Raw genomic sequence first — 50,507 nt, 5'->3', positions numbered from 1 at the left:
CACCCAAACAAATTCTTTCCTTAGTGTCCTATACATATGCGCCAATGCATCATCATCAATGACGATCGCGGCTATGTACCGCTATATCGTACACTGTCCAATATGTGAGCACGTTTGAACATGTCAATCCACCGCGCTCCAGTTAAGTAAATCTGACTAAGCTGTTTTCGACGGTTTCGTCAAACCGTGATAAGGGTATGCGATATTTAACATAACTTTTAAATTGATGAAGAGTAAATTAACCCAACAATTCCTACATGTAACATTTTTATTTTATGTTGATTGCTTAAATTACTTTGCGTTGAGTAATTGAATATATTCGGCCTTGTTTTTACAATATCTCACTGCCATCAGTATTTAAAAATTGTTTTAGGAAGGTGTCGGCACATAAGGCTGTGCACTTGAAAAGAACCGATTCATTTTCGATTATCTTCTTCTTTTCAATGGCTCTACATTTCAACTTAGTATTCTATTATTGTTTCCTCAGCTTTTAATTGAAAGCTTTTTGTCTATGCCAACCATCGCATGAGTATGCAGATTTGGGAAATGTGTATTAAAACACTCTGATTATGCGAATATTTTATAAAGTCAAATTTCATGCCCAAACAAGGCAAAACAGTTTGCAAAAAAAAAATACGACATCGTGACAATTTTGACGTTAGACAACGTCTTACCCGAAGGTACTGGGTGTCAAATCAAAATCTAAAATTGGAGACCGTCACGAAATCATGTCAGATTTTGAACGATCATACAGCCTTTTTCTTTCGATGGATTTTTGAGATGTATATATCAATCGACTCGGAAACTCTCCTGCAATTTGTCAATTTCATTGAATCTTTTGATTATTCATGATAAGCTATTAGAAATTTCAATTCTTGTCATACCCAGTAAAAACATCAGAATCAACCAATGCCGTTCATGCATTCCCAACACGGGCATCAGAATTATAACAGTCACGGGCCTGTTGACCCACCGTTTCATTTTTTCTGGGTATTTCGGTTCGCGCGTCATTTCGGTTCGAGGATCCACGGAGAGCGGACAGAAAGATGGCAGTGAAGGCGGTGTTTGCTGCATCTGTAGCGGCAAACAGACTATCGTCGGCATCATCGGCACTCCAGTGAAAATTTCTCGCATGGTTCGGGATCTGGATTTTTCGCAGTTAATTTGGAATGCACATTATTCGGGCCCTCCTTAGCCGTGCGGTAAGACCCGCGGCTACAAAGCAAGACCATGCTGAGGATGGCTGGGTTCGATTCCCGGTGCCGGTCTAGGAAATTTTCGGATTGGAAATTGTCTCGACTTCCCTGGGCATAAAAGTATCATCGTGCTAGCCTCATGATATACGAATGCAAAAATAATAACCTGGTTTAGAAACCTTGCAATTAATAACTGTGGAAGTGCTTAATGAACACTAAGCTGCGAGGCGACTCTGTCCCAGTGTGGGGATGTAATGCCAATAAGAAGAAGAAGAAGAAGACATTATTCGAAATTGTGGGCAGCACTGACTATGTCCAAGGGCTTGACGATCCCTCCCCAGGCCATCTGTGAGTTGTGGGGCTTGCCTAGAATGTGGTGGGGTTTGACAGTGGGCCCTGTTAAATTCCTATAAAAAGCTGCATGTATCCGCAAGTAGGCTCCGCCAAAGCGACCGTGTGCCGCTCATAGCGCACAAGCCCAAGTCCTGGTGTTAGGTGGGACGCTAAACAGCCCTGATACGACAGCCCTCCGGCGAGACAGGAGGTTTGCGCAGGCCCAATAAGCCGCCTGGAAAACCAATAATTACGAACAATATAAGAGATAATGCGACTCTATATAATCGGCAAAGACCTTGGCGACGAATAAAGGATCACGATTGGAAGCTTGGAACATGGAACTGCAAGTCGCTAGGTTTCGCAGGTTGCGACAGGATGATCTACGATGGATTACAACTCCGCAACTTCGACGTCGTGGCGCTGCAGGAGATTTGCTGGACAGGACAGAAAGTGTGGAAAAGCGGGCATCGAGCGGCTACCTTCTACCAAAGCTGTGGCACCACCAACGAACCGGGGGAACGAACTGGGAACCGGCTTCATAGTGCTGGGTAAGATGCGCCATCGTGTGATTGGGTGGCAGCCAATCAACGCAAGGTTGTGCAAGCTGAGGATTAAAGGCCGTTTGTTCAACTATAGCAACATCAACGTGCACTGCCCACACAAAGGGAGACCCGACGACGAGAAAGAAGCGTTCTACACACAGCTGGAGCAGACATACGATGGATGCCCACTGCGGGACGTCAAAATGGTCATCGGTGACACAACGCACAGGTAGGAAGGGAGGAAATGTATAGACCGATCATCGGACCGGATAGTCTGCACACCGTATCGAATGACAACGGCCAACGATGCATAAACTTCGCAGCCTCCCGCGGAATAATAGTCCGAAGCACCTTCTTTCGCCGCAAAAATATCCACAAGGCCACATGGAGATCACCTAACCAAGAAACGGAAAACCAAATCGACCACGTTCTAGTCGACGGTAAATTCTTCTCCGACATCACGAACGTCCGAACATACCGCAGTGCGAATATTGAATCCGACCACTACCTTGTTGCAGTATGCCTGCGCTCAAAACTCTCGACGATGTACAACACGCGTCGAAGTCGGACTAGCCCAAGAATACGCGCAGCAGCTGGAAGTGGCACTCCCAACGGAAGAGCAGCTAGGCGCAGCGTCTCTTGAAGATGGCTGGAGAGATATTCGATCCGCCATAGGAAGCACCGCAACCGCTGCACTAGGCACGGTGCTCCCGGATCAGAGAAACGGCTGATATGACGGCGAATGTGGACAGTTAGTGGAAGAGAAGAATGCAGCATGGGCGAGATTGCTGCAACACCACACGAAGGCGAACGAGGCACGATATAAACGGGCGCGGAACAGACAATACTCGATTTTACGGAGGAAAAAGCGTCAGCAGGAAGATCGAGACCGTGAGGAGACGGAGGAGCTGTACGGCGCTAATAACACACGAAAGTTCTATGAGAAGTTGAACCGTTCACGTAAGGGCCACGTGCCACAGCCTGATATGTGTAAGGACATAAACGGGAACTTTCTTACAAACGAGCGTGATCCAAAGGTGGCGGCAGCACTACGAAGAGCACCTGAATGGCGATGTGGCAGACGAAGATGGCGGTATGGTGATGGACCTGGGAGATCGCGCGCGAACATAATTTTATTGGCTCCAGATCTCCAGGAAATCCAGAAGGAGATTGGCCGGCTGAAGAACAACAAAGCCCCTGGGGTTGACCAACTACCAGGAGAGCTATTTAAGCACGGTGGTGAGTCACTGGCTAGAGCGCTGCACTAGGTCATTACCAAGATTTGGGAGATGAGGTTTTGCCGCAGGAGTGGATGGAAGGTGCCGCGTGTCCCATCTACAAAAAGGGCGATAAGCTGGATTGTAGCAACTACCGCGCAATCACATTGCTGAACGCCGCCTACAAGGTACTCTCCCAAATTTTATGCCGTCGACTAGCACAAATTGCAAGGGAGTTCGTGGGGCAGTACCAGGCGGGTTTTATGGGCGAACGCTCCACCACGGACCAGGTGTTCGCCATTCGCCAAGTACTGCAGAAGTGCCGCGAATACAACGTGCCCACACATCATCTATTCATCGACTTCAAAGCCGCACATGATACAATCGATCGGGACCAGCTATGGCAGCTAATGCACGAACACGGATTTCCGGATAAACTGACACGGTTGATCGAAGCGACGATGGATCGGGTGATGTGCGTAGTTCGAGTTTCAGGGGCATTCTCGAGTCCCTTCGAAACCCGCAGAGGGTTACGGCAAGGTGATGGCCTTCGTGTCTGCTATTCAACATCGCTTTGTTAGGGGTAATACGAAGAACAGGGATTAACACGAGTGGTACAATTTTCAATAAGTCCGTCCAGCTATTTGGCTTCGCCGACGACATAGATATTATGGCACGTAACTTTGAGAAGATGGAGGAAGCCTACATCAGACTGAAGAGGGAAGCTAAGCGGATCGGACTAGTCATCAACACGTCGAAGACGAAGTACATGATAGGAAGAGGTTCAAGAGAAGACAATGTGAGCCACCCACCGCGAGTTTGCATCGGTGGTGACGAAATCGAGGTGGTAGAAGAATTCGTGTACTTGGGCTCACTGGTGACTGCCGAAAATGACACCAGCAGAGAAATTCGGAGACGCATAGTGGCTGGAAATCGTACGTACTTTGGACTCCGCAAGACGCTCCGATCGAATAGAGTTCGCCGCCGTACCAAACTGACAATCTACAAAACGCTCATTAGACCGGTAGTCCTCTACGGACACGAGACCTGGACGATGCTCGTGGAGGACCAACGCGTACTTGGAGTTTTCGAAAGGAAAGTGCTGCGTACCATCTATGGTGGGGTGCAAATGGCGGACGGTACGTGGAGGAGGCGAGCTGCTGGGAGAACCATTAAGGTTAAGGAAGAATTTGGTTCAAAGTGAAAATTAATTGCTTGGCAATCGCAGAAAATTTCCGTCTTTAGCAAGCGTCGGAGAGAGATGTTGCTACTTGGATGACATCAGTATCAGTAATGTGAAATTTTATTTCAAGATACTGATTTGGTTTTGTTGCTATTAGTGTTCGGAAAGGCGCTTTATGGAGAATAATTCGGTTCTTTTCAGAACTACAATTTTACAAAAGAGAAGGTTGAGCCGAGAAAATTTGTCTTCAAAGTGCAGATCATGATCGATTTGTGATGACAGAAAATGTCCGTCTGTAGCAGAATCACAAGCCTGCGTCAGAAGGAGAGACTGCAAAAGTGTATTCACATGCAGAAATGTACTTCACCGCGCTGCTGCCACAAACGCCAGCGGAATAAGCAACAGATAGTCCGAATGCTGCGAACGAAATGGTGCAATAAATTCGAACAATGAATAAAGTTCAAATCGGTAATTACCCTCTTCCAGTGATTATTGTGGCCCTGAAAAGGGCCTTTTCGTTTATTAGACAGTTAATCCACTTCATTTTCTCAGCGGCACCAAGCTAAATGTAACTCAAATGCTATTGCCCTGTGAGAAAACGATCTGTATATGTAGACGTACCGTGCGGGGCCGAAATCCGTCCACCTCATGAGATATCAATAAATTAGAGGAGGTTAAAGGTAACTAATGTAGTAATAATTAATCTCATCCTGTTCAGATACTTGACAGTAAGCTTCTAGGGCATAAAATTGGAAAGAAGGCTTTGAAATTAAAACAACAAAAAACAAAAACAAATCTCCACCCACCAAACGCGGAGTTTGTGCCGCCATTTTGTTTTCGGGTAGAGCATAATTGCACCAAAAGTAACTGTGTTTTAATTGCTAATTGCAAATCATTACATAAGATAAGCGGAATACAAATCGAAGGGATCGCTTCTCAAGGTGCGTATCGAACTATTTACAGTGGTAGTTTAGTCAATCAGACTATTTCAATTTAAATATTTAGTGAAGTAATAGCTGTACGGATTTTGATCCTTTGATTCGAAATCCGTCCACGGTGGACGGATTTCGGGTCAGGAGTAGTTGATTTAATTCATTAATTTATCATGTTTTTCGTAGTTTTTAATGAGTAAATGTGAAACACTTCAAAAGTAGAAGCCTTCATGCGCCTGTGTCAATGACAAACGTTTTATTTATATTCGATTCCTATTTTCTAATGACTTTTTCATATACTAAGTGTACGGATTTCGATGCCCCACGGTACTTTGATTGCCTCCACCAGCGCTTCCGCTTGCTGTTCTCCAAAACTGTTACAATAATATCCTTTTTTGATTCTGGTTTGGTTTTGATGGTTAAAGTTACTGGACCAGAACCATTATTTTATAGAAGAGAAGTTGAGTCAAGACGGCCTTACTGTTGAGGTCGAAATACGTCTCTGTCAAAGGTACAATCAAGTGGTTAAATTTAATGGAATTGTACGAGCACGTCTTATGACAAGTTAAGACATTACACTAAAAGCTCAAAATAACTTACTTATGGGAGAGAAGGTTGAGCCAGGACAAATTTTCTAGTGACGGCAGCAGAATCACGAGCGCGTGTCGGATGGCGTCCGTAGCAGCCAAGTAAATTTTCTCTCAAAGTGCTGATTTTCATTTTACTGCTGTTGGCAGCTGAATCACAAGCGCGCATCGGAGGGTGACGCAGCAAAAACGAATTTGCTTAAATTGCATCAGTAGCAGTCATGTGCGGACTAGAGTGTTTCAAAATTTTCACTTTTTCGCTCCTCTATGCTTAAACGATGACATTTACTGTTTTATTAATCTTCCTAAATTTTTAGCTGATTTGGATGTAACTACACTGTGCACGCGCAGTTTTAAATTTGTATGAAAAAATTGCTATGAAAACAGTCACTTTTGTGGAAAACCGTTCCGCAACGTTGCTCATTGAGCCCAAAAAAATATGACTACATTGGCAACATAGAAAATGTTGCAATGAAACTGACCGACTTTGTTTCGAAACGATTCTATACTTGTAAGATAAGTTATTAGGGAAATACTGAATCGTGGTGAATTCAATTTAACACGTAAAAGAATAACATCAATATCAATAATGAGCATTTTTGTTTTCTTTATAACTTTGCTAACAAAAGTCAGATCGCTTCGCAACAACAACTGTCCTCCAGCTTAGGAAGTATTCTATGAAGTCGTCGAGTCGATTACATTTGAATAGTTAATGGGTCGCAACACAGAATGGTATTTTACTTAAGTAGCGATTTCTATAGTAAATTCCATACAAACTTCAAACTGCACGTGCTCAGTCTAGTTACATCCAAATTAGCTAAAAATTTAGGAGGATTAATAAAACAGCAAATGTCATTGTATAAGCATAGAGGAGCGAAAAAGCCAAAAATTTAATCCCTCTAGTGGGGACCCTTCTTAGCCTAGCGCTAAGATGCGCGGCTATAAAGCAAGACCATGCTGAGGGTGGCTGGGTTCGATTCCCGGTGCCGGTTTAGACAATTTTCGGTTTGGAAATTGTCTCGACTTCCTGGGATTGTGGTCCAAACCTCTGCCGGTTGCATGTATGCACCATTTAGGAATTTAGACCTTCGTTTATATAATGCAACGCAATTGCAAAGCAGATGCACCGATGTTTCACGTTCCATGTTACAGAAACGACATATATCACTTTGGACTAGGCCTATATTTCTTAAATGATATCTACTCGGACAGTGCCCAGTTACTAGGCCCATGAATGTACTTAGAGCACGTTTGTTTAGTTCGAGTAGCCTTCTTGTAATTATGGCGTTAGGCACAATAAATCTTTTCGATTGAACACATGTTGTGACGGCCATCCAGTTTGTCATCACCCTTTGTTCTTCCCATCTTTTGAGTTCAATTTTCATCGTACAATACGATACTCCACAGAAAGGCTCTGGGCCAATAAACTGTAAATTGGAACCTTGTTTTGCCAGTTCGTCTGCCTTTTCATTGCTCTCAATACCACAATGCCCTGGAACCCAGTACAAATGTACTGCATTCTTATGACATAATGTTCTTAGTGACAGAATGCACTCGAAGACAAGCTTGGAGTTACATTTATAATAACCGCGCTTTAAGCGGTTTAAGCGCATACAAATGTTTGCATGTCGGTACTTCCTAGCTATGCAAATATTCGCACATTCCAATATAGCAAAGATCTCCGCCTGGAACACCGTTGTGTAATGTCCCATTGCCACTGAACGATTAATTCCAGGACCAAAGATTCCTGCTCACGTATGCGTTCCAATTTTCGATCCATCTGTGAAGAATTTGATAGAGCCTTGGCGAACCGTAGGACCCCCGACTTCCCATTCCATTCGCGATGTTTCACGCGTCTTGTAGGGAATATCATGGTTAACTATAGGTTTCATCCAGTCTCCAATCATACTCATTTCTGGTCTTTTTCGAAAGAGCTGGGACACTTTCAAGTGATGGACAAGATCACCTGCTTTGAACTTGTTAAATCGTTCAAGCCTTAGCAAACCTTTCTCAGCTTCCAGCTGCACGTATTCATGCAGAGGAAGCAAATTTAAAATGACGTTCAAAGCCTTCGTTGGAGTGATTCGCATCGCTCCTGTTATAGCAATCGACGCTAGACGTTGGAGTTTTGCCAGCTTCCTTTGTGCGTTTGCCTCTTTTGTTTTCGGCCACCACACTAGCGAAGCATACGTAACTTTTGGACGGATCACTGCTGTGTAAATCCACATGACCATTTTAGGTTTCAATCCCCACTTTCTTCCGATAGTCCTGGAACATAGCCATAAAGCACTGGTTGCCTTCCCAATCACGGTCTCTAGATGAGAATTCCAGTTCAGTTTAGCATCCAAAACTACTCCTAAATATTTTACTTGTTCACTAAACTGAAGTTGTCCGCCACCAAGCATTAAAGGTTTCAAATTGACTTTCCTTCTTTTAGTGAAAGGGACAATTACAACTTTAGACGGATTTATGTTAAGACCTTCCTGAAAACACCAGTTTCTGGTATAATTTAGGGCATAATTTAGTATAATTTAGAGTAAAATTTTCCTCTCACTATGATGACAACGTCATCCGCGAAGCCAACTACCTCGAAACCTTTCCTCTCTAAGATTGTCTACAACCAGAGACCACAAAAGTGGCGAAAGGACTCCGCCCTGAGGGCATCCTTTTGTTGCCCTCCCTCACTGTCATAGACGAGCTTCCTAGCTCAGAGGTGATTTTCCTTTGATGGAGCATTGAGTGAATCCAGTTAATGACGCTTATGTCAAAGTTTTTATTTTCCATTGCTCGAGCCATAGAGGAATAGGAAGCATTATCAAAAGCACCTTCAATGTCTAAGAAAGAACAAAGTGCTATTTCTTTGGCTTCTATACTTTTCTCCACTTTCGTTACCAACGTATGTAGTGCAGTAACTGTCGACCTACCAAATTGATAAGCAAACTGAAAGTTGGATAGCGGGTGATTAACCATGTACGATGAATTTTTAAAATCCATCATCACTTTTTCCATGGTCTTCAGTAGAATTGATGTTAGACTGATCGGTCTGTAAGATTTCTGGTGCGTGTTGTCTCGCTTTCCTATTTTTGGTATGAACATCACTTTTGCCGGTCTCCACCTAGTTGTGACATCATTATCTCATATATCATTATCTCAAGCAAGGATGTTATCGATCATTTAGTAATTTGCGTTCGATCATTTAGTAGTTTATCAATAACTCATTCCAGAAGCTGAATTTCAAAATATGTTGTATGGTGGACTTCTAGTGCGAAGGTTTATCGTACCATAAGACAGAGTTGTAGAAAAACCTTCGCACTAGAAGTCCACCATACAACACATTTTGAAATTCAGCTTTTGGAATGAGTTATTGACAAACTACTAAATGATCGAACGCAAATTACTAAATGATCGATAACATCCTTGATCTCAAGATTATCATTTTAGTTGGTTGACTGCTACTGATGTCATCAATTGAAATACATTCTTTGCAGGGTATCCCTCGCTTGTCGCCAAGCGATGATGAATTAGACTTTGATGGACATTTGTCGTGGATCAACCTTCTTTTCTATAAATGTGAGGTTCTGAATTAAACCAATTTATTTTCAACAGTGTGCCTACCCAATCAACTGCAGCAAAACCAGTTCCAGAACCACGCCGAGAAAATTTTGCTGGAGTACCGCTAACGCCGACGAAAGCCACTCGATAGTTTTCCGCTGAAACCGTTAAAAATCGGTAAACCATCCATTCCCGTGTAGCGACCCTAAACGCCATGCAATAATCATCATTTTCTTCTATTATTAAAGTATGTCATATAAACGAACAAAAGGAAAGATTGGACAGGTTGGAACCTGTCCATTTATGTTTATCAAATAGCAACCGCTGTTGAAAATAAACAACGGATATTTAAGTATAAGCAAAACTTGGCGAATAAGCTGGCCTAGAAATAGTAGCTGACTCAATTGTTAAATAATTGTTTATTTAGAGAGTACGAATGCTCTCGGAGCAAAATGTCGCATGAGAGTAAATGTAGGTAGCATGCAACATTCTGCAACATTATTGAAAATGAGAGAAAAATTGTAAACAATAGCCAGTAGTTATAAATAACGTTTTTGTAAATAAAGAAGAGAGTCGGATTTTGGACTTGGAGTTAGCAAGTCACATCAGAATTGTTCAAGTGTTTTATTTTTCAAATTGTGATGACTGTTTTCCAGAAAACTAACCGCTCGAGCTCGTGCACCCGTACGTGCATGCAAGCACCGACATCAAAATCCTGCAACTTACGGACTAGGCTCTTCTTATCCTCAGTTGAATCATTACTTCACCGAGAGCGGACACTATGATCGCACAGAAGCGTTCGCAGCGATGTCTCCGGTAGCAGAGATCCCATCAGAAAGAGAATCATCGATTGATAGCAGTCGCACTCAAAGGAAATTTCCACGAGGTGTTCGGATTATCGTTTAGTCGCTGTTAGGGTAAAACGACCTATTATGGAGGGGTTAAGCACCGTGTCAAAGAAAAATTCATTTCAAAATTCTTTAAAAATTACCTGTTGGTCTTTTTCCACATTGCAGTAGTCGAATAGGTTGCTGTTTAAGTATAGGTTCGTAAATATTACGTCAACTGGGCTAAACTTATGTTGTTTTGTTTTTATCACAATAAAAATAAACTACCGCAATAATAGGACACAGTTGCCTATCGTTGCGACATTTTTTCAAGGTCAGTCCTATTGTTGCGGTATTGCATGCAATTCTTACGGAAATCGATACCACAACAATAGGACCTTAGCACTACCGCAATAATAGACTCAAAGGATTCAAATTTTTAATGAAAAATGTCGATTTTTCATAATTTTGAAGGGAATTTTGTCAAACAAAAGCTGTTCTAGTCTTTAATTCGATGAGTTTTAGCGTATCCACAATTCTTCTTAATGCTATTATATCCAGAATGCAGAAATTTTAAAGCTATGTCCATTTAGAATCCGGAATAATAAAATCATCTGTATCTCGGTAACGGATTGACGTACAAATAAGGTTAATACATCAAAACAAGGGTACTTTCACTGTACTTTAAGGAAAAATTATTGGTACAAATAATTTCTTCTTGTTTCTAGTGAAAATTTGCACCTTCTTCTTTATTCCTCTCATCAAAAGTTGCACACCTCCGGAGTCAACTTCCTTGGCACATTTGTTCCACATTTTGGTCATCTGAGTCGTGTCCCGAGCTATTTTTCCACTTTTTTCACTTTTCTTAAGCTGCCGCTTCATTACTGCCCAAAATGTCTCGATGGACCGGAGCTGTGTGCAGTTGCTTGGATTTATGTTTTTATCGATGAAATCTTCGTTATTATCGCGGTACCACTGGATGACTTCCCGGCTGTAGTGGCAACTCGTCAAATCTGGCCAAAACTTCACGGGACCTTGTAACCTGCACACGTCCGACGGCCTCGCGATAGCTACAAAACAGCTGATAAAGTCGCCGCACGAAATGGAAACACAATTCTATCTACCATGTAAAACACATCACACACACAACACACCAACAGAACATTCGTCGCAGAATCCCATGTGAGAGCCACATCTCATATCTCCCCAACCGTAAGGGCAGTTGAAGAACTACGAGCCAATAATACTGCATCTCTGGAAGTCAGTCTATCACTGGCTACCAAGTGAGCCATAAACTAGTCTCAGAAACCCTGCTTCGCACAGCATCCAACGAAACACTCGCTTAAGATTATCTCCCGGCTCTGAATATCAGACACCGATGATAAGCGACGACAAAGCTCACACTGCAAGAGACAAAAATAAAGCCCGATCTCCAATCAGTTTTCGGTTAACTGCCAAGCAGGCAATACGCGCATCGAAAATTTGTATCGCCGTGTTGATCGCCTGATCGATAGTGTGTTACTTTGAAGTGCATATAATTGATTTCGTTTGCGGAGGCTTTAAACTCTTGGTGTGCAGTGCAGTGGGTGATTTTTAGAGGCTTAGGGCAAGGTAACAGCTAGCCTGAAATTTTGAAGAATGGTGGTTAATTTTTATTTGCCCAACAGCCCTATATAGCCGACAAAATGTGCCTGCTCCAAGCAGTGAAAGTATGGAGTAGGGCGGTGATTTGCAGTGAGATCGGTAAGAGTGGAGTTTCAAAGCAATTCCGATACGAAACGATTCTATGATCGAAGTGGCAATAAGGTGTTTCTTAATATATCCTCCAACAGGCCTTTCGTTCACTGCATATAATTATGTGGTGTATCCTGTGAGCTGCATTCCAGAGCGATGGTGGACTGGAGTGGCTGGCACGGATAGCTGGCATGAGCCGGCAAGCATTCGCGTTCTGTCCGGGCAGACATCAAGGTTTGCGGTCGCCGAGGGATACACGGTTACACTGACACACACACAAATTAAACTTTAGGTTAAGGATTTAGCGTAAGTATACTAATATACATCTTGAAAATGCATGTGAAATTTATGTTTTTATTTTGTGCAATGATTCCGAGTAGTGCTTTTTTTTATGGGTCCACTATATTGTTTGAACCAATTGTTGGCGGTTCTGGGTACGTGGGCAATGGGGACCAGTGCCATCTTCGCCTCTTTCGAACTTTTGTCTCCGTCTCATGCGCCCCCCCCCCTCAAGGGGGAGGTGACAACCTTTATGGGCTTTATGGAAGGTCGACCGCGGTTTTTGAGACATCCCTCCTTGTACAGCTTCGATTCCATCGTCTTATTCGTCACAAACACTTAGGTCTTTGCCCCACAGTTGCATATCCCTTGCCACAATCATCCGTTTTTTTGCAAGTTTGTCCAAAAAGCAAACTTAAACTTCACAGGAACTACTCCTCGTGCCGTCACCATGTAGAATTTTTGGCTGAGAAGCTGTACGAAATCCATTTTCACGTAGGTTCCATCGTCGATGACAGGATTATCAACGTGGGTGTGCAGACTTTTTTCTTTCCTTTCTGCTTCCATAATTTTTGACACGCTGCACGAAACTTCGTGAAATTTATACCACAGCAAGTGGGCGCCTTGGTAGACAAACCGCTGTAAAAGAATTCTTGCAGCGGTCACTTTCCGTGCCGCTGCAATATAATAAATGATTCCGGATTCTAAATGGACATAGCTTTAACACTACCGCAACATTAGGACATACCACAACGGACGTTTTACCCTAGTAGGTAACTAGAAAGGCGCATTGTGAAAATAATTTAGGTTTTATTCAGGACTGCTCGTCGGAGGGAGATGCTGCAGAAGTTTATTCGCATGGATGGCCAAATTATCGAGTGGCTGACGTTGGCGTCAGTAGCAGTCGAGTGCAATTTTCTCATGAAATACGAATTTGTTTTTTGCTGCTAATGATAGGAAAAACGCATTATTGAAAATAAATCGATCCTTGTTCGATTCACAATTATAAATAGAAGAAAAATCAAGAAATTTTCTTCAAATTACAAAACACAACCGCAGAGAATTCATAACGCCAATTGAAAATCACACATATTCGTTACACAGAAAAAAATAATGAAAAATAAACAGCGCGTAAAACTTGACATGCGGAAATTTACGCTATTCTACGCTGAAATGGCCCTCTTCCTAACAATATTGCTTACAACTTGTATGCAATATCGACGATTCACGTCAAATATTGTATACATTTAGGCTATTTCTCATGTGGAAGTACGCTAATAATGACGTTCCATTTATGTGCATGATTTTCAGCGTAAATTTCAGCGGATTTTTCTATCTGTGTATTTAATGAAAACTCAAACAGAAAAGCAACATTGAACTCATGATTTGCCCATGATATCATAGTTGACGTATCAACCATTCGAAATTTCCGCAAATTGACCTTTGTACGCGCTTACTATGGTAATTCAACCGTTCAAACATCGATACGTTGCTTATTCCAAGCCCCATTTAAGTGCTTACGCGTTGGAATGTTTTAAATTTGCTATGTTTGTCCCTAAATTATTCGAAATAGACACGAAAGTGCAATGGTTGTTACGTCAACTATGAAATCATGGGCAGTGAGCACGGCATACAAAAAACAAGGCAGGCTCATCACGTATGTAAACATTCAGTTTGAATGTAAACATGTAACGTCACTGCTATCTTCGCACAAGCTGGACCGAGACGATGCTCTACGGTCGCAGCATGCTTACTTTTGTACTTCAACATGTGGCGATAATATATGCGTCACATTCGAAGTGTCATTTTTCTAACGAGCCTACCTTGTTTTCTGTATACCGTGGGCAGTGAGGATTGTAGTTAAATAGCAAGGAAGGCATCGAAAGGGGTCACAGCAGCCTTAGATCGTCGTCATTGAGCATATTCAGAATATTAAAATACATACTTTTTTTAATTTACGCAATCCTATTTCCAACTGGGGGTCGTGTCTAAGATACAACCTTCTACTTTTTTCTTTGGAACAAATCTATCCGTGTCAAAATATCTTACAAATATTTGTATAAATAATACTTTTTATCAAACACCGTCTCCAATGTTAATCGTACTTTAATGCTCATCCACCGTGCATCATTATATGGTACAATGGAATCCTTACAAAGCAAACAACTGGCATTAAACTATAAATGTTACTGGAGTAATAAAGAAATTTTGCTGCTTGAAGATAATGCTAGTAACAACAATAACTACATTTTCCGACGATCCATAAATGTGGGGGGTGGTCTCACCGGACCACTCCTCATCTCAAGGCACTCATAACCGTAACAGTCATATTCTAGTTATGGAAATTCACGTGTCCCCACTATACACAGCCGACGCGATCATTCATAAAGTTTTCCTTCTGGGCCAATTATTATCCTACGGTGGTAGTCGCCGGCGGCGTTCGTTGATTTACGATACCAATTTGTGGACCATTATTCGCCATATGCGGCGTGTCCTTCCCACAATAGTCTACGGGTAATTTGTCATATCGATTGTTTGCTTGGAACGTGAACGAAATTGCTTTCGTCCGCTATGGTGAAATCATCGGACTGGCGTGTTACTCGTACAACCTTCGCATATCAGATCACTGTGCCGATATGGTTTTACTCGTCGTCGAAAACGACAACTGGGGCATTAGGCTGTTCCTAATTTCAAAAATATGTATGCTTAAAAAGAACCCCAGTTTACTTATCTTAATAAATTAAGTCTTCCTACAATGATCAATCTGGCCAATTTTCAACAACGGTAAGACTCGAAAACATTGGCATTCTTTTTATACCAAACCGTAAAAAAATTCCAGAAATCGATAAACGTCGGTTTCGCTATTGTACTTAATGTACAATAATCGATCAAGGTAATATATTAGTAAAATTATCTGATTTAGAAGTGATTTCCTGGTGAATGTTATAAAACTGATAGTGCTGGAGAACGGAAAGTGCTGCACCAATATGTATGAACCAGGTCCTATATATAACTGAATAAATATTGATGATGGAATAAACTAGAAACGTAATGACAAGCAAATCGAAGTCGTTGTTTCTGAAATCGATTTCTTTCAAAGGAGCTTCTGCTCTGTTCACTTCGACTACTTCTGAGGGCTTCAATTGAACTGCACTTTTACGTTTCTCTATGCTTTGCCTTTGCCCCTATCTATGCTAACACTCCTTGAAGCGCTTCAGTCCGATGTGGGAAAATAACGGAAGGTAGGGTGGGAGAGAATACAATTATTTCAAATAATGTGATTTCACCTCATGCCATTCTGCAAATAACACTTTACCCTTCCTCTGGTAAGTCCGTGAAAATGAAGACGACGACTATCTCTACTCAGCACTCAGACGAGAAAGACAGTTTGATGTAATTGAGAAGTGTACTGCTTCGGAATAAGGATAAGGATGGGAGGCAAATCGAAGCGACTATGGATAGAAATTGGAATAATAGTTCAAAGCGAGATAGTTCAATTGATTTAACTTCAATGTCGATTGAGTGTGAAAGCTGGAATTCCAGCGAATCTGCGGAAACGGAATGGGTTGTTGGTTCTCGGTATTTGTTCTGCTCGATTCACTCTGAGGTGACGGAAATGAAGCGGAGACCATCGAATAAGGCTAAACTATTATCAGGGCATGGTGTGCTACGGGAATGGAATGAACAAGAATGGCCAATCAGTTATTAAGGAAACAATCGAAATCGAGAAGGTCATCGTGTAGCAGTGGGCGGCAGAGAATAGTACTTGTTAAGATAGCTGCAGCATGTTAATTTATTTTTTTATATTTATATTTATTTATATTTATATATTATATATATATTATGTATATAAAACTCAATGTTTGTATGTTTGTATGTATGTATGTATGTATGTTCCAGCATAACTTCTCCCCATTGACCGATTTCAACCAAATTTGGAACACACATACTTTATCTTAAGGAGACGACGATAGGGGGGTTAGGGATGCTCTTTGAAAAAGGGGGAGGGTGTGGGGGGAGGGGTATTGCTTAGTTATCGATCAACTCAGTGTAACTTCTAAACCCCTTGGCCGATTTCAACCAAATTTGGAACACACATTCTTTATCTTAAGGAGACGACAATGGAGGGGGGCTAAGCATGCTCTTTGGAAAAGGGGGAGGATGTGCGGGGAGGGGTATTGCTTAGTTATTAATCATCTCAGTGTAGCCTCTGAACCCCTTGGTCGATTTCAACCAAATTTGGAACACACATTCTTCATCTTAAGGAGACGACAATGGAGTGGGGCTAAGCATGTTTTTGGAAAAGGGGGAAGATGTGTGGGGAGGGGTATTGCTTAGTTATTAATCAACTCAGTGTAGCCTCTGAACCCCTTGGCCGATTTCAACCAAATTTGGAACACACATTCTTTATCTTAAGGAGATGGCAATAGGGGGTTATGGATGCTTTTTGGAAAAGGGGGAGGGTGTGGGGGTAGTTGTATTGCTAAGTTATTGATCAACTCAGTGTACCTTTTGAACCCTTTGGTCGATTTCAACCAAATTTGGAACACACATTCTTTATCTTGAGGAGACGATGATAGGGGGATTATGAATGATTTTTGGAAAAAGAGGGAGGGTGTGAGGGGAGGGGTATTGCTGAGTTATTGATCAACTCAGTGTACCTTATGGACCCCTTGGCCGATTTCAACCAAATTTGGAACACACATTCTTTATCTTAAGGAGACGACAATGGAGGGGGGCTAAGCATGTTCTTTGGAAAAGGGGGAGGATGTGCGGGGAGGGGTATTGCTCAGTTATTGATCAACTCAGTGTAACTTCTGAACCCATTGGCCGTTTTCAACCAAATTTGGAACACACATTCTTCATATTAAGGAGACGACGATAGCGTGATTAGGGATGCTCTTTGAAAAAGGGAGGGTATGGAGGGAGGGGTATTGTTCAGCAATCGATCAACTAAATGTAAGTCTTGAACCCAATGACCGATTTAAACTAAATTTGTATCAAATATTGTATGTCCTAAGGAAACAACTTAAGTGGATGTGGGTAGGTAATTTTAAAAGGGGATGGTGTGAGAGAGGAGTATTGTTTAGTTATCGATCAATTCAGCATAACTTTTGAACCCATTTACCGATGTCCACTAAATTTGGAACCCATATTCTCTGTTTAAGGAAGACTATATCAGACTGGATAGGAGTGTCATAGCTGAATGAGAGAGATGGTATATTTATTAAACGAACCGTTTAGTACACCTTTCTACCGCATGGGTCAATTTAAACCAATTTTGTAAAAACATATTCTCTGCCCAAAACTATTATATAGAGGCTGGGAGAAACTTTTGGAATGCAGGAGGTTGTTGGGGTTAGGTATTGTTCAGAAAACGACTTAATTTAAAATCCCTCTTATTTAGTTCATTCGAGGTTCTTTCACATTGTACAATGCTTCGAAAACAAATTTCCCGAATTCCTTAAAAATAGCAAATCCTCGACAATAACATTTTCCCGTTAATAACATTTCCCCAAAAATGACTTCAACTTCAACTTCCCTGAAAATGACATATCCCTGAATTAAGCAGACCATTAACATAACAATACTTGGTTAAGGTCATTTGACATGAAGGGCATTTGGGATAATTATGAACAGCATCAGAAAAATCTTTCATAGAAAGCACGCATTTGCTGGGTATAGAGCAATGATTATTGTTACCCTTCATCGAAATCATGGTTTGCCCAGTGAAAAGCAATAATTAATGTGTTTCCTTCTGAATGGTGGATGTGATTGCTTTTTTAAAAGTAGGCATTTGCCCGGAATAAGGCAATGGTGAGTGTGATCCCTTCTTTAAAAATTGGCGTTTGCCCGGAATAAAGCATCGGTGGATGTTTTTCCTTCTTTAGCAAATGACGTTTGCTAGGAATAAGCCTATTCAAACCAACGATCCCTTTTTCTAGATCAGTCAATGCTTCCAAAAGCCTTCTATTAGTCAAATGACGAAGTATCAATATGTTAACACAATTACTCTGTTGACCAATTGGTTTAATCCTTTTCTGATTATAAAAAACGAAAACCAAAATGGCAATTCCGAGCAAGGCCGGGTACATAAAGCTAGTTACTGATATAGTTGAACTTCACTAAGAATAATAATTTTTGTCTTGCATAATGTGTTTTCAATTTGCAGACAGATGTCATAATACGGTACCTATACCATATCAGATACACCTGGCTGGCCAGCAGTTTTGTACATAGGTACATGACTTTAAAGGCGTGCGCCGCCGCGCAACGCTGCCAACGTTTTGCCTCAGCGCGCCGCCGTTAAAAAAATGTCACGCTGATTAAAATTTGAAGAAGTCCGTAGAATTTTCCGTGGAAAATCCGAAGATTTTTTCTATTGAAATCCAAAAATATGTGTTTTTGAAATAGAATTTTTGAACGGAGAAGGGTCGTTTGGCCATTTTGCCGAAAGCCACAACTTATCAAACATTGGAATTGAGAACAGCTAAAATTGTTTGTTAGTAAAGCTGAAAGTTGTTTGGCTTTATGTGTCGCTTGACCAAACAAACCCAAACAATCTAGTCTAAAATTATTTTGCCGAAAATGTCATTTAGTCGACCCTTTGGCTGGAAAAAACAATTGGCCGAAATGATCGTGTGGCATAAAGGGTCATTTGACGGTAACGGGCATTCGGCTGAATTGGTATTTTTTCCAAAAATGCCGTTTGGCAGAAATGTTTTTTTTAGAAAGGGCATTTTCGGGACTTTTGTTTTACTTAAATCCGTTTATTTTTTATTTTCGTTTGTTACATTATTTTTAACATTGGCCACATTTGGCCACTTGACGCTTCATCTTGGGGACTCAAGTAACCGGTAATGAATAGCTTTTTTGAATAGCTCGGATAACCCTTAGAGAAGGCTGATGGGTCGATAACTTTTGGGGGAGGAAGGATCCTTCCCAAGCTTACGGATGGGGATGACTTTCGCTGACTTCCAGGACGATGGGAAGTAGCTGAGCCGGAGACACTGATTAAAGATCAGCGAGAGGTGCTTGAAGGACGGAGCACTCATGTGTTTGAGGTCGAGATTCAGGCTGCTGTCGCAGCCTGGGGCCTTCATGTTTTTCGATGATTTGATTTAGACCGTCAATTCGCCAGCTGAGATCTCCAACTCCTCCGAGAAGTCGTTGGGAATAAGATGGATGTTTTTAGCATGCTCATTAACGGCTGCTTCGTATGGACTGACGGTGTTCTGTCCAAGATTGTGTGTGCTGACGAAGTGACGACCTGTTTCAGAAACCTTCTCTGCAGGAATTATCAAGCGATCTTCAGAGCCATTGCTGTCTAATGGGATCAAAGGTGTAATGGGTCGAGGCTTAGATTTTAGATTTTTTGTTAGCTTCCAGAACGGCTTAGCACAGTCTGGGAGAGCGCGGATCTTATTAGAAAATTCACTATTTCTGAGGTTTTATTTTGGTCATGTGGTCTGAGGATTCATTTTGGTCATGCGATTGTACCGAGCCTTAAGCGCAGGCATCCCAGTACGTTGGTACTGCCTGCGAGTGACATTTCGCAGCGGATCAAATCTTTGGTGAGTAAATCAATGTTGGTTGATTTGTTTGGTTCCGTTTTGATTGCAGCGACTGTTGCCCCAGTCTTGGTGCTTGGCATTCAGGTCGCCGGCAATGATGAACTTACCTTGTCTCCGCGTAAGTTTGATGATGTCCCTCCGAAGGGCCGATGATCCGTCGCAAGCTTTAGCTTGAGTTGGGCAGTACGCTGCGATGAGCGTGATTGTGCCGACAGAGACAGTAACCTCCACACCGATGACCACAACGATGTGCAGCTGGAAGCTTGGCAGCAGGCGACAGTTGATGTTGTAGCGAAGAGCGATGGCCACACCACATCCCCTGATCGGCCGGTCGAGTCGCACGATGCGAAAGTCCGGGATGTTGATGTTCACCCCCGGTTTAAGGTGCGTTTCGGTGATGAACGCCAAGTCTATTGTCTTCTCCTCAAGGAAATCGTTCAGCTCAATTGTTTTGCTCTTTAGGGAGCAAACGTTCCAGTTGCCCAGGCCCACCCTAGCAGCCATTTTCAATGATGAATATACTAAGAGTGAAGACCTGGTCGAAGCGGGTTTTGCAGCCGCGCAGCCGAGTGGTGAGCTGAGCGAAGATCGGCATCAGTTGCTCCGGAGTGTTTACTGCTTTGCTTTCCCCTTCGTTTTTGATGTGATACCTCCGATACCTCCGCTATTGTCCTGACCTCCTGATTTGCAATACGTTCGAGCACTTTAGTTTTCTTAAAATTGAGAAGGTGTCCTTCATTCATCATTGCTAATATGAATTGATAAGCCAAATTTCGGATTCCTCTTTTTACAGTCATTCTTATGTTCTGCAATCCGTACCTCTATCATTCGTTTCGTTTGGCCGATGTAGACCTTCCCATCGTCTGTCGCACAAGGTATAGAGTACACTACGTTTTTCTGTTTGCCTGGTGGTATTACATCATTCAGCTTATTGAAAATCGTGTGTTTGATTTTATTTTGTGGTCTGGAGGCTAGTACCACATTATTGCGTTGAAGAATTTTCTTCAGTTTTTCGTTCAGGCTTGGGTACATATTAGGGTGGCTCAAAAAACACTTTTTCAAATTTTACGATGGACCGCCCTCTTATTCGATTTTAATTGATGCCCTGATTCTCTGGACAAAATTTTAGCCAAATCAGTCAACGTTTGGACGGTGCTAAACTCGTTGGAAGTTTATATGTAAAAATGTATGCAGAAACATCCAAAAACAGTGATTTGCAGTTGGACGGCATAATTTACAATCAAGAACCATGATACTAATTCAGTTCTTGTAGAATTAAATACAGAATGTTATGCTGAAAACCGCGAGAAGATTAGAGTTTATTACGCAAAGATATTAGCATTTTACTGGAGTGCTGAAGGGATGAATTTATTTATTTTCAAAGGTAAAAGAAACGAGAGAAATGCTAATAACTTAGCCGGGCAAACTCTAATCTTCTCGCGGTTTTCTGCATAACATTCTGTATTAAATTTTCCAAGATCTGAATGAGTATCATAGTTCTTCATCGTAAGCAGTGTAGTCCAGCTGCAATTTACTATTTTTGGATGTTTCTGCATACATTTTTTCATATAAACTTCCAACGAGTTTAGCACTGCCCAAACGTTGACCGATTTGGCTGAAATTTTGTCCAGAGCATCAGGGCATCAAATAGAACCGAATAAGAGGGCGGCCCATTAAAAAAATTGCAAAAAGTTTTTCCCATACTAATTTGAGCCACCCTAGTACATATGGAGCCATTACAAATTTTTGTATTTGATCGGGAGCCTTGGATTTTTCTAGGGAGTTGTAATGCTTACGGATACGCTGTTCTTTTAACCTGTTCACAAACCACATCGAATAATTATTTTTCATAAGAATTTGAGTGGCTTGTTTTAAGGTTTGTACCCGTTTTTCTCCGGGGGTAAATTTTATCGCGCGATCGATTAGCGCGATTGCCTTATGTTGCTTGTGTTAGAATGGGCTTTTAGAATATTGAAATCTATATACCTTCCATTTGGACTTTTCGGCAGTCATGAAGTTGTTATTTCATTGGTTTGCCGTTCCAAAATCATGTCAAAAACTTTATTTATAGGTATTCCACATCAAAAATCAAAGGGAAAGTAAAGCAGTAAACCTTCAGCGAGAATGTGGGAATTTTAACTTCATATACAAAGGACTGTTGTATCGACTGGGTGGCGAACTGCATACGACGAGTGTAAACACGAACAACAACGACGACGCAATAAACGAAATGGGGTGTTGACTGACGGGAAGACTAAACTTGGGAGGGAAATTCGGATTAGTGTAATTTGACTGACCAAGCTGAAAGGTTACATCCAGCACGTTGTAAGTTTGTTTAAAAAATGTATGTTAATGAAAACTGTTAATTGTTTAAATAAATGTGTGCGAGAAAAGCCAATCTAGCAGATTAATTAATTAGTAAGTGCGCGGTGATTAGCACAAACAATACAAAATGAGTACGTTAGGCATAAGGACGATAGGCATAAGTACGTTAGGCATAAAATGACCCAAAAAACAGCCCATGACATAAGGAAGGCAGAATCATGCCAAAGGTCCATTATGCCTAACGTACATTATGCTTATCATCCGTTGTGACTTATCATCGTGGACACCAAGCAGGAAGGACCAGAACAGTTGCTGTAGCGGAACATTGAAGAACCCCGCCAACAATTGAACGTATAGCTAGAAGTGTGGAGAAGGTAAGAGGTTGTTAGTTAAGAAAGTGGGAGAGAAGGTACCTGTGTGTAGATTTGAATAAAGTGGGTAAAAATTGCTAAACGGAGTTCAAGTGAGTTCTTGGTCGCGAAAGAATCAAGCGCGAATGCCGACCCTAATCCGGAGATGGCAAGTTCGATTCTCGGTCCGGTCTAGAATGTTTCGGCTTGGAAACATTCTCGACTCCCTGGGCATAGTGTATCCCTTGTACTTGCCACACAAGATACATACTCTTAGGATGGTTCAAAAAATCGATTTTGCTCCACAGTGATTATCTGTTTATTAACCATGTTCTGAGTGCCCTCTGAAAATTTGAGCTCATTTGGGTTAAAACTGATTTAGCACAAGCCGTTTCAAGTTTGCATGCAAATTAGTATGGGGAAATTTATTTTTTCATTATACTGTTAATGACGCTTCCCCATCAAGCGCATGTTAAAAGAAACCCTACATAGCTAAAAGGAAAACTCAACAGCTTTCACTCAGTGAAAACCGCATCTCAATGAATCGTTCCAATAATTAGTAATCGAATTTAATTTATACCGTGGTTTTCTGGACCTAATTGCATAACTCATCTACAGGCAACATTGCTGCTCGTAGGGCGAAAGATAGCACACACAAATTCAGGCTACTATGCTGCACTGCACTTTTCAGTGATGCCCTCAAAGAAGTTTAACGATCATGACTAAAGATTCGCAACCTGTCTTAAAATCGATTACTAATTATTGGGACGATTATTCAACATGCGGATTCCGTTGGGTGAAAGCTGTTGAGTATCCCTTTCAGCTATGTAGGTTTTCTTTTTACCTGCACTCAATGGGGAAACGTCATTAACAGTATAATGAAAAAAAAATTTCCCCATACTAATTTGCATGCAAACTTGAAAAGGATTGTTCTAAATCAGTTTTAACCCAAATGAGTTCAAATTTTCAGAGGACACTCAGAACATGGTAAACAATCAGATGAGCACTGTGGAGCAAAATCGATTTTTTGAACCACCCTAACTCATGCAATGGCAAGCTTTCAATTAATAACTGAAGGAGTGCTAATAGAATACTAAGTTGAAATGCAGGCCAAGTTTGTGGAAAGTTATCATGGAGGCTTCCCACGGTACACAGCGGAACCGAACTTAACTCCCGGCGGGGTATTTCGGACTCGATCAGTGGACGAACAACAAGCCGATTTGCTCTCCGCAGTGGTCGTTTATTTACTATTTACATACATACAATAAACAACAACAACATACATAGGGCTGGTGAGGGATGACAAACATCGCAAACATATATTAGACTGTAATTAGGAAAGCTTTGATCACCGCGTGACTTTATCGAAATTAATTTATTGGCTTTTTTCGGTGATAATTATACTACTCAAAGCCTGTCTTGGTACAGTGATCACCACGTCACTATCCAAGCCGTTCCTGGGTGGACGTTTGAAATGAATAGAAACAGCGATTTCAACAATGTTTGTTATCTCATATGGCCCTCTGCTAATCTTCAGTTTCTATTCATTTCGCACTTACCGCTCGCTTGCGGTGTCAATCGAATCTGTATCTTCATTACTTTCATCTACTCCCTTTCGCTTTGAGTAGTATAATTATCACCGAAAAAAGCCAATAAATTAATTTCGATATATTAGACTGGCCCAACATTCAACAAAGTTCCAGTTGGAATGTAGAGCCATTGATTCTTGTCAACTATGGAATCGTTCAATCGTTGGGTAGTAATCGATTCAAAATTTATCGCTTATCACAACGCTGAATCAATTAATTGAAGTAATTGATTAATTTGCGACACCTGTACGGGATTATGTAACACTTAGAGGGGGGGGAGGTAGGTTTGAGCAAAGTGTGACGATCCATACAAATTTTTCAGATGATTCATACAAAAAGTGTGGGGATGAAAATGCCCAATTTTTGCGTTACGTAATGGATCTTCCCTAATCATATCATGATTAAAAAACGTTCGTGTACGCGCACTGATTTTTGCGGATAGCGAAATTTACTGTTTGGCGGATATATGTATCTAACGGTATTCTATAATCCCATGCACATTTTTTTTTAAATTTCTGTGAATAGTCTTCACCAATTTCAACCAGAATTCATACAATTCCTGGAAACTCCGCCAGGAGTTCCGGATGAATTCCTGGAAGAGCTTCCGGAGGAATTCCTGAAGGAACTTGCGGAGGAGTTCCTGAAGAAATTTTCGGAGGAATTCCTGGAGGAGCTTCCGGAGGAATTCTAAGAGGAACTTCCGGAGCAATTCCTGGAAGAGCTTCCGGAGGGATTTTTGAAAGAACATCTGGAGGAATTCCTGAAGGATCTTCCGGAGGAATTTCTGATGGATCTTCCGGACGAACTCTTGAAGGAACTTCTGGAGGAATTCCTGAAAGAACTCCAAAGGAATGCTTGGAGGAAATTCCGGAGGAATTCCTGAAGGAGCTTCAGAAAGTATCCCAGAAGGATTGTCTGGAGGAATTCATGAGCGAATCTCCAGATGAATTCCTGGAAGAGTGCTTAAAATATTCCCGCAAGAATTACCAAAATGATTCATAACGAAGGAATTCTTTGAAAAAACAAAAATATGCAGGAATTCCTGGAAGCAAAGATATTTAAGTACAAGATAGTCCACTCCTCTATATCCCATATCGCCATTTGGCGAACAGGCTGTTCCGACAGCGGCGCTAATTTGAACTCCATCAAAAAGCTCCAACCCTCCCCCCAGAAGAAAGACATTTCGGTGACGAGAAAAAGTGACGGTGACGAGCTCACTTTCAAATCGACTTCTATAAAAAACATTCTTCATGCCTGCCGTATCCTAACGGAACTATCAATTTTATACTTTCGCCTCTAATTGTATCATGAACATGTACGTTTAAGTTTGGAAGATGATATTAGCATTTCCATATCATTCTTAATTTGCTGTTTTTATTCGAGAATTGCCGCGCGTCGACGCAATTTGATACGTGCCGCGCCACAGTGAGTAAAATCTGAGCGCCAACGCGCGTCGACGCAATAAGTTCGACCGCAAGCTGTAAAAGCGCTGGAATCGCTGTTCGCCTGTTTTTCATGAGAGTGGGCTATATTGTTAATATATAATATTTGCTGGAAGATTCAAGAAAGAATTACTGATGGAATTTCTGACTGAATTCCCGAAGGAAGGTTTTTTTTTAGGAAAGATTCTTGATTCTCCCCAAATAATCAAGGCCCATATATTTCCTTTCAAATAATATACTCTTAAGGGGTTATTGAAAGAAGTCTATATGGAATTCAATTAAAAAAAATCCATATGGAAATGAATTTCATAAAAAAAAAACTAGGTATTATTTATTCGATATTTTTCAAATATACTTTTCTGGCAATTCTTACCGGATTTTCTGTAAGGGTTTCATGGAGAATTCCCAAACTGATTCCATCCACCAACCTAATTTAGGACACAATCTGTGGAGCAATTCCTAAATGAACTTCTGGATAACTTCCCAAACAATTTTCCAAAGTTTTTTTTAGACTTATTCTAGACAACAGTACTGGTTTACCTTCATTTAAAACTACATAAAATATTACCGAATAAACGGATTTCAACGCGCATTTTTATTGAATGAACCAACCGTTTTGTTTTAATTTACTTTCCTGCATGTTTATTCCACCCCGTTCCACTCTTATGGTTTTGACAATTGAAGTAGGTACAGTTGTATTGGTGAAGCTGATGCGAAACTGTCAAACAACTTGAAACTAGTTCCAACCTAGGTTGTAACTTTTTAAAAACGAATTCGACATAAGTTGCACACCGTTTCTTTACTTTTGGCTGTTCTCCCTTTCAAATAGGTTAACCGCTGCCTTGAAAACACATTTCTCCATACGGGTAAGGGTCGTTTGGCTGAAACCCATTCGACCGAAAACCAAGGATCGTTTGACCGGAAGTGTCATTAGGCCGAAAGGATCATTTGGCCGAAAGAGTTGTGTGGCCGGAAGGGTCGTTTGGCCGAAATGTTCATTAAGCCGAAAGGGTCACTTCATGCTCCTTCATTTTTTACAGTTAGAAGTGAGAAATGAGGAATGAGAATTGAAACGTCTCTCTTCTTACTCCCAATTTCTCACTTTTCAAATGACCCATTCGGCCAAATGATACTTTCGGCCAAATGGCCCTTTCGGCCTAATGATTCTTTCGGCCAAACGACCCTTGGCTTTCGGCCGGATGGTATTTTTAGTAAAGTCCCTTTCCGGTAAAATGACCCTTTCGGCCAAATGACCCTTTCACCCAAATTTCCCTTTCGGTCTAATGGCCCTTTCGGCCATATGACCCTTCAGGACAAACGACCTTTTCGGTCAAATGACCCTTTCGGCCAAACGACCCTTTCGAAAAAATATCCTTTTCAGCCAAATGAGCCTTTCGGCCAAATGACCCTTTCGGCCAATAACTCTTTTGGACAAACGACCCTTTCGGCCAAATGACTTTCGGATTAGTAGTTTTCGGCCAAATGGCTTTCTGCCGAATGGGTTTCGGCCAAATGATGCTTCCACGTATTGCCAAAAATTTTATTCTGCCGAAACCCATCTGGCTATCTGGTTGAAATTGACAAACGGTCGAAAAAAGTCGTTTGGTCGAAATAGTGGCCTTCAGCTAATTGTGGTTTTCGACTAAATGGCTCTTTCTTCTTCGGGAGTGCATCTGCATTCCGAGCTAACTCCGATCTCTTTGAAGCCTGATCTTCGTCCAGAGAGTTGACGATCCGACGGGTTAAACGGCTGGGACAATCTGTTGGTGATCTTGTAACCGATACACATTTAATCAATCAGCACTTCCGCAGTTGTTAACTGCGTGGTTTCTAAGCCATGTGGACATTTTTGCATCTGTCTATCATGAGGCTAAACCACGATGTCTATCATGAGGCTAAACCACATGATTACAATTATTTTATTTCATTTAGTTTTATTTCAAGCTCTCAGAGAAACATTTGGGTTATGTGGAACGACTTAAATAGGTATCTTAGAAACGTATGCTCACCAGAATCTAACTGTTTCCTCAAATAGATTGCAAAAGTCTAATTGAGGAAACAGTTAGATCAACACTTTACAACACACGATGACGGTCATTTCTAATTTATGCTCGTGAAGAGTATGTTTAGTTATTGATTGATTAGTTTTGATTCAAATAAACGGAATTCTTTTTGAGCTTTTTTTATTGACACTATACGAACCGATGATCGTATATTGAAGAAAATCTTTTCGGTGACTACTTGTTGTGAAGACAAATACAGTGAACTCTTTCATACTAGATATTGAGGAGACCATCGAAAAATACTACGAAGAAACCGATTCACATCGAGCTACAGAACATCGAGTGAAGAAGAGTATGTCGTATCTAAGTAAAAGTAACGAGCCACTTTTTTCAGAAACAATTGTGGCGAAAATTGGCACGGTTTCCAGAAGAGTCGAAATTTGTAAAAGCTTTATGCACATTAACCATCGGAGGGAAAATCTTATTGTAAAACTATGAGTAGTCCCGCTTTTGACAACGGGAATAAAATAAAATTTGAGTATAAAGAAGACAATTTTACAATTTTACTCAGTCACTAAGCAGATGAAAGTTAGAATGAACAAACTTCCCAAACTGTTTTTCATGTAGTGGACCTTTATTTCCATCAATGTTTATGAATACTCCACAGGTAACAGCATACCATTAGACCCCCATTCCATCCCCAAAACTTTTATGGCTCCTGATTTCGTTCGGAATCACTTTCGGTGCACATATTCAATTCGACCTCCTGGGACCAGTCCGTCACCGTAGGGCGGTGGCACGGTGTGTCACGCCAGCAGCCATATCCGCACAAAGCTCATCCGTCTTTTTCTCGTCACCGAAATGTCTTTCTTCTGGGGGGAGGGTTGAAGCTTTTTGATGGAGTTTTCAAAGAAAAGGATTGAAGCGGCAACCGAGACCGTCGCGGAATTGTGTCACGTCTTGGCAATCGATTTCTTTCCGACATACCTTCCAGAAAAGTCGAGGGTAAACGGTGATGGTGAAGATTTTGTGAGATGTGTTGTTGAGAAACGCGGTCGTGGCAAAAATAAATAATAAAATCATTCTAGGAGAACGTATCTCGTTTGAGGTGATTTTCTGAAAGAAGAATTGAAGAAAAATGATGTTTTTTTCGAAACCCATTGATTCGGTTGAAAGCAAGTTAATAATAAGAATTCAGTTCTTGTTTGATTTTTTTAAAGGTCCCATCAACTGTAGCATGATTTTCACGGTAACAAAACTATGTAAAAATATTTTCAACAATTACTTTCAAGTTCATAGACAGTTTAATTTCGATTCACTATATTCAAATCACTTTTTATTCACCTGTCGACTTCGAGTCAAGTACGAGACACTGAAGACGGCCTTACTGTTGAGGTCGAAATACGTATCTGTCAGGATACAATTAAGTGGTGGAATTCAATGGGATTGTTTAAACTCGTCTTATGACAGGTGAAAACATTCCACTAAAAAGCTCAAAATAATTTTCTTATCACTTTTTATTGTAAATTCTATGCAAGTTTAAAATCAGTTCTATTCATTTTCAGCTTCATTTCAGCTCCAATCCATTTAGCTCCGATTGCTTTCCAGTTCCATTCCAGTGTGTTTAAGATTCATTCTCAGTTCTATTCAAGTTCTATTTGAGTCCCATTATAGATCTATTTCAACTCCACTCCAGTCCCATTTAAATTTCAATTCCGTTCCATTCTCTTTCCATTCATTTAAGTTCCTATTCTGCCCCAGCACAATTTTTAGTAATTTGCAATTCCAATCTACTTCATTTCTTATGTTCAGTTTGATTTTTTTCATTTGTCCTTTCTTTGATGCTTTTCCACTCCATTCATTATTTGAGCCTATTATAAAAATTCAAAATATTTCAATTAAGAAAATCAAACAATTTTGCCGAGCTGTCAAATTCAATTTGTGTCCTGAAATCCGTACCCATTTTAATAGAATCAAACGCCAAGCAATCAGCTTCCTATTTTTTTTTCTCCGCTCCCGTGTCGCCCTTGGCCAATATCAATCGCACATCCCCCGATGACAATTCAATTTCATCCGACAAAATGTGGCTGCAACTCGATCAGGCTTCAATCCCATTTACAGCGTTCGAAAAATGAAATTTGTTTACACTGCATCCGCCACCTCCCGAAATCGATCCAGCTTGGTGGTGGCGAGAGTAGTAGTTGCTTCTCCGTACTCCGAGTGATAGTGTGCAAGCATCCATCCATGGGAAAATTTGAAATTTTTTGTTCGGTATCACTTTGGCGGAATACACTTCACTATATTGCAAGTAGCAACTATTGGTGTATCACAACAAAAAAGGAACATCACGAGTGGATATCACAAAATTTAATCAGCTCTATTTGATGCGATTTGTGAAAAATCGAAAATGGCGAGAGAGGGTGTGTGTAGTTCTATTGTTGTGCAAGTTTGTATTTAATTTGAACGTAACAAGCTTTCCAACTCAATTCAATTCAGTGGAATCGAAAGTGGTTGAGCTCTGAATGTAACTAAGCTTATTCTTGGTCATAAGATTGGTCTAAAATTCTACAGTGTGTTATTCTTCCATTTACTTCCACTATTAACTTTTTTATGTATCAACAAGCAGATACGTATTTCGTTTCCTACTTGGAAACTTCTTTCAGTGACGCTGAAGAAGTTTCCAAGTAGGAAACGAAATACGTATCTGCTTGTTGATACATAAAAAAGTTAATAGTGGAAGTAAATGGAAGAATAATAGTCTTTTAACCTTGTAGCATTTCCCCTAAGACGCTCTAAAATAATTAATCTACAGTGTGGATTCTACACTGCACTGGGAGCATTTTATGTTGAATCAGAAGATGACAGTTGTGAATCCTCCTTGAGAATTCATTCATTTTCATTTATTTAGTTAACATCTAAACAGATAACACTGAATCAACAATTTGACGCCACAATACACGGTTCGAGGCCGCATCTCTCCATCCTCGGATACGCCCCACGCTCGCCAAGTCGTTCTGCACCTGGTCTGCCCATCTCGCTCGCTGCGCTCCACGCCGTCTCGTAACTGACGGATCGGAAGCGAACACCATCTTTGCAGGGTTGCTGTCCGGCATTCTTGCAACATGTCCTCCCCATCGTACCCTTCCGGCTTTAGCTACCTTCTGGATACTGGGTTCGCCGTAGAGTTGGGCGAGCTCATGGTTTATTCTTCGCCGCCACACACCGTCTTCTTGCACACCGCCAAAGATGGTCCTAAGCACCCGTCTCTCGAATACTCCGAGTGCTTGCAAGTCCTCCTCGAGCATTGTCCATGTTTCTTGTCCGTAGAGGACAACCGGTCTTATAAGCGTCTTGTACATGACACATTTGGTGCGGTGGCGAATCTTTTTCGACCGCAGTTTCTTCTGGAGCCTGTAGTAGGCCCGACTTCCACAGATGATGCGCCTTCGTATTTCACGACTAACGTTGTTGTCAGCCGTTAGCAAGGATCCGAGGTAGACGAATTCCTCGACCACCTCGAAGGTATCCCCGTCTATCGTAACACTGCTTCCCAGGCGGGCCCTGTCGCGCTCGGTTCCGCCCACAAGCATGTACTTTGTCTTTGACGCATTCACCACCAGTCCAACTTTTGTTGCTTCACGTTTCAGGCGGGTGTACAGTTCTGCCACCTTTGCAAATGTTCGGCCGAAAATGTCCATGTTATCCGCGAAGCAAATAAATTGACTGGATCTGTTGAAAATCGTACCCCGGCTGTTACAACCGGATCTCCGCATGACACCTTCTAGCGCAATGTTGAACAACAGGCACGAAAGTCCATCACCTTGTCTTAGTCCCCGGCGCGATTCGAACGAACTGGAGTGTTCGCCCGAAATCTTCACACAGCTTTGCACACCATCCACCGTTGCTTTGATCAGTCTGGTAAGCTTCCCAGGGAAGCTGTTCTCGTCCATAATTTTCCATAGCTCTACGCGGTCTATACTGTCGTATGCCGCCTTGAAATCAACGAACAGGTGGTGCGTTGGGACCTGGTATTCACGGCATTTTTGAAGGATTTGCCGTACAGTAAAGATCTTGTCCGTTGTCGAGCGGCCGTCAACGAAGCCGGCTTGATAGCTACCCACGAACTCATTCACTAATGGTGACAGACGACGGAAGATGATCTGGGATATCACTTTGTAGGCGGCATTAAGGATGGTGATCGCTCGAAAGTTCTCACACTCCAGTTTGTCGCCTTTCTTGTAGATGGGGCATATAACCCCTTCCTTCCACTCCTCCGGTAGCTGTTCGGTTTCCCAGATTCTGACTATCAGTTTGTACAGGCAAGTGGCCAGCTTTTCCGGGCCCATCTTGATGAGCTCAGCTCCGATACCATCCTTACCAGCTGCTTTATTGGTCTTTAGCTGTTGAATGGCATCCTTAACTTCCCTCAAGGTGGGGGCTGGTTGGCTTCCATCGTCCGCTGAACTGACGTAGTCATCTCCTCCGCTGCCTTGACTTTCACTGCCTGTACTCTCAGCGCCATTCAGATGTTCCTCGTAGTGCTGCTTCCACCTTTCGATCACCACACGTTCGTCCGTCAAGATGCTCCCATCCTTATCCGGGCACATTTCGGCTCGCGGCACGAAGCCTTTGCGGGATGCGTTGTGCTTCTGATAGAACTTGCGTGTATCTTGAGAACGGCACAGCTGTTCCATCTGCTCGCACTTCGCTTCTTCCAGGCGGCGTTTCTTCTCCTGAAAAAGGCGGGTCTGATGTCTCCGCTTCCGTCTATAACGTTCCACGTTCTGCCGGGTACCTTGCTGCAGCGCGACCGCCCGCGCTGCGTCCTTCTCCTCCAGAATCTGTCTGCACTCTTCGTCGAACCAATCGTTCCGTCGACTTCGACCCATATACCCGACGTTGTTCTCCGCTGCGTCGTTAATGGCTGCTTTAACTGTACTCCAGCAGTCCTCAAGAGGGGCCCCATCGAGCTCACCCTCTTCCGGCAACGCTGCCTCGAGATGCTGCGCGTATGCAGTGGCGACATCAAGTTGCTTCAGTCGCTCTAGGTCGTACCGCGGCGGTCGTCGGTACCGAACATTGTTGATGACGGATAGTTTTAGTCGCAGTTTAACCATCACCAGATAGTGGTCAGAGTCGATGTTAGCGCCACGATATGTCCTGACGTCGATAATGTCGGAGAAGTGCCGTCCATCAACCAGAACGTGGTCGATTTGTGATTCTGTCTGCAGTGGTGATCTCCAGGTGTACCGATACGGGAGGCTGTGTTGGAAGTAGGTGCTGCGAATGGCCATATTCTTGGAGGCGGCGAAATCAATTAGTCGTAGGCCGTTTTCGTTCGTCAGCCGGTGAGCGCTGAACTTTCCAATAGTCGGTCTAAACTCCTCCTCTTGGCCAACCTGAGCGTTCAAATCTTCTATGATGATTTTGACATCGTGGCTTGGGCAGCTGTCGTACTCACGTTCCAGCAGCGCGTAGAATGCGTCCTTATCATCATCAGTGCTTCCGGAGTGTGGGCTATGGACGTTGATTATGCTGAAGTTGAAGAACCGGCCTTTGATCCTCAACCTGCACATTCTTTCATTGATCGGCCACCACCCGATCACGCGCCTTTGCATATCGCCCATCACTATGAAAGCTGTTCCCAGCTCGTGTGTGTTGCCGCAGCTCTGGTAGATGGTATGATTACCTCTAAACGTTCGCACCATTGATCCCTTCCAACAAACCTCCTGCAGTGCTACGATGCCGAATCCACGGTCCTTGAGCACATCGGCGAGTATGCGTGTGCTCCCGATGAAGTTGAGAGATTTGCAGTTCCACGAACCGAGTTTCCAATCGCTAGTCTCTTTTCGTCGCAGTGGTCTTCGCCGATGGTTCCGGTCCGTACTCTCTTGTTGATTGTTCGTTGCTTATGATTTTTTAAAGGCTGGCTTGCAGGGCCTGACACCAAACCCCCTAAATTTCCGGAGGACCATTCCTCCTTATTTCCGGTGGACCATGGTGTACAGTTTCACTTAAAGTCCCTCGCTGGCACTCGGACGATGATCAGCCGCCCCTAACGGAGAGGAGCAAACCCCCCCTTTACTGTCAGCATACGACCATAGTTCCCACCGGGGTTGGTTACCCGATCTTCCCTAAGGTTGCTCGTATCCCGGCCAGCACCGCGGGGAGGTAGGGATAGGAGTTGCTGGGTAAGAGGCTAAGGACCGCGAGATGGGGTCTATTTTATTCCTTCAGGTACGCGAAGTACCAATGGTACGCTTTACCCAGCATTTGCCGTGCCATTCCTTTAGAATTAAATTATTGAAATCAGTGAACTTGAGCGTTTCAGCTGGTCCATTGGCTGACCAGTCGCACCTTCTGCAGGCATTACACTAAGGGCGTTGTGGCGGGAAAGACTCTTTATGCAAACTAATTTTTCAGAGCAGGGTATTCGATAACGGCAGCTTAAAACTACAATTTATTTCAATTAGCTTTAGTTACTCGTTCAAATTATTCTACATACATTTATAGTTTCATTTTTAACTCTCCTTTTGCAGATTTAACCGGCTTTTTTTACATTTCTTTATTAAAGAGCACGGCGTGTTCAGTAGAACAATATTATCACAAAAAAATGAGCATGGCTAAAATTTCAACTACGTGAAAATATAGCTTCTTATCTTTCATTTCCTGGGTATTTTAAAAAAAATCTACCGGGGGGTCCCGAACAACTTTTTTTTCCTTTCCAAATGGAACCTGCATTCTAATCTATTACCAGCTGCCAGTCACGAGTCCCTCACGAGTTGACTCGTCATTTATTTGTTTAACTATTTTTCATGAATTAAATGCAAGGAATGAATATTCTTCATGTTCTTTTATTTTGAACCTAATTTAAAAGGCTCAAATATGGAAAAGCATGACGGAGCCAAAATTATTAAGTTCAACATTTGGCTAGCAAACATACTGCTTCGCAAGGGTTGAACCCACTAATATTTTTAGCAGTGTTTGTTTAGTTTCAATTTTATACTTTTTGAATTTAAATGAAAATTAGCGAAATTCGTAGAAATTATTCCAGATAATTGAGAAATTTCAAATTGATTGTTTGAGCTCAAAAAACGACAGGATTCCGACATTCAAGACATAACGATTTCTGAAAACCTAATGATTATTTATAACATTTCCAAGATAATATAAAACTATTTTAACCTACCGAGATAAGCATGCCAAGACCATGCTGCAGGTGGCTGAGTTGTCATCCCGGTTCGGTCTAGCTAGGAAATGTTTAGGTTGGACATTTCCTCGGCATTTCTATGTGGGATGGTTTTATAAAGATATTTTTGGTTTTGAAAGTAAGGAATACATTTTATTTAAGCTTTTCTAAATTACGCTTCTGATCATTGTTGAGCTAGATTTTTTCCACTAGATAGATGAATAAAAGTAAAGCTCATCGATTACTTCAAAGTCTGGTGGTTATACCAAGAGTCATGAAAATAGGTGTCTTTTTAGAAGAAGATGCATTTGATGCATAGGGCAGGAGATTGATTTTCGTTTACTGGTTAACTTTTCTGAACTCTTAGGCAATCAGCACGATTTTTGTGTCTAAAAATTCAAGCTCTTCTCCAAAAACTTCTAAAACTTCCCCGGGTTCTGATCATCCAGGTTTTGTGTTTGCGTTTTATGTTGGTGGTATTCGGCTTGACCAAATAATTGAACGTTATTGAAAGTGATTGCCAAAAGCAAAATAGCAATAATGCGACAACACAATGAAAAGTGGACTAATTTTTAAATTGGTAATGAATTTCGAGTGAAAATAATCGTTTCGAATGAGTATTTCTCCAAGCTCACGCAGTGCAATATCATAGAAAGTTGCATGTTTGCCACAACATTTGTAGTAAAATGAATTTGCTTGTCTGGATGAATCACTCGTTCCCATCAACTATGCATCGCAGCGATATGATCTCTAGGACAAAATACAGTACATATTTTTAAGTTTTTTTTTACCCATGTCACTTTTTGTTGAAATTAGAAGAGATTTTATTTTAAACTAAAAGCTAGATATTTACTTACATTTTTGCCTTTATTGTGCACTTAGCATGACTCATCTTGCGCTCATCTGTTTACCGTATATCAATTGAAATCTGATTTCTATTTGAATGAGGTATTAAGGATTTCTATGAGCATGTTGGATAGTTTTTAGTGATAAATTGAAGTTACACAATCAAAAATACGACAGAAAAAAAAGTGTAAAAAGTGAATTATGTGTATCTACATTACTTTTCCTTCTTTGTTTTGGCATTACATTCCCCACTAAGGCATTGCCGACTCACAGTTGAGTGTTCAATCAGCACTTCCACAGTTATTAACTGCGAGGTTTCTAAGCCAAGTTACCATTTTTTAACCATCAAATTTACCACCAAAGTTTCAATTTTGGTATATATTTGGGAAAGAATTGGGTGTATATGTGCATAAGATGACGATGCAGAGCATAATCTCCATCCAAGCCTTTCTTAGCTGTTAGCAGGGGATAACATAAATATATCGAGTTCGGCTTCGTCATGCACTTTGACGCTTGAGCTCCAACAAACTATTAATTTAGACTATAACTTGGTAATTTCGATACCCCTGAGTTTATATACAATTATTGGAATAAAAAAATCCAGGAATCTCATTTTAAATGGGACGCGATAAATAATAATCGTTAGTCTTCCAACTACAAAGATCCGTTTCAGGGTTCGTGTTCGAGACCCCTCGGTAGATTTTTTCAAATAGTCACGAAATGAAAGCTTAAGAGCTATATTTGTGACGTAAAGCTATATTTCACGTAGTGAAAGTTTTGGCGATTCTCATTTTTTGTCATAAAGGTCCCCCATACACACGCCGTGAAGAGGCTTGCAACCCTAGGCTGGCTCACCTCTGGATTTAACCGGCTGAGATTCATCAACGCATTTTAAATGTTATAATTCGAAAACTTCCTCTGTAATCATGGTTTGTGTTAAAAATAATTTAAATCCGAACAGACAGTTGACCACATTCTATCAAATCTACTTACTACTACCACCACTTACTACCACAGCATTAACGTCGTTAGTAATCGAAAGGTATGTTGTGCGCCAACTCGTGTAAAAAGTGTTCGAAGGTGCGTACATACCCCGTCTCCATAATACGGGTAAGGGTTTCACTGCTCCACATGAACTGGCCTGAACCTCCAGCACCGCCAGCTTAGTTACAGGACACCGGAACTCTCCCTTCGACGTTCGCACCAAAGCTTGCCGTATCCTGCCGTCAGCCCCCCCAGGACAAACGTCTACTACCATGCTCCGAATACAGTTCTACCTTGCGCTCTCATCTGCTATGTACATCATCTCCATAGAAAGGCGGTCAAGACCTGCGTTCCTTTGAAGCTATTGCGCAGTGCTTCCGCCTCATTCGTGTGTGGAACTCCTCTGTTACTGATCGTCTCGTCACCTTTCAGAAAATGGTTTGATGTTAGAGCCTTGCCTGCGTCACTTTGACCCATGTACGTTAAAGGACGAGCGTTTATGAGGTCCTCTGCTTCAGCCAACGTTGTCAGCAGCTTTTCATCCGTCAACCGTCTTCCGACGTTGAACACAGCTATCGCCGCTTTCACTGATCGTACTAATCTCTCCCAGACTCCGCCCATGTGTGGTGCACTAGGCCGGTTGAAGTTCCAGCACGTCTTCACACTCTTTATCGGTCGCTTGTACCATCAGATTACTCAGTCCCATGTGCCGTTATTCGACAAGAATTCAATCGGCTTTCTCCTGCGACAAACAAATCGCCTGATTGCCAGCAAACAGACTTGCGTTGTCAGGTTGTGTGTCACTTCAAGATAGACTGCTCTTGTGGTCAGGCATGTGAACAGACATGTCCATCGTTTTTCTGTTGGCTTCATACCGGGAGTTATCAGAGCTGCCGGAGCTTGGGCCATCTTTGGTACCCTCAGTTAACTTTTTTTGACCTTTCACCAAACACACGCTCTAGAAACTGGCTTCAGTGAGACCCTAAGATTCGGTATACAAAAACGATGGCGAACTATGTCTCTGCATTTGCATGGGCAGCTTGACGATGTTAGTTATCCAAAAACTTCTTTTCGTGATCGGGTGTTTCTTTGGCAAAATCACCGGAAACCTTAAATCGAATGGCTGCTCTGCGCCATGCACAACATGTCTTGTTCATCAAAAAACGGACTAACGTCGTGGAAATCGCTGCTTCTTTCCAGTGCATGCCACTCTGGAAACAGAAGAACCCTGTTCTTCACTTTAATTTCCCCTTCAAACTGCGCCAACTGTGCTACCCGTCACAAATATGCTTCTGCTCGTTGATATTCTTCCCGTTGGAGTGGAGCTGGTACCGCCGGTATGGCTCTCTTCACTTTACCCTCGCCGGGGCAGGTAGTGCTTCGATCGGCAATCTGTCCTTCTTTCTTCTGCAGATTAAGATGAACCGATGCTGTTGTTCTAACAAGCACTGTCCATAACGAAATTCTATCCGTTTCTACTACCGAATTCGCGATTGTTACACCATGGAATAGATGACACGCACGAATTTCCTCGGGTGGGTTCGATTCTACGGCATTCTTCTGCTACCAATGCTCCTCAGACTGATACAAAAACTGCGGTCCATGGACGGACTGCTCGAGTTCAGACTGCTTCTCTTCTTCCACTGTTGAGGAACCGACTTGCCCTTCTATACCTTCGATAAATTTCCTGGCTCTCCAACACTTGAAGGGATTATTTTTGGTGGCGCAATTCAATTGCCTTCCAATTGCCAATTGTCTGCCAATCAAGGACACTTTTCTCACGAACAAATCAACACACACGCGACATTTTAGGCACAACACTACATTTATTTATAGGAATAACTTCACTAACATATTTATTTATTACATTTAATTTAACATTGAACTTAGGGCTATACAAAAAAACGGATAAAATTGACCTCGCGCGGATCCTCCACACACGGTAGGTGGGTTGTTTACTTGCAACTGAAATCTTAATTCTAATCGTCATCACACGACCTCGATCGGCGCGGTGCGATGATATATCTCGGGCTCTGAGAGAGTCAGCTCCTTCTCTTACTGCTATATTGCCATCGGCAGTGAAATTCACCACCATCCTAGCCTTACGATATATCTACATACATAGCACTGTACCTACGAGATCGTTCTGCTATCAGTTGAGCTGCGTGTTATCTGCTGTTCGACTGGTATGGCAGAGGAAACAATTGAATGCGCTGCTGCAAATTCGTTCCATATTTTCATATATAGGTCACAGCAGTGCACTCTGATTCCAGGGTTGTAGCCAGGTGGGTTGTGCCACTCCTAAACATCCTCAGCCACCCAGAAATTTCCGATTTCTGAAAGAAAAAAGAACAGAATCCTCTTCTGGACGGGACGAAATAAAATAGACTGAACGAATGCTGTCCAGGCTTATGCTTGATGCTGCCGATCTTCAATTGGTGTTGGTAGAAGACATAGTTTCTCAACTGCCCGTTTCATCAATCCGGTGGAAGTTTTAAGCGTGACGACACGAACTACTCCGTCATTCCCAGGATGTAATTGAAGGATTCTTGCCATCTTCCACTTCATAGGCGGTAGATTATCATCTCGTATGACCACAAGTTTTCCTACTTCTATTTTGACCGCCGGCTTCCAGCGTTTGGACCTACCCTGTAACTGACACAGATACTCTCTTCTCCACCTCTTCCAAAAATCCTGCAGCATTCGTTGTATTAGCTGATATTGACTCAGTCGATTTAACGGTACTGCTTCTAAATTTGGTTCAGGTAGCGATTGTATTGAGGAACCGACCAGAAAATGGCCTGGGGTTAGTGGTTCAAGATCGCAAGGATCATCAGACATCGGCGTTAGTGGTCTAGAATTAAGACACCCTTCAATTTGAACCAAAAGGGTATTGAAGTCTTCAGGAGACATTAGTGTTTCTCCAATCACCTTGATCAGGTGATTCTTCGCCGAACGAACCGCCGCTTCCCACAGCCCTCCGAAATGTGGTGCACTGGGCGGACTGAAGTGCCAGTGGGCCAATGGTCCTCTTCTGCACATTCCTTGCTCACTTTATCTCGATGATCTGAGTTCTGCAACAGTTTCAGAAAATCCTTCATTAGATTCCTAGCACCGACGAAATTTGTACCGTTGTCGGAATAAATATCCCGACATCTTCCTCTTCTGCTGATAAAGCGATGCAGTGCTTGCAGGAACCGATCTGTGCTCAAATCTGACACTAGCTCCAAATGGACCGCTTTAGTGCAGAGGCATATAAAAACCGCCACGTATACCTTCACCACTGGTCGTCGAGGGGCGGGTCTCACATAAAAGGGACCAAAATAGTCCACACCGGTCTGTGAAAATGGCCTGGACACGGTGACTCTCGGGACAGGCAGCTCTCCCATAAACTGCTGTATCGGTGTTGGTTTAGCACGAAAGCATTTTAGACATTGGTGAACGATGTTCCGTGCCACACTCCTTCCGCCCATCGGCCAGAATCTTAGACGGACGACTCCGAGTAGCAACTGCGGCCCTGCGTGTAGAAGTTGTAAGTGGTAGTGCTTCAAAATCATCCTGGTGAGTTTATGTCGAGCAGGAAGAACCATCGGATGTTTTGTAGCTTCCCGTTCTGCTGAGTTACTCAATCGCCCTCCGATTCGGATGACTTGGTCCTCGGAAATACGTGGGTTGAACCACCGAAGTGGAGATTTCCTCGAAACAGTGTTTCCCCTGGATAGTGCCTTCCACTCATCAGCAAAAACCTCCTGCTGGATGCGTCGAACGATCACAAATTCCGCTTCTCTGAGCTCTTGGGCCGATAGAAATTCTGCCGGTGTTCTATTTTGAGAATTATTCTTTAGAAGCTTCATAAGACGCAACCAGATAGCTGTCCTCCGGATCAGGTCTGAATACGAAGCAAATTTCTCCAAATACCAATCGTTGAAATCGGCGTTCGCCGAAACAGCGCAAACTGCTGCACGCCGCCTTTCTTTCTCTGCTTCTTCTGAGCTTGATGAGCATGAAGCCGCTGGCCAGTGGTCTGAAGGTTCTTTCAACCAATCTGGTCCCTCCCACCAGAAAGCATTATCTAGGATATCCTTCGGTGAGATACCTCTTGAGATCAAATCCGCCGCGTTCTCCTTACCAGAAACATGCCGCCATGATGATGATTCTGCGATACTCTGGATTTTCGCGACTCTATTCGCGACGAAAGTGGTCCAGTTATTTGGTGAGGCTTGTATCCACCGCAGAACGCATGTTGAATCAACCCAGAAGAATGGTTGAGCTGGAGTTCGAATCGAATCTCGAACCTTCTCGTATAACTGCGTCACCAGCAACGCACCACACAGTTCCAGCCTTGGAATAGACTGTGTCTTCAAGGGTGCAACCATGGATTTGGATGACAGCATCCGAACCACGACCCTTCCTTCTGAATCGTGGCTCCTAATATAGACGCATCCACCAAAGGCCTTGGTAGAAGCATCGGAGAAGCAATGCAACTCGATCAATGTTGCTCTTGGAACCATGACGCAACGATCGATGCGAATATTGTTAAGCAACGGGAGCTCTTCATGGTATTTTCGCCACATCTCACCTACCGTCGAAGGTAGTGGTTGATCCCAACCCAGTGCTTGGTCTTCATTCCGGATCTTCCACAGGAGCTGCATAATAATCTTGCCCGTTGTGATCGCTGCACCTAGAAGTCCTAGAGGATCGAACAAACTAGCGATCACTGACAAAACTTGCCGTTTGGTTGGCTGCGTCACTGAATTCCAAGTTGGAATGGAAAACTGGAACCTCAGTTGATCGGATATCGGCAACCAAGTCAAACCCAGCGTCTTAACAGCAGGATTCGGATCCAAGTCAATTCCTTCCGCCACACAGATCGCCAGATTTTCTGCGGAAACACCTTGCAGCACCGTCTGATGATTGGATGCCCATTTCCGTAGTTTGAAGCCTCCCTTTGACATCAACTCGTTGAGTTCCTGACATAGATTACGTGCGGCATCCTCCGTATCCGCGCCCGTGATTACGTCATCCATATACGTATCCTCCGTGGTTGCCCTCGCAGCCATTGGGTACTGCCCTCCTTCATCCATCGCTAGCTGGTTCAACGTACGTGTTGCGAGAAAAGGCGCCGGCTTTGTCCCGTACGTCACAGTATTGAGCTCGTACACGCCCACGGGATCTGTTGGGTCGAAACGCCACAAAATACATTGCAAAGACCGATCAACCTCAACCAAGAAGACTTGCCGGAACATCTTCTCCACATCGGCCACCAGCATGATTTGCCTCACTCGACTTCGAAGCATGATCGATCGTAAGTCCTCCTGTACAATCGGTCCTACTAGAAGTGTGTCATTCAGCGAGACACCGGACGACGTCTTACACGATGCGTCAAACACAACACGGACCTTTGTAGTTGTGCTAGCTTCCTTAAAGACAGGGTGATGCGGCAGATAGCATCGTTTCACGAGATTTCCTGCTTCCTCCACCTTCGACATGTGTCCCAATTGGATATACTCCGCCATGAACTGATGGTATTGCTCCCGCAAACTGGCATCCTTCGCCAATCTGCGTTCCGTGCCTTGAAGCCGCCGGAATGCGATGTCCCGTGACTCGCCCAACCTGGAAACTGCGTCTTCATCCTTTGGCAGCGAAATGCAGTACCGCCCGTCGGGTTCCCTACGAACCGACTTCCGAAAGTTGTCCTCGCACAATTTTTCCTCAGATGAAAGCACCTTGGAATTTCCAACTTCTTCACTAGCCCAAAACCGTGCGACTAGCTCCTCTAATACCTTTGTAGTTGCCGTACTACAGTTGATGCGTAGGCCTTGTGTGGGGTTTAGCAGGCCTCCGCAGACCACCCATCCGAACACCGAATCGTTTAGTGTCGGTGGAATTCTTCGACCAGACTCGAAGAAATCGAAAAAGGATTCGATACCCAGTACCATGTCCACTGAACTTGGACTAAAAAATGTGGGATCTGCCAGTTTTATCCCATTGGGCATCGACCATCCTTGTGTATTCACCCTTGCCGTAGGTAAGTCCACCGTAACCTTTGGGAGGACGAGGAAATTCATATTCCGCGAGTAAGCCGTAACTCGCGAACGGACCAATGCAGTGATCTGATGCTTCACTCTCGTAGCAGCATGTCCAATGCCCAGTACCGAGATCTCAACATTCTCTCGGTGTGACCTGAGGCGTTGACTCAATCGTTCGGCGATGAAATTACTCTCGGAGCCGGAATCCAAAAGAGCACGAGCCGGAAACTGACTACCCTCGTCATCTTCCACGATAACGACCGCCGTAGCCAGCAAAACCTTGGAGGAGAATTGATGGGTAGAACCGGACACTGTTGCATCGGTGGCTGCCATGTTAACCACCTGGGAGGATGAAGGAACGGGTGCATCACCAGATTCCGTTCGTGGAGGATTGTTGTTGCCAGCAGCAGCGACAATCTTAGGTGAACGATCCTTCCGCTGCTTGAAGCATACCATTGTATGATGACGACCATTACAGTTACGACACCTGTATTTGGACGTACAGTCTGTCGCTATGTGACCCGATCTGAAGCAGTTTCTACACAGGGAGTTCGTTCTTAACACTGCATCTCTTTCTCGCACGGACATCCGTAGGAATGAAGAACATTGGTATAGAGGATGGTTCTCCTTGCACGCCACACATCGTCCCCCAGACGATTGTATAGAACCGTAGCTGGCCTTCACAGCTGACGCCTTCTGTCTCGATGATTGTGGAGCATGAAGCGAAGTCCTGGAATCTAATGCCTTCACTGGAAGCGATTCAAGAATTCGGATCCTACGATGCAAGAAATCCGAGAGATCTGCTAGCGTATCCTGATCCTTGGCTGAAGAATGTTCCTCCCAACCTCTGCGTGTTGTCGGATCTAGTCGAGAAGTGAGTAGGTTAACGAGTAAAGGTCCTTGTAATCTTCCGGTTGGACCACCTGGTCCAGATTCTGCACGACCTTTTCGAAACCGTCGATCAGAGTGTGCAGATCCGCTACAGATTCCTTGGACAGCGTTGGCAAATTGAACAAAGCTTGCACCTGTCGCTTCTTCAAAAGCTTGCTGTTGTCGTATCGTTTTAGCAGCAAGTCCCACGCTATTTGATAGTTGGCCTTCGTGATTTTTAACGAGTCGATTAGGCTTTTCGGTTCTCCTTGCAGACATCCCTTCAAATAGTGGAACTTTTCCACCTCCGGCAGGTCTATCTTCCGATGTATGAGTGAAGTGAACAGATCACGGAAGCTAATCCATTCATCGATGTCTCCGTTGAACTCCTGCAGCGTGATTTGTGGTAATCGTACATGGTCTAGGGTCCCATGACCATGCGCTGACGCCTCGTTAGCTCGTACGGAACGATCGGCTTCCCTTGGATCCTGCAATTCCTTAGCCCTATCCATCAAGAACGCCTTACAATAGTAGTACCTATCACTATACACTAGCCTCGCTTTATCGAACGCCTCATTTTCATCTTCGAAATCATCGTGTGCCTGAATATCTGCTAGAATCTCCCCATACTTCTGCCACAACTCATCAACACTCAGCAAGCGCACGTTGACCTGACTTGCAGTTGTTGTCCGCTCGTAGCCTTCCACAAATCTCCAGATGTCGTCCATGGATGTCTGGGTGTTCTTCAGCTGGACCATCAACAGCTTCAGCGCAGGCGGCTTCTTCTCACGGGATGGCGCCATAGCAGTCGCACGTCACTCGAACCGATAAATACAGGAAGTGAATGGTGTAGATATCCGAAATGTCCAAGGCTTCGGCTGACATATACCGTTCAAGCCTACCTGAGAGAACCAAACGTTGTACTCCAGTCGTCCACAATTCAGTCAAATTAAACCAGTTCCGTTGTGACGCACCACCAATTGTTGTAGCACAGTACGTACTCGTTCAACCAATAAGGAAAGATGAGGAGGAAACCAACTGTAGTATACAGAGACTAGCTTCGGCGGACATATACTGTTGTAGCTCACCTATGAGAACAAACAGCAGCACCAACTCGATTTCAATATGATTCATCCGCAATTCATTCACAGCCACGTCGTCATTCATTCACAGTTCCGATAGGGATCCAGAAAGAGGAAAGTTTCCATGTAGTATCCAATATATAAAGCTTCGGCAGAACATATACCGTTCAAACTAACCCGTGCAACAAATGTCGATACTAATCCACACACGAATCGTTCAGCAAGCCATCCAAGCATCCAAAATTTGCGGCAGAATGAGTCAATTGTTCTAATGACGAACAGTTTTGCTCAGGGATTGCGTGGCAAATGAAGAGGATTCAAAAAATTCATTTACAAACGTGTATTTTCTGCAGTCCCGCTTCGGAGACATATAGCTTTGTAGCACTCACCAACAAAACAAGACTTGATGCCGCCTCTTCCTGCCATGCGTCAATCCATCTCACGAAAATAGCTATTCTCGGCTCAGACGACTGTCGGGTTTTCCATTTTCATTAATTAAACAACACAAGCATTTCTCAGGGCCATTTTTTTTATTCTTGTCATTTCTTATTTTTTCAACACTTTTCTTTAACGTCTGTTTCCATCATCGTTAGTCACAAAACTGAGGACTTTGCCTCCAACGCTTGCTGAAGTACGCCGGCGGATCATTCTCTGCGCTCTTCGCTCAACCATCGTATTTTGCTCTCTCTCGAATTTCATCAACTCGAAGCTCAGAGAATGTTCGAGAACTAGCAAGGCTATATGTTTTTAGCTGACACTCTAATAAATTGTCAAACATATTTGAAATGTAACACCCTATATTTTCCAACTAATATTCTTCTAATATCACTGAATGAAATCATTTTATTATCGAATTAACTATTCTATTTCCTACATCCTTCTCCTCCTCTATTCTCAATGTTTTGAAAAAATGAAAACAATTAACAAGAGTACACTATGCATTCTGTATAATTTGTTTCATGAAGAAAAAGATTTTTAATCGTCATAAAAATAATATTATCTCAAGAATTAAAAAAAATCAAATAGAAGTTTTATGATAAACTTAAGTAGAACATCACTGAAACGAGAAAAATAATTAATATCACATAAAATAAAAATATATTTGAAACGATACTTACCAATAATCAGCATACAGTGATCGTTCGCTAATTTGTGCGTTTTGTCAAAAAATAATGTTGTTTACTTTTTGCATTTTCAATTGCCCAAAAGACGACTTTTTATGGATTATATTATATTATGGATTATATGGATTAATTTCAAAAATATTTCGAAAAAATGTTATTATTCCTTACACAACGCTAACTTATCTTTATCACGTGATTATGATAATCACGATTTAATGTTATTTTTGAATAAAACTTCCAAAAAATCAACAACACAAAACAAGATTATATACAATATTACTTTTATAATGGTTGTTATAAATGTTTAACACATTTTTCACGCGTCGTTTTTACAACTATTTTTACAAATCATCTTAGTTTACCATTTCTCACACTATACACAAGGCAACAGCTGATCTTGTTCAAGCCGTCAAGGGTAGAACTTACCAGGCTCTAGAAAATCAATCTTGCATCTACTTGCATCTACTGATCTTGTTCATGCAGTCATGGGAAGAACTTACAAGGCTCTAGAAAATCAATCTTGCATCAAAACCAGAAAAATCCAACAATATTATCAGTTCATCTCAGTTTACACTTTCTAACTCTATACTTATGGCATCTTGTTCTGATCTTGTTCATGCAGTCATGGGAAGAACTTACCAGGCTCTAGAAAATCAATCTTGCATCAAAACCAGAAAAATCCAACAATATTCTCAGTTCATCTTAGTTTACACTTTCTAACTCTATACTTATGGCAACAACTGATCTTGTTCATGCAGTCATGGGTAGAACTTACCAGGCTCTAGAAAATCAATCTTGCATCAAAACCAGAAAAATTCCAACAATACTTTCAGCTCATCTCTGTTTACACTTTCTAACTCTATACTTATGGCAACAGCTGATCTTGTTCATGCAGTCATGGGTAGAACTTACAAAGCTCTAGAAAATCATCTTGCATATAAACCATAAAAAATCCAATTATAATCTCAGTTCTACTACGTTTACACTTTTTATTCTATACACAATATCACATCTAATCTTTATCATTCAGTCATGGACAGATCCTATCAATCGTAGATAAAATTTGATGCTATAGGAATGCACCGGGATAAAACGTCCTCTCAGAGACGCACCAACCCACTCAGAGATTGGACTTTCTATTGGATCCACCTGGATCAAACGTCTTCTCAGAGACGCACCAACTCACTCAGATATTGGACTTTCTTCCATGTGATCCAACCGGATCAAACGTCCACTCTGAGACGCACCAACCCACTCGGAGGTTGGATTTCTTCATATCATTCACTATAATGTGCTCAAAAGCAACACCAGTCGGGAAAACGGGAAGTCGGGAAAACTGATCTTGTTCATGCAGTCATGGGAAGAACTTACCAGGCTCTGGAAAATCAATCTGGCATCAAAACCAGAAAAAAATCCAACAATATTCTCAGTTCATCTCAGTTTACACTTTCTAACTCTATACTTATGGCATCTACTGATCTTGTTCATGCAGTCATGGGTAGAACTTACCAGGCTCTAGAAAATCAATCTTGCATCAAAACCAGAAAAAATCCAACAATATTCTCAGTTCGTCTCAGTTTACACCTTCTAACTCTATACTCATGGCATCTACTGATCTTGTTCATGCAGTCATGGGTAGAACGTACCAGGCTCTAGAAAATCAATCTTGCATCAAAACCAGAAAAATCCAACAATATTCTCAGTTCATCTCAGTTTACACTTTCTAACTCTATACTTATGGCATCTACTGATCTTGTTCATGCAGTCATGGGTAGAACGTACCAGGCTCTAGAAAATCAATCTTGCATCAAAACCAGAAAAATCCAACAATATTCTCAGTTCATCTCAGTTTACACTTTCTAACTCTATACTTATGGCATCTACTGATCTTGTTCATGCAGTCATAGGTAGAACTTACCAGGCTCTAGAAAATCAATCTTGCATCAAAACCAGAAAAATCCAACAATATTCTCAGTTCATCTCAGTTTACACTTTCTAACTCTATACTTATGGCATCTACTGATCTTGTTCATGCAGTCATGGGAAGAACATACCAGGCTCTAGAAAAACAATCTTGCATCAAAACCAGAAAAATCCAACAATATTCTCAGTTCATCTCAGTTTACACTTTCTAACTCTATACTTATGACATCTACAGATCTTGTTCATGCAGTCATGGGTAGAACGTACCAGGCTCTAGAAAATCAATCTTGCATCAAAACCAGAAAAATCCAACAATATTCTCAGTTCATCTCAGTTTACACTTTCTAACTCTATACTTATGGCATCTACTGATCTTGTTCATGCAGTCATGGGTAGAACGTACCAGGCTCTAGAAAATCAATCTTGCATCAAAACCAGAAAAATCCAACAATATTCTCAGTTCATCTCAGTTTACACTTTCTAACTCTATACTTATGGCATCTACTGATCTTGTTCATGCAGTCATGGGTAGAACGTACCAGGCTCTAGAAAATCAATCTTGCATCAAAACCAGAAAAATCCAACAATATTCTCAGTTCATCTCAGTTTACACTTTCTAACTCTATACTTATGGCATCTACTGATCTTGTTCATGCAGTCATAGGTAGAACTTACCAGGCTCTAGAAAATCAATCTTGCATCAAAACCAGAAAAATCCAACAATATTCTCAGTTCATCTCAGTTTACACTTTCTAACTCTATACTTATGACATCTACAGATCTTGTTCATGCAGTCATGGGTAGAACGTACCAGGCTCTAGAAAATCAATCTTGCATCAAAACCAGAAAAATCCAACAATATTCTCAGTTCATCTCAGTTTACACTTTCTAACTCTATACTTATGGCATCTACTGATCTTGTTCATGCAGTCATGGGAAGAACATACCAGGCTCTAGAAAAACAATCTTGCATCAAAACCAGAAAAATCCAACAATATTCTCAGTTCATCTCAGTTTACACTTTCTAACTCTATACTTATGACATCTACAGATCTTGTTCATGCAGTCATGGGTAGAACGTACCAGGCTCTAGAAAATCAATCTTGCATCAAAACCAGAAAAATCCAACAATATTCTCAGTTCATCTCAGTTTACACTTTCTAACTCTATACTTATGGCATCTACTGATCTTGTTCATGCAGTCATGGGTAGAACGTACCAGGCTCTAGAAAATCAATCTTGCATCAAAACCAGAAAAATCCAACAATATTCTCAGTTCATCTCAGTTTACACTTTCTAACTCTATACTTATGACATCTACAGATCTTGTTCATGCAGTCATGGGTAGAACGTACCAGGCTCTAGAAAATCAATCTTGCATCAAAACCAGAAAAATCCAACAATATTCTCAGTTCATCTCAGTTTACACTTTCTAACTCTATACTTATGGCATCTACTGATCTTGTTCATGCAGTCATGGGAAGAACATACCAGGCTCTAGAAAATCAATCTTGCATCAAAACCAGAAAAATCCAACAATATTCTCAGTTCATCTAATTTTACACTTTTTAACTCTATACTTATGGCAACAGCTGATCTTGTTCATGCAGTCATGGGTAGAACTTACAAAGCTCTAGAAAATCATCTTGCATATAAACCATAAAAAATCCAATTATAATCTCAGTTCTACTACGTTTACACTTTTTATTCTATACACAATATCACATCTAATCTTTATCATTCAGTCATGGACAGATCCTATCAATCGTAGATAAAATTTGATGCTATAGGAATGCACCGGGATAAAACGTCCTCTCAGAGACGCACCAACCCACTCAGAGATTGGACTTTCTATTGGATCCACCTGGATCAAACGTCTTCTCAGAGACGCACCAACTCACTCAGAGATTGGACTTTCTTCCATGTGATCCAACCGGATCAAACGTCCACTCTGAGACGCACCAACCCACTCGGAGGTTGGATTTCTTCATATCATTCACTATAATGTGCTCAAAAGCAACACTAGTCGGGAAAACGGGAAGTCGGGAAAACTGATCTTGTTCATGCAGTCATGGGAAGAACTTACCAGGCTCTGGAAAATCAATCTGGCATCAAAACCAGAAAAAAATCCAACAATATTCTCAGTTCATCTCAGTTTACACTTTCTAACTCTATACTTATGGCATCTACTGATCTTGTTCATGCAGTCATGGGTAGAACTTACCAGGCTCTAGAAAATCAATCTTGCATCAAAACCAGAAAAAATCCAACAATATTCTCAGTTCGTCTCAGTTTACACCTTCTAACTCTATACTCATGGCATCTACTGATCTTGTTCATGCAGTCATGGGTAGAACGTACCAGGCTCTAGAAAATCAATCTTGCATCAAAACCAGAAAAATCCAACAATATTCTCAGTTCATCTCAGTTTACACTTTCTAACTCTATACTTATGGCATCTACTGATCTTGTTCATGCGGTCATGGGTAGAACTTACCAGGCTCTAGAAAATCAATCTTGCATCAAAACCAGAAAAATCCAACAATATTCTCAGTTCATCTCAGTTTACACTTTCTAACTCTATACTTATGGCATCTACTGATCTTGTTCATGCAGTCATGGGTAGAACGTACCAGGCTCTAGAAAATCAATCTTGCATCAAAACCAGAAAAATCCAACAATATTCTCAGTTCATCTCAGTTTACACTTTCTAACTCTATACTTATTGCATCTACTGATCTTGTTCATGCAGTCATGGGTAGAACGTACCAGGCTCTAGAAAATCAATCTTG

The 50,507-nt window shown here is 42.0% G+C and overlaps 2 protein-coding genes across 2 annotated transcripts; both read right to left on the bottom strand.

The window, feature by feature from the left end:
• Positions 1-19,968: 19,968 nt before the first annotated feature.
• LOC134206228 (uncharacterized) lies at positions 19,969-43,172 on the bottom strand. The gene is made up of 3 exons (XM_062681915.1): positions 40,983-43,172; positions 22,532-22,641; positions 19,969-20,221 (listed from the first exon to the last, which is right to left on the bottom strand). The coding sequence occupies exons 1-3, from the start codon at positions 43,170-43,172 to the stop codon at positions 19,969-19,971; spliced, it is 2,553 nt and encodes an 850-aa protein (XP_062537899.1).
• Positions 43,173-43,579: 407 nt separating this feature from the next.
• Positions 43,580-44,389, bottom strand: LOC134206226 (uncharacterized). The gene has a single exon (XM_062681914.1). It carries the CDS (start codon positions 44,387-44,389, stop codon positions 43,580-43,582), a length of 810 nt encoding a protein of 269 aa, XP_062537898.1.
• Between the last annotated feature and the right edge of the window lie 6,118 nt (positions 44,390-50,507).

This window comes from Armigeres subalbatus, chromosome 1, assembly GCF_024139115.2.
Source record: "Armigeres subalbatus isolate Guangzhou_Male chromosome 1, GZ_Asu_2, whole genome shotgun sequence".
Taxonomy (NCBI): domain Eukaryota; kingdom Metazoa; phylum Arthropoda; class Insecta; order Diptera; family Culicidae; genus Armigeres; species Armigeres subalbatus.
The sequence above is the reverse complement of the archived record's forward strand: the minus strand, read 5'-3'. Positions and strand labels throughout refer to the sequence as shown.

Coding starts and splice junctions, on each gene's coding strand:
- LOC134206226 (XM_062681914.1), bottom strand. CDS start 44,389: ATGGCGCCATCCCGTGAGAAGAAGCCGCCTGCGCTGAAGCTGTTGATG.
- LOC134206228 (XM_062681915.1), bottom strand. CDS start 43,172: ATGGTATGCTTCAAGCAGCGGAAGGATCGTTCACCTAAGATTGTCGCT. Junction 22,642..40,982: donor TGACGCAGTTATACGAGAAG/GTTCGAGATTCG, acceptor CCACACTTCTAG/CTATACGTTCAATTGTTGGC. Junction 20,222..22,531: donor CAACGGATGATAAGCATAAT/GTACGTTAGGCA, acceptor CCTGCTGCCAAG/CTTCCAGCTGCACATCGTTG.